At 38.6% G+C, this 72,089-nt stretch overlaps 2 protein-coding genes and 5 long non-coding RNA genes across 10 annotated transcripts; 3 read left to right on the forward strand and 4 right to left on the reverse strand.

The window, feature by feature from the left end:
* Nucleotides 1-13,954: 13,954 nt before the first annotated feature.
* LOC106675668 (uncharacterized) lies at nucleotides 13,955-18,807 on the reverse strand. 2 transcript variants are annotated; one of them, XR_013099484.1, is made up of 8 exons: nucleotides 18,490-18,807; nucleotides 17,974-18,013; nucleotides 17,782-17,828; nucleotides 17,425-17,469; nucleotides 16,548-16,577; nucleotides 14,772-14,840; nucleotides 14,491-14,565; nucleotides 13,955-14,095 (listed from the first exon to the last, which is right to left on the reverse strand). It is a non-coding gene; the product is annotated as an uncharacterized LOC106675668 (long non-coding RNA). The 2 variants fall into 2 exon arrangements; XR_003024422.2 differs by lacking the exon at nucleotides 18,490-18,807 and having other exon boundaries at nucleotides 17,425-18,253.
* A 5,560-nt stretch (nucleotides 18,808-24,367) lies between these two features.
* LOC143419693 (uncharacterized) lies at nucleotides 24,368-25,422 on the forward strand. The gene is made up of 5 exons (XR_013099704.1): nucleotides 24,368-24,444; nucleotides 24,600-24,651; nucleotides 24,751-24,828; nucleotides 25,047-25,210; nucleotides 25,304-25,422. It is a non-coding gene; the product is annotated as an uncharacterized LOC143419693 (long non-coding RNA).
* A 76-nt stretch (nucleotides 25,423-25,498) lies between these two features.
* Nucleotides 25,499-28,010, forward strand: LOC112435115 (uncharacterized). Of its 3 annotated transcripts, XM_076887073.1 has the most exons (9): nucleotides 25,499-25,546; nucleotides 25,629-25,712; nucleotides 25,821-25,886; nucleotides 26,781-26,841; nucleotides 26,939-26,989; nucleotides 27,078-27,122; nucleotides 27,207-27,271; nucleotides 27,348-27,456; nucleotides 27,576-28,010. In XM_076887073.1, the coding sequence occupies exons 5-9, from the start codon at nucleotides 26,981-26,983 to the stop codon at nucleotides 27,831-27,833; spliced, it is 486 nt and encodes a 161-aa protein (XP_076743188.1). In that variant the 5' UTR covers nucleotides 25,499-25,546; nucleotides 25,629-25,712; nucleotides 25,821-25,886; nucleotides 26,781-26,841; nucleotides 26,939-26,980; the 3' UTR covers nucleotides 27,834-28,010. The 3 variants fall into 3 exon arrangements, with proteins under 3 accessions (XP_076743188.1, XP_076743187.1, XP_076743189.1); XM_076887072.1 differs by lacking the exon at nucleotides 25,499-25,546 and having other exon boundaries at nucleotides 25,598-25,712; XM_076887074.1 differs by lacking the exons at nucleotides 25,499-25,546; nucleotides 25,629-25,712; nucleotides 25,821-25,886 and having other exon boundaries at nucleotides 26,649-26,841.
* Nucleotides 28,011-30,690: 2,680 nt separating this feature from the next.
* On the reverse strand, nucleotides 30,691-31,771 carry LOC143419691 (uncharacterized). The gene is made up of 3 exons (XR_013099702.1): nucleotides 31,635-31,771; nucleotides 31,197-31,555; nucleotides 30,691-30,776 (listed from the first exon to the last, which is right to left on the reverse strand). It is a non-coding gene; the product is annotated as an uncharacterized LOC143419691 (long non-coding RNA).
* Nucleotides 31,772-38,174: 6,403 nt separating this feature from the next.
* LOC106675232 (uncharacterized) lies at nucleotides 38,175-39,212 on the reverse strand. Its single transcript, XR_013099485.1, has 4 exons — nucleotides 39,124-39,212; nucleotides 38,612-38,743; nucleotides 38,409-38,525; nucleotides 38,175-38,319 (listed from the first exon to the last, which is right to left on the reverse strand). It is a non-coding gene; the product is annotated as an uncharacterized LOC106675232 (long non-coding RNA).
* LOC106674997 (piggyBac transposable element-derived protein 4) lies at nucleotides 38,863-42,382 on the forward strand. Its single transcript, XM_076886358.1, has 3 exons — nucleotides 38,863-39,914; nucleotides 40,244-41,545; nucleotides 41,669-42,382. The coding sequence occupies exons 1-3, from the start codon at nucleotides 39,745-39,747 to the stop codon at nucleotides 42,099-42,101; spliced, it is 1,905 nt and encodes a 634-aa protein (XP_076742473.1). The 5' UTR covers nucleotides 38,863-39,744; the 3' UTR covers nucleotides 42,102-42,382.
* A 7,773-nt stretch (nucleotides 42,383-50,155) lies between these two features.
* On the reverse strand, nucleotides 50,156-50,825 carry LOC143419692 (uncharacterized). The gene is made up of 3 exons (XR_013099703.1): nucleotides 50,728-50,825; nucleotides 50,444-50,598; nucleotides 50,156-50,240 (listed from the first exon to the last, which is right to left on the reverse strand). It is a non-coding gene; the product is annotated as an uncharacterized LOC143419692 (long non-coding RNA).
* Nucleotides 50,826-72,089: the final 21,264 nt, after the last annotated feature.

The following is a 72,089-nucleotide window of genomic DNA, read 5'->3' on the forward strand; positions in this document are numbered from 1 at the left end:
GCAAAACTGACAAACAGGTGATGCAAAAAGGCACAGAATGAACCCAGACTGGACACTGACTGATTTATCTTGCGACAGAAGCTCAGATCAACAGAGACAAGTTAACTAGATTGTGAACGACCTACAAGTATTAAGGAACAATGGCTTGGGACATGGGATAATTTGTGATTAAATGTACAATCTGTAAAAAGCTTGCTTTGTCTCTCTCTCTCTCTCTCTCACACACACACACACACACACACACACACACACACACACACACACACACACACACACGGACACATCTATTCCAGTATAAATGACAATTGTGGACCAACCGCACTGGCAGAATGCCAAGATAATCAGTGAACACTGAAGAGGCAGCTAATTAATAGTCACTGCAAGCTGATAGTTTGAAAAGATTAGCAGCTTTCTGGAGAGTTGAGAGGACATAGATATGCCTGTCAGGATCAATCCATTTGAGTAATACACACACACACACACACACACACACACACACACACACACACACACACACGTTTGTGTTTGTATGTCGGTATGTAGACATGTTAGGTAGAAGTGCATTGAATGCAGTGAAAAACAGCAAAAACAAGGAAAAAAAAATCCAATCCCAAATTGAAGCTCATTATTTTCATTATTTTCATACATCACATATGAAACAAAACTTTCATCAACAGCAAATATACTTCACATCTAACTGGGCACTGTGCAAGTGGTGGAAATGAGCCATCTTAAAAAAAAATTTCAGGTTTATATGGTGGAATAATCTGTAATAATGCAGCTCTCCTCTGGCTAAACAATGTGTTCCCCCTGTGTTCGTGTCCTGAGGACTGTTGTTTTTGAAAAGAGAAACAAATGGATGAAACCTGCACTTACCATGTTTTTACTCTCTCATCAGGTGTGCTATTGTTTCATCCTTTAATATTTTTGAAAAAAGGAAAAAATTATTTTAGTAAGGTCACATTTCGCACAATCACTTGTCATCCAAGCCTTTTATGGGATATGAAATTAAAAATATGACAAACTAGACCCCCAACTGTTAAACATTCTTGATACAGTAAGTATGGGAAACATTTAGCTCTCTAAAATAAATCAATTGACCTTTTTGGTTATTAATTGCTTAAAAAGCTTTAAACTTCACCTTGTCCAAACTTTTTTGGACACATATTGTTAGCAGCAAATACAGGATTATAATATGTGATTTGCATGAGAACTGAGTGAGAACTGAGAATTATGGCAAAATTTGTAATTTATGGTGAAAAACATAATAGGAGAAAAACACCTTTAGGACCTGCGTCCACATATGTGGACATCACATTTTTGGTTATTTAGACCCAAATACTCAATTTTGCTCTACAAGGGCCTGATATCCACTTAGAAGGACATTATACAGCTACTGTTCTATTGAAATTTTAAACAAATATCCTCATTTGTGGCTCTTATTTTTCTTAGAAACAAAAATCGGGTTAAAAAAAAATCTGGTAATTCTTTGTTTTTACATTCACTGGGCCCCAATATGTCCAAATATCAAAGAAAAATTAAAAATACATGCTGTGGAAGAGTTTGGGTCTTAGGGGGTTAAAACAAAAACATGAGAAATAAACTTATAGGGAAAGACAAAAGTTAAAATAGAAAAAATGAAATAGAAACAGATATTTCCTTGTGCCAAGTAGATAAAGACAGTTTGTTGCCTAAGTCAAAGGACGGACGTCAAATTGATTAAAAAAGAAACTGACATGTCTTCACAAACATCCCAGAGGAGAGACAAGAGTGAGAGAAACAAGCAGAGTGAAAATGACACGACTGAAAGAGAAAGCAGCAACAGAGAACAGTGCCCGTGGTAGAACAGAGCCAAAGACAGACGGACCAATGACACCCTAGGCAATCTTTTTAGCAATTTACTTGACATAGAAAGTGGACTGTGAAACGTCAGCAGACTCCAAAACAGCATTTCATTCATTTTGATACAACCCAATATGATGATTAAAAAAAAAAGAAAGAAGGAAGATATGTATATATATATATATATATATATATATATATATATATATATAACGGGACAACATATAACATTTAACAGGACGATTTCAGCTTTAATGAGATGTACTTTTGTGTTCAAATACAATGAAATTCTAGATAAGTTAACAACAAAAACTAAGTATATTTAGAATGTATGATGTTTATAATTAGTATTTTCTACTTTTTTCAGTTATTTTTATTGAGAGCACTGGGAGAAGCAATGTATGTTGTATGCATATAGAAGAGTCTTCGAAATATAGCACTATCTAAAAAAGAAGAAAAAAAAAACGGTAAATAAGTCATAATTATGGACTTCAGAATGGTTCAATGCAAAACAGCCTCAGATTTGGGGAAAACAAAAACAACAACAACAAAAACAAAACAAAACCCCAGAAAGATCAGGAAATCATTTTGACATATCAGATCAGGTCCACTGACCAAATTTGACTCAAGCTCCATAGAACTACTAACCAGAAAGCGTATGTTAAAGAACAGCATTTGGAGAGTGTTACAGACATTATACAACCAATTTCTGACAAAGACATTATGAGGAGCTAACCCCTTTTATCAAGCCCTAAAAGTACAAGACACTTTGATAAATCATATGCAGTTATATATAAAGTATAGTAAATGGGATAAAACATGCAAAACATAGTAATTTCCTTTTGGAGTCTGGTGCAAAAGTTCAGAAAGCAATACTGTACCAAAACTCTTGTTCTCTATGTCCCAAATCTGATCTCAAGCACTGTGTGGGTGAGTGCACATGCTCATGACTGTTTGTGTGCATGTTCTCAAAAGAGAGACTATGCCTCCCTTTTTTGGATTTTTTATGTCCTGTGCTGGATGCCAGATGCCAACTTCCCGCACACATGCACAGTCTACAGACTGAGCCTGTAAGTGTGTTTATTACCTCCCGTCATTGGACAGTAAAGAACAGGAAATGTTTTTCCTCCTCCTCTCACCTTCACACACTCTCACACACACAAACACACTCTCATTCACACTACCTCTGTCACTCCCTTACTCTTTCTGCTCACACTACCTCTGTCACTCCCTTACTCTTTCTGCTTCCTCCTGTCTCTCTTTACTCCTCTCATGTGGCCTCCCACATCCTCTCTGGGTACCAAAAAAGGCTTAAGGAATTTATAAGAGTTTATTTTATTTTGGTTCTTAATATATTTTCTGGACCACTGAATTATTGCTTTTGTGTAAAAGCGTGGGAGTCAGAGCATGAGAAATAGTAGAAGCCTTTTTAAAGCACGTTTTAGTTTCAGTCTACTTCTTCGCTCAGGATTTCAACAGACCCATGTCTTGTTACAGCCTTGCCACTGACTCCTTCAGTCAATGTTAGTTTGCATTTACATTCAGGGACGCAATTTGATTTCAAATCAAGAAATAACAGAAGTTTGAGTATAAAACCATAGTTTCCCAATAGAATTAATGTTTAATTATTTAGTCCAGGTATGTTTGATTTATTGGTAGTTGAGGGGCTCTCTGGATGCAGATTGATCACATGCAGAAGCTCCTTAAGCTTCAGTGTGTGCTACACAATTGCTGAATAACAGCATAAAGAGTATAGTCACAGGGAAGAAGTCAGTAAAAATAGAACTTACATGCATGTAAGTTCACCATCATGCACCATAGTATAAAATATAAGACTTCTGACTTGTGATGTATTGTCAATATTAACAGGTGAAATCTTGATTAACTGAACTGCAAGAACTCAGTGTACTTAATACTATATTTTAAGCATATCTACCATAAGTCTGTTCTTGCACTTTGTGTGAATCATAAATCTGCCTAGCTTTTAATTATATTTGGAAATATTAAATTAATAATAGTATTCTTAATGTAATTTCAAATATAATAGGTTCAATGACAAATGCAAAGCCTCAAACTTATACTTAGGAGAAATACAATTAGGCCCATATATATTTAGACACAGACACAAGTTTTTTTTTTGTTTTTTTTTCCTTCTTCTTCTTCTTCTTCTGCTGTTTACTGAAACATATTCCAATTATAATTGTATAATGTATATGGACACAATGTATAGGTCCTCAGATGATTGCATTTGGAAGCTTTTACTGTGAACAGACAAAAAGCTGTCAAGCAAGCTCTCCATGCAGGTGAAGCAAGCATCCATAAGCTGTGAACACAGAAAAAATGAATCCAAGAAATTGCTACAATAGTAAGAGTGGCAAAATCTACAGTTTGGTACATCTTGAGAAAAAAAGAAAGCACTGTTTAACTCAGCAACACAAAAGACCTTGAAAGTCTACGGAAGACAACAGTGGTGGATGATTTCAGAATCATTCCCATGGTGAAGAGAAACCCCTTCACAACAGCCAAAGGAGTGAACAACACTCTGCAGGAGGTAGGCATATTGATATGCAAGTCTACCATAAAGAGAAGACTTCATGAAAATTAATAAAGAGGGTTCACTGCAAGGTGTATGCCATTCATAACTCTCAAGAATACAACTTTTCTAAAAAACCAAAAACCAAACCAAGATCAACCTCTACCAGAATGGTTGCAAGAAAAAGAGAAGGCACGTAATAGCTCATAATCCAAAGCTTACCATATCATCAGTCAAACACAGTGGAAGCAGTGTCATGGCTTGGACGTGCATGGCTGCCAGTGGCACTGGGACACTAGTGTTTATTGATAATGTGACACAGGACAGAAGCAGTCGAATGAATTCTGAGGAGTTCAGAGAAATAATGTCTGCTAAAGTCCAGCTAAATGCAGTCAAATTAATTGGGAGGTGTTTCATAATGCAAATGGACAATGACTCAAAGCCATCAAGGAGTTTATTAAAGCAAAGAAGTGGAATATTCTTGAATGGCCAAATCAGTCCCCTGATCTTAATCCAATTGAGCGTGCATTTCACTTGTTGAAGACTAAACTTTAGACAGAAAGCATCTGGTGAAGTGTATGAGTTTAAGACATCAGACTGTCATGAAAGTTGAAAGTCTGCATTTCAACTGCATCTGAATTGTTTCATTTAAAATTCATTGTGGTATTGGAAAAAGGTTGTCTCTGTCCAAATATTTCTGATGTGTAACTCTCTTAACATTCAGGCTTGTGGCAACAGCAACAGCAATAGTAATAGCAAATAGCTAAAATCAACTAAAACAAAATAAAATAACACAAAAATGTGCTTCTAAAAGTCTCTTTAACATATGGCATATGCTCCCAGTTTCTTGTGGCATGATAGCCAAAGGCTGCTTCCAAGGCTTTTGTCCTGTACTTTGTACTTGTCTGTATAAGCAGACTGTTGCTGGAGGACCTGAGAGGCTGAAATAGTCCATACACTCCAAGCAAGTAAGGCATATTAGAGCAAAACCATGGCCTATCTAAAGTGATTTTAAAATTAATATATAGCATAACCTGAGAGAAAATGATTTTGGGGGCTTGAAAACTGGTGTGCATAGTATTGGGATTTATACTTTGGAATTGGTTGTAGTTCATTTGTAACATTTTTGAATAAACAAGACAGAAAAGAATGACCACAGTCAAGACAGCATTAGGCAACGAGGCAATGTGAAGTTGATCAAGATGCACAGATTTTCAAATTGTAACACAAACAATTTAATTCATGACACAGTTCTTCTGTGACCATTACCTACCATCTGTGTGGTAAGCAGGTGGGACACTAGATACCATTTGCAAACAACTATTTCCTTTTCAAGCAACCACACCACAGCCCAGTGCACATACTACTGAGAGCTTAATTAGTTGCATAGTAAATACTTGTTAAATGTATACAAGATTAAAGAAAATGAAAACAATTCATAATAATTCCCAAAGGTAGTTCAGCAAGTACTATAAAACATCATTACTGTCCAGGTTAGATTATCCAATCAAACAGAGATATGCAGGACATAGATTTAAAATTTTGTAATAGTCCAGTGTGCCACATGTTTTTAGACTTTAAATATTTGAATTTAGATTTGATAACTGTTGAGGTCATTTGAGTACTGAAAGCTCATTGTCATGTTTCTTGAAACTGTTTTCAGGCAATTTCAGTTTTGCACCATAATTGTGCTGAAAGCAGCCATTAGAAGATGGGAACACTGTAGTCATAAAGGGATTCACGTGGTCAGCAACAATACTCTAGGTTGCTGCATTTAAATGACAGTTGATATTGTAGCACAAAGTGTATCAATGAAATAGCCCCAACACCATTACACCACCAGCAGACTGAATCGTTGATACACGGAAGGATGGATCAGTGCTTCTATCATGTTTGTTTGTGAAGCTATCATTCATGTCACAGCATAAAGTGAAAGTCACCAAACCAAACAACATTTTTCCAGTCTTTTGCTGTTGGTTTGCTCTTCTGCTGCTGCAGCCCATATGCTTTGAGGTTCAATATGTTGTGCTTCCATAGATGCTCTTCTGCATACAGTCTTGCAACTTTCTGGTTACAGGGAATGGTTGAGTTACTCTCTTCCAACCAAGAAATCTGGCCATTCTCCTCTGACCTCTAGCATCAAAAAGGCACTTTCAACCACAGAACTGCTGCTCACTGGATATTTTCTCTTTTTTGGACCATTGTCTGCAAACACTAGAGGTGACTGTCTGGGAAAATCTGAGGAGTTTCTGAAATACAGGCCCATCTGGGACCACCAACCATGCCACATTCAGTCATTTAAATCACATTTCCTCCCCATTCTGATCCTCTGTTTAGCTGTCAATGGATAATGAACACTTGAACAGGTAAATGTAATAAAGTGACCAATCTATTCACAAAACTGTGTGACATCTGTTTTTTTATTTTAATTTTTAGTATCAATTTTTCAGTCTCAGTAGTGAAGCTTTTTGGTTCTTTTACATCATAAACTGTCAAAAATTCATTGTCAGATTTATGTTGCATAACCATGTTTGATCGCTGCGAGAGAAAAATTAATTAATGAATAAACAAGATATATATCATGCAATGTTCAACAGTCAACTTATTTACTCAGTTGTTGAGCAGCAGAAACTGGAGGAAATTCACTGAATTTCCCCAAGACACTTGGGCTTGCATCAAGGCATTACATTTTACCAATGGCATCTCTAATTACTTTTGCACTCTTCTCCTAAAGTGCTTTTGCCATATCTCATCTCTCATAAACTCCCAGATGCACAATAAAAAAAAAAACTGTCAAAAATAATTCTCCAAAGCAATGTCATGTTGGAAGAGGCATCCCAAGAGAAAGTCTGCCAAACTGACAAATGTTTAGCACACAGTGACAGCAAGAATTGTTATGGGCACACTCTGATGTAGACAATCTCTTACAAACAAACCAGTTCAGTCTTCATTTCCATTAAGTGGCACCAGATCATCAACCTTCTGTCATTTTCTCCTCTCACAGCCCACATGCAGATTTCAGTTTCACCAAGAGCATTCACGTTTCATGATTTTTATAGACAAAATAAATCACCTTCGTTTTAGGTTGTTTCTGTGATTCAGTATATAAACCAAAGTTATCTGATTTTTACGTTCTGGAGGGCGATAAATTCTTTCATGTGGAAAATAATGTAATGTGACAGGCTGAGTTTCTGCATACAGCCAAGTGGCTCCAAACTAGGTTGATAGAAACTCCCTATTTCCTCTCAATGATTTGTTGTTAACTGAACAACGAATAATTATATACTGTGAGAAAGCTACGGCTGTCTAAAATCAAAATTGTGGTTGCCAAACAGACAAATGTTCACATTCTTTTTTTTGACATAGCCAGAGATGTCAGAAGCAGAAGATAACTATGGAGATTTATTAAAGATTTGTAGCAAACCAACTGTGCTCTCATTTGCATCAAGTGGCACAGCGACTAATCTGCCAGCTCATCATCTTGCAGCCAAATTTCAGTTTGTCAGTCATAGAATTTAGCCACAGTAGCAACATTTGTATGATAGTTTAGTAAATGTTTATTAAATAAAAAAAATCCTTTAAATTCAATTCAAAGTAAAATATTTAAAAAAACAACTGCGCAATAGTTTGGTTGCTTCGTAAAAAAAAAAAAAAATACAACCAGAATATAATGATTGGCAAATGTCAAACTCATATTTTATTCACAATGGAACAAAGAAAGCATGTGCACACATCATGCAATTAATTTGCACAAATATCTATAATATGCAGCTCACCCATGGTGGTGACTCTCAAAGCAGAGCCAATGAGAACTGATAAGAGAAATGATAAGAAATCAAATCGATAAATTGTATTGATAATGCAGTCAGAATCACTGAATTCTTTTCATTTCCCATCCCTGCTGATAAAATGAGGATGCATCACTACCTTTGGAGGCAACTAGAAATCTGTAAAGGCACAATCAATGCTGAAAGGCAAACAGGTTGTCAGGGAAGTTCCTGCATATTTCAGCAAAACAAAGCTAAAACTTCATACTGCATCTACTAAAACAGATTAGCTTTAGTTGATAGTGATGTGCAATACCACTGATTTGCTTTCTGATCTGATACCAAGTAAAATTCAGGGTGGTATCAACGATACTGATCCGATACTCTGTACAAAAAATTAATGTTTCATTGTATTTCATAATACAATATATAATTGCATTATGTAATTGTAATAATAATATAGCTTCATAATGATTACAGGACATCAGACTACTTGTTCTTACTGCTTAACGATGCAGAATTATCATATAGAAATAAAAAACCTGAAGTTGTGCGTTATTTGAGCATGTTGCTGCCTGCAGCACTAAAGGACTCTGACAAACATCTGTCTCGCCCTAGCAGCACCTGTCCCTCTCCTCCTCTTCAGTTTGCCTCAACATAAGCTCGTCATATTCTGTGATATGATTTACTCTGAGGTGTTTGACGAGGCTAGTGGTGTTGCCACAACACTGTCTTGCCACATGTATCACAAACCATGTCTTGGCTGTTTGTGAAGGTAAAATACGTCCACACATTACTCCGTTTACGCTCAGCCATTGTTGTGAGTGCGCACGCCAGGGGCTGCGACACATTTATACAGCCGTGTTTCGCATATGACTATGAAAGGCGTAAGAGGAAGTAGTTCCTTCCAATTTAGACAATCCGAATGATGTAGTTTCTTTCCACTGTGTTCCTGTTAATGAAAAACTACAAATTTACCCCAAAGTACTAAAATATCGATATTTTAATATGAGAGTCGATTCTAGAACATAAATTACTGGTATCGGAAGAATTGATATTTCAATATCGATCCGCACATCCCTATCAGTTGAAGACTCAATGTGCTGAATGTCATGTGCAGGCTGTGTGCAGGCAGGAGTGGTGGTATGAAGGACCCAAAGTGCAGACACTCGGAGACAAAAGGTGAACTTAAATACAGCTTTAATGCTGAACTCAAACAAGTTACAAAAGTGCGAATCCAAAATAAACAAACAGACAGACAGACAGACAGACAGACAGACAGACAGACAGACAGACCACACAGCAAGATGAGGGTAGATCGCAACACAGACACAGAGAAACACAGGGCTTAAATACACAGAGGGAGCATCAGGGAATGAGTAACAGGAGGGAAACACAGCTGGGGCAACTCAGGCCTAACGAGACAAAGGAAGCAAAACCAGACACATTAACATGAGACACGGACTTCCAAAGTAAAACAGGAAACATAACACAGAGACACAGACTTGAATGGGGATACAGGAGACAGACAGGGGAGACAGCAACTATGGATCACAGACAGAAAACCACAACACTAAAACTCTACCAAACCCACACCAAAAACCTAAACTAAGAATAAACCTATAACCCATAAGGCAAAGCTAGAATATAATGAAATAAACAAAATCAAAGAACCAAAAACACAAAACACTGGGTCGATGACCCAGGCACCCTAACAGTGAATTGGCCTGCCTTTTGTCCATACTTTTCAATAATTAAAAGCATTTAGTACATTGTCAAATGAAAAACACAATGAAGAAGAGTCAGGACTGTGGAGCAGCTAGAATCCTACATCAGGCCAAAATGGGACAACATTCCTCTCCCAAAGGTTGAACAACAGGTTTCCTCAGTTCCTGCTTATTGATGGACTGTTGTAAAAAGGAAAAACAGTTGTTTAACTGTTTATTCATCATTATACTCACAATTTCTGGTTTAGGTTACAACGACAGCATAGTAACTTAACTGATCTTGACATGAGCCAAAGTGATGAACATCTGTGATTCACCAGTACCATATAATACATAACATATAACATAATGAGTTCCAGGTCAGCAAACATGCTTCTTCTGTTGGAATGGATCATGTGTAAAAGACTGCAAGGCAAAAATTAGCATTTTTGCAGGATGTAAAAATTTATTTTCCTTCTTATTTGTCCCCACCATTTTATGAGAAGCTCATCTGGGGCCAGAGCTAACAATAAGACCATCCAGCAAAAGAACATTCCCTTGGTATGCTTCTACTTTCAAATTATTATTAAAAAACATTTGGCGTTTACTGTCCACAGCCAGAGAAAAATAGAGCAATTCATTTAACTGTCAGTCTGCCTTTATCATTATTATTTGTCTCCTACCATCCCTGGCTCCATTCATCCTTCCCTAAACCCCAACATTCACTACACCCATTCACTCATCCATCAATCAACAGACTTATCAGCCATTACATCTTTTTTTTTAATCACTAGGACTTTTTTTCCTACCAATTCTTCTCAGTCATGTAAGCCCACATTTGCATGTTTGCTCATCCCTTTTTTCATTCCCCAAACCTTGAATCTGTTAAATTTGTCTCCATATTCTCTATCTATTCATCGATTCTTTGTCCGATCTATTCATGTCCTTCTACTCTAAGGACCCTCCAGGCCGTCAGGATCCATTGCTATTTTCAAAAAAGAGAACTGATTTCTTCTTTCCCGCTGCTTTGAGATTGACTGTGCAGTGAGTGAATGCTGCACAATCAAAGTGCATCATCTGGGCCACTTGTTCAGCAATCGAAAAGCTACACTTTCCATCATCAGCCTGATTCATAGGCAGGAAATGTCTTGTGGTTGCTTGCTCAGTGACTGTTTTTTTTTCTTCAAATGTGCATGTAAATGTGCATCTTTGCACATCTGTGTACATAGGAAAGTCTTGTTTTAGTCTCCTTTTACACATACTCTTTCCCTACTGTGACTAGTTATCACACGGCTTCATATGTGTTCACATACACACACTCAGACACAGACAGACACACTTAAAGGATATTACCCACAGGTGCAGAATCCCTTGCAGAGAGAAGCCATCATAAATCAGACATGATTGAGATGTAAAACCGATGTTCTCCTTCTTTTACAACCCCTAGTCATTCCAGCGCAATGTGGCCAAGTTTGTATGTTTTTCTAGGAGACTCGGGAGCTGTTAAAAAAGCCCTATGTGGAAAAAATCAGTAAAACTTTTTTTTTTTTATGTACTCAAAGATTTGCATGATTGTCAGTGTACTATGGAAGTTTTATGTCAGTTAAATGATTCACAGCTCATAAGAGGCATTGTAGCAGTTATTTAATTTTACACAGAAACCTAATGTAAAAATATGCTGGCTGTGAAATCATCATCTTGCAAAAGCTAGTCATGCTGTAGGCTTTTATGTATTATCTCAGGTGTCGAGAATTTAGCTTTTTATATGTTTTTTTTTTTAACTATTTTAATGGAAAATGTAGCTTAATATTAGCAGAATTTCATACTGGTCAAGTCATTCAGTGATCCGGTGTGGCTGGGGGCATTGTGGTCACTTAAACCAGGACAGAAAAGTTTCATCATGGAATGAAACTTGTACTAAGAACATGTTTGTATTGATTTGCTGTTATTCTCCTTTCTATGTTTAGTTATACCTATGAAATGCGAAAAGGGGCATAAATCAAGGTTAAAATCTTAAAGAAATAATGGTTTGTTTCTACTTTAACATGACATTACTGAAGCAAATGAAGTTCCAAAGATATGTCTAACTCATTTTACAATTGCACAAAATCATTTGTGAATTATTTTGCAACAATTATTTTGAAAAACCAAAACCACCAGTATATACTGAAAGATACTGACACTCTCAAATGTACTTATCTGTGAAGAAAGTCAGTATCTCAGAAAAGCAATCTGTGGAAGTAAAACTGTTACTATAGGAAAAATTTAAAAAATAAAAAAAAAAGACAGTGCATAGACTACTGTTCTATCAAATCACATAGTCATTTTACCTTACTTGGATAATTTTACATACCTTCACTTAAAAAGTGTTTATTGGAAATAAAAAAGTAAAGAAAAGTAGAAAGTAGGGCCAGTAAGCATCTTAACAGAACAAAATGGTAGTAAGGATTATTAATGTCTAGTATAGTGTGCCCAGAGGAAGCACAGGTCACTGGGTGTGAGGGGGAGAGGAAAAAAGATGGAAAAGAAGACTAAGAAAGAAGTGAAAGAGTCATAGTTTAGTGTTGTCAAGGGAGAGACAAGTCTTTGTAGGTTTTTCTGTAGGACAGGAAAACTATTAATCTGTCAGGGCAGATGAAGGGTGTGGGGGAGTGCCCGGAAAGATGGAAGGAGCAGAAAGAATGTAGGGACAAAAAGAAAAAGATATGGTCCCCACATAGAGAAGAGAGAAGGTAGGACAAGCTGCTGGATTGCAGGGCTGTGGGGAAGGGAAGGGGGTGGAGGAAAATTGATAAAATAGGTTCAGAGTGGGAATTATAGTAAGGAGAGAGAAAGAGAGGGAGAAATTAGAAAATATGTGTGATGAAGCAAGACCTCACTGACCAGAGTCAGGCTTGAACACCATCAATCTGCCCCAAAACGTCACCCCGAGGAGCAACAGATCACACAGAAGGACAAAAGATAGAGGAAATGGAAACAGATGGAAAGAAGGGGGAGCTGAGATACAAGAGGGATGTAGAGTGCAAAGGAGTGGGTGAAGGTGAGACAACAAGAGGGAAGTTAAGTTTAAAGATTTGTTTTTGTCATCAAGACTTTGCAAACTGATAAATTTGTAGTCACATAAGGTTGACTGAGAGTAGACCAAATAATGTGCCCTCCACACAGATAACAAGAGGAAATGATTACCCATGCACAACAAAATGTGAAAATGTGTAGTGCATGGGGGCAGATATATTAGGAAATTTCTTAGCAGTGCTACTAGAGAAGCCCTCCTATGTTTACACTTTCTTTTGTTGTAAGGCACACTTGTATCAAGATGCAGTGCTTTCCAATGGACAGATAGTGTACAAGATGAACTCAGTGCGAAGAAAAAAACTGTGAAAAGTAGAAGTGGAGTTGTTAAGCACACTAATTAGATTAGAGGATGCATGGATCCTCTGCACAAAATCATCAGCGCTGTCACTTGGTGTTCATTCTCTCTGTGGTCCCATACGGTAAAAAAATATATTTTAAAATACATTTTGAAATACATTTCAAAATATACAAAAAATGGCCAAAAAATATATGTGCTAAAATACATTTTAAAATATATTTATATATTTAAAATGTATTTTAGCACATATATTTTTTGGCCATTTTTTGTATATTTTGAAATGTATTTCAAAATGTATTTTAAAATACATTTTGAAATATGTTTATGTATTTTGAAATGTTTTTTAGCACATATATTTTTTGGCCATTTTTTGTATATTTTGAAATATATTAATAAAATATATTTCAAAATACAATTTAAATTTATTTAAAATCATTCAAAAAAATATAAATTTAACCCTTCATATATTTCTAAGAAAACACATTCACATGTAACATCTGAAAGAAATCTTTATTTGATGTTTAAAACATACATATAGCATATCAATCAAGCAAGGAATATTCATTTTATAAGTTTATTCTCATTACATACTCAAACATTCTAAAAGAAACACACACACATATACATATATGTGTGTGTGTGTGTGTATATATATATATATATATATATATATATATATATATATATATATATATATACACACACACACACATATGTGTGTGTATGTGTATATGTGTGTGTGATTGTATGAACATAAGTCAGCATACTTAAAATGTAATTTCTTTTCCTTTTCCAGCAGTCTCAGTTCCCCCAGCTTTCACGGCAATCCTCAAAGCCCTTCTGGACACGCTGGGAAACCCCTTCCTTACCGCCACTGTAACAAACAAAAGTCACAGTTCTATTACTTTTATCAGAGTTAAAATAAAAATGTGATTTATGTTAGCTGGCTTCATTTAGCAAACAGATATTTCTGTTTATATAGATACAAATATTAATACAGATATATTTTACGCATAATTTTACCTCTTTTTTTTCCTAGATGGGAAGTCTATCCAGTTCACATTACAGTAATGCTAACACCCCTTTTGGTCGTCTCTCCTTACCTTCCAGCATTCATAAATCTGTTGACCTTCTTTGTCTGAGACCAACCACTACAATGCATTATCACCTATTTGTATTGGTAACTTACTTTACAACCTATTTTAATGGTTGCAAAGTAAGTTACTTGTGCTGTATGCAATTTTAGATACACAGAAAGTCTTCACTTACTATATATGGCTGTCATAGTGTCCTTATCAAGGGCAGTTCTTCACTCTGCGCCGATGTCCGTTTTGCTCTGTCCTCCTATAAAAAGCATGAACATTTGAGTGTTTGACTAGTTTTAGATTTCCAAAAATTTGATATTTGTACAACTAAACATTTGAACTACAATATATGCTATTGAGCGATACTTTTATGGGTAATTTTTGGTAAAGAAACTGGTGACAGAGTTGTAGGCTTTTTAAAGTACTATTAGCTAACCATTTGAACTGACTTTCAAAGCTGATTACCTTTTAAATTGCTGTGGATCAAAACCTCCAGTGGGAAGGCGGCCATTAGAAGAACACGCACCATTGAACCTGAAAATAACAAAAACAAACAAAAAACAGAACAATATATAAGAGTCCGGTAGGGTAATAAATCTCTTCTGAAGCAATATAGTTCATTTTGGGTGAAAAACAAAACATTCCTCTAAAATATATATACTGACATCAGCAATCAACATCATGATTGTAATTATTTCCTTTTTAGTACATCTACTGCTGTTTGCATGTGTCAAGCACTACGACTGTATCTATGCATATAAATTCACCATATATATCCAGCAAAAATGTTTTGTTATAGTCAAAAGGAAAACAAACAAAGGCATTCAATCAGAGGTGAGAAATTAATTGGGAATATGAATTATAGGTGAACTATTCTTTACCTACTAGCAATCAAGCTTCTTTAACCAAGAAGCTTGAAATATTTGAATGTAAAATAAAATAAACTAGAAAAATTTGCATTTCCTGCGAAAATGCAGTGTGGATGCTTTAAAGCTGAAGCTGTATGCAAAAACTAGCTGAAAAGTTGCAGAAATTGCAAAAACTTTGCAGAAGCAAAGGAACTTTGCTAAAATGGAATAACTTAGCAGAACTGCAACATCTTAGAGGAAACATAATACTTGGCAGAAATACAATAGCATAGCAGAACTTAGCAGAAATATTGTAACTTACCAGAAACATGATAACTTCTCAAAAATACAAGAATTTAGGAAAAATAGTATAAGATAACAGAAAGAATATATTTAGCCAAAAATACTTAAACATTACGGAAACACTATGATTTAGAAAAATAGTACAACATAGCAGAAATACTGTGATTTACCAGAGACACTGTGATGAACTATGAATATTGTCATTTTAAATTAATACTATGGTTTAGCACAAATATTATCATTTGACAGAAATACTATCATTTGGCAGAAATACTGTGTTTCAGCACAAATACTCTGGTTTAGCACAAAGGAGATTAAGGAGATATGACAATTCGAAAATGCCTCTCATTACAGAAATCAAGCGGTGATTTTGAACAAACTCTCCATTGACTTTCTATGGAGAGTTTTCCGACTTTCTGTTGGTCTGAGGAGATTTGCCAAAATTCTATAAATTCCACAACAATGATAGTGACATTTTCAGAAAGCCAGCAAAAATACCTACGTTTTGATGTATAATTTGTGGAAGTTGAGTGAAATTTGAGCAAGTAGCAAGAAGTTGTTCGGACATGAAGAGAAGACTGCGAAACCTTCAGTGGCAACAATAACAACGCATGTATTTTGTGAGAAATCACAATTTTGCAACTCAAAACTTTAAGAAGCATAAAAGTAAAACGGTAAAAGATTTGAAAAAGCTGATTTATACCTGAATAGCCCAATAATTTGAGAACATTTTAAAGTTTGAATGGTTGTTCTACGTGAAAATATGAGGAAGTAGTTAAGTTTCAAAAACAAGCTAATTTTAGCAGAATTGCAAAGTTTCCCATTCATTTCAAATTAAAGGAAAAAAGCTTAATATTTTAAAAAGTATAATAGTGAAAAATACCAAAAGACATAGCCGTTATTAGCAGAAATAGCAGAATAGTTTAAAATTTGAACGGTGAAAATCGGCTGAAAATTGTGGAAGTAGATCCACGGCGAAAAATGTACGGAAACACCAAGAAGGAACTCAATAGTGTGGATGCTTAAAGCATCCACACAATAAATAAATAATAATAAAAATAACATGATGTAATTAAAATGCACAACTTACATTAAGGAAATCTGCATTTGTATCCACAGGCTAAAAGTAAAACAGTAAATGTGTTAGTGATAGTACAGGTATTTGTAAAAAAAAAAAAAAAAAAAAAAGAGGCAGTAACTGTGACGCTTCTAGTGGGATGCTAAATGCAGAGATTTATATTTACAGTATAATACTGCATGTACGGGTAACTGTGTTGTGAACTGTAACTGAATATTAGAGAATCTCAGAGAAATTAAATGTATTTATTTTTTGAATTTATCAATCATAAAACCGTCTGTTTTGAAGGCCTGTTACGATAGCGACTTTTTGTTGGTCGGTATATTGCCCCATAAACAATTGCGACAAGTTATGTCATTGTCATTTTAAGACCATTTTATGTCTTTGAATGTATAATCATAATATAACACCATAATAATGCAAGATCTACACACTTTCAATTGACAAACCAACATCTAATTCTTAAAGTATTTAGATCATTGAAATTAGGAATCAAAATATTAGATACCTTAAAAACTTGAATAAATAGTAAATTTTCTAACAAATAGAAAACAATGTTATTTAATGTTATTGTTTTGTTATCATTATATTTTATTTTTGTAAATATAATGGCGGATAAATTACATCATCAACAATTATTGAGGTCATGTACATGTATTGTGTGTTAAGTCGATATATCGATTATTGTGATAGGCCTACTGTTTTGGTATCATAACGAGCTTGTCAAACATGCATGACCACTAAACAATGTCTAAGCAGTAGTATTGGTCTGAATGACAACAAACATAACTAGTGTTTTGGAAAATCTGTTAGAAAACAGTTATTTCAATAATTATGATTAGCATGTGACACAGACACCGCATAAAAAACTACAACAACAAATACTTACTTTAGGAGGATGGGGGAGGGCAGCATGAGGTTGAGACTTTGACATCTGTAAAAAACAAATTCATGTATTACAAACAAGTCACTTAAAAATACATTAATGTGGCAGACTGTTCCCTGTTCAGATGCAGTGTATAAGTACAATCAGGGCTGTCACAACAATGGGGTGGGGCCAAGTGGCTGCAACCCTAGGTACAATGTGCAGGTATATATAATTACATATAATATATGTGAATAAAGCAAGAATCTGTTTAGGTTAGTCACTGTGCTGACTGATGCTTGCTAGGTTTATATGATTGCAAACTGCACAAAAACAACAACAGCAACAACATTAATGACAATGACAAACAAAATTACTTACATTTATGTAAATCTCACATTAGGAAGATCTGCATTCGATTTCATGGGCTGAAATAAATAGGCAGAAACATTACTGCTAAAAAAATAAAAAACAAAAACTCTAAAAAGCCTAAAAATGACTTAAAAAGCAAGGAAATGTGGAACATTGTAATTAGCGAACATTAATAAAGCATAACTGTTCTTTGTTTCTAACCTTGGTAAGTACTCTGTAGCCAGAAGGAGAGGTAGGATTTCTGTGAAAGCCAAATTAAATGTGAATAGGCTTTGATAGTTATTGAGAAGGCAGAATAATAAGAAAAGGCAAAAGTACGTCACAATATAATTAATTAAGTTACATATTTTGATTACCAAATTATGGAAGCGTGGAGCTGCCACCCAGGCAAAAGAAAAATAGAGCTGTATCACGTTATGACGTGAAATGTTTATTGTTCTAACATTATGCTTTTCATGTTTGTATAATATAATATCACGTTATTATAATATACATAATTGTCACGTTCGCACAATATTGTATGGACGTGATAATTATTTACATTTTTCGTACAATGTTGTTCAAACATGTTGTTCAAACATGATAGTATATTGTTAGAACGATAAACTTTTCACGTTATAACGTGATATACTTATATTTCTCTTTTGCCTGGGTGGCAGCTCTACGCTTCCGTTCCAAATACACGAGAATAAAGTAATATTATATGGGAAAAGGCACCTGCTAGCTTGATGATGGAGGCTTCTTAGACTGGCCACCCGCCTTGGCTTCTTGTCGCCACTCCACGAAATAAAGGTCCGTTTCCTCCATGCCGGCTAATTATTCATCCTCATTAAAATCTCGTATATGTTCAGTTGGCAGAATTGAGAATTTTACATCTTCCAACCACTTAATTAACGCGAACATAATCGGCTTGTTTCTTCCCGTCTCCTGTATCCGGCCGTTCCTCTCGCTGTCAGATTTCGCGCCTCAGGGACGTCGTTATTTTTCAAAAAAAAAAAAAAGAAAGAAAGAAAGAAACAGTAACAACTACTAAAGAGAGTTTTTGCACGTTCATTGCACATTTGTGGGAATGTTTAAATATTTAATTTTTATTAATTACTTTTCATTAGATCTTTATTTTTTAAACCACCGTGGCAATGCGCATGCGCATACACTCCTGCACGCAAAGGGCTTTGGAGTTGACGTAATGTCGCAATGCATTGTGGGAGCGCAGCACCATCTTGGCAGGTCACGAATCAAAACAAGATTGCTACGAACCATTCTGAAACGTAGCTCAAAAGAAAATGACGGTATAGAGACAGATTCTGTCCAGATGCAAAGAGACGGTACTTGATTGTTGAAATGTGGACCCGTATGAAATATAGCCGTGGAGTAGAAACCCTGAAGACCAAACCGCTATTGACTTAGCATGATCTACTCTCATACCTTGTCTGTGGAGTCAGAGCATACACGGCGCACCAATTTCGCAATTATAAATCTCTGGAGGCGCACATCCAATTCACCAAGGACTGGGTACAAGATTTGGCTATTTTTAAGCCTCCACGTTGTGAGTACGCCGTCATTCAAGCAAAGGTAAGTCAGCTTGAGTACTGCGAGTAAAATGCGTTTGATTCCCCCCAGCATTCAAATTAGTGCTAGCAAAAATTCATTCGTGAGGGGGAAATTACAGTGAGAACATGTAGAGGCTCTGTTAGAGGGATAACATAGTGAGTTCAGTGCATTGATGTGACATTGTCCTGAAGGATTTAGTTATTCTTTATGGTTAAAGAAATTGCCCTAATTAATTCATATTTATTATAAATAATCCTAATTACACATCTTGCTTCCTTGTTTGTGTCCTGTGTCACTAAAAATACATTCTGTTTTAGTTTTATACATTGATTAATGACCTGCAGAATCTGCTTGTCATATTAGGTGTCCATAGTTGTCACTTAAAGTTGAACTTTATGTTTTCTCCCTCTTGAAAGTGATTACATCCTTGCATTACATACTTTAGGTTCATTTTTTGCTGATAGGTTTCTAAAAAGAAACATGCAGATTTAGAATATAACATGCAGCGTTCTATAGATGGATACATAAAAACACTTTATTTGTTACATTTATGATAAATGGATTTGAAAGTAAATAAAACACATTTGTGTCGGACTTGGCTTATTAAAGTTCTTGTCTTTAAATGAACTTTGTCTGTGTGTGTTTTAGGTCCTGCACTCTTAAAGACTGAATTGCAGCATTGCAGCCACAGGTCATTGTGAGCATCACAGGGAAGGTTGAAGCCGCCCACTGCAGCTGTATGGCTAGAGTCGTGGAGACTTGCAGCCATGTCACTGCTCTTCTGTTTAATGTAGAAGCAACAGTGAGGATCTGTGGCACAAGGACTGTTACAGATGAACCTGCATACTGGGTTTTGCTGGGTAATATGACCAAGATACAGCCAGAGGTTGGCCATAAGATAGACTTCTCCTCTTCAGCTGCCCAAAAAAAAGGTTCTTGATCAAAACATAAACAGACCATTCGTTGTGACAGGTAAAAGAAGCCATCCTCAAAAAAGAAAAGTTCCACCTGCTACTGTGGAGGATTTGGATCAACTGATGGGACAATATTTTTCCAAGCATAGTTCTGTTCTGAATAACCCATAATGTTTTAATTTAGGGGGCCATGTAAATACTTTGCATTTACTGAATATGTACTTACTAAATACCACTGTTCAAAAGTTGAATAAAGAAACAAAGAAATGTTTGCCTATTTTTAATTAAAAGCACTTTGTCGAACATCACATCAGTTACAATGTAGAAAAAATGTTATGTATAGTTTACAAATGACAAAATGTTCACATAAAATCATGACAGCATTTGTATAATATCACCCACTACTAGCATTCTGTAATTTACTGTCTCTTTTGAAAACTTATCACTACATAAACAGCACAAGACTTAAAAGTATTTAACAAGAGCATTTTTCCCTGGTTTTACTACCACACTGGGGCACATGTTCACCAAAACGCAGCAAACCTTTGCCATCTTATCCAGGAAGGTCACCTTTTTACCCTCACATGGAAGAAGTAATCTGATTGGCATGGTGGTATGTAGCATGTAGTTTGAAGCAGGGATTTCGTAGTGCCCCATGTGTAGTGTTGGAACCCAGTCAGGATTTGTTTCATTCATTTCATAGGCTGGTTTGTTGCAATAATGCCAAATAATTAGCAACTCTATAAATAGAAGGTAGTTCTGCATGTTTGTTCTAAGTTTGTGCTATTGAAAATAAAATTAACAGGCTATAAATAATAATATGAACTTATTTAGAACTTACCTGAATGAAAATACTGGAGCACACCAACAGATATCTGTGGCTGGTAGAGAACTGAATATCAGCTCGTCTCGCAGCTGCTATCCAGGCTAGACGCCTTCTTTTGGTAACATCCAACACATAAGCTCCCTCATGATGTTTCCAGGTGAGGAAACAATGAAAAGAGAGCCTGTTTTCAAGCTTATTCCTTTGTCGGTAGTGCAATCTAACATTACAACCGACCACACAGCAAGCATTTGTTTGGCCTGCTAATATGGCGCCTTGACCAAAAATCCTGGCTACGCCCCATCCCGTAAGATCACGCTCCAGAGCCCTATTAACGTACGGATCTAGAAAGAAGACGCTGCATTTTTAACTCTGAGGGAGATGGAGAATGAGCCTATTTCCAAAACAGTGGAGTGTGTTCCTTTAAGTACTAAATTGTATATATTGTCAAAAACTAAAGTGTACATAGCAGTTGTTGTATCTTGTTTACTGTATCACTGACAGATAATTTCAAAGTCAATGAACGCTACATTATAGTGAGATATTGTGTAATGTGAAATACTGTAAGCAAATGAATAAACAACCTAATTCGTGATAGACCTTTGACTCTGTTTTGTTTGAATCCAACTGTTTTTTGCAGATGTGCATAAAACATGTTACTTTTAGTATTGTTATCATTATCATCATTATTGCACTAAATATATCTTAAATAAAGGATACTTTGATATACATTCTACTGTAAGGTTGGAAATGTATTTTCTTCACCCTAAAATATGTTTTGAAATGTATTTTGGTTTGAAAGAAATATATTTTCAATTTCAAAAATATATTTTTTTGGAGCATCACAAATACAAAATATATTTACCATATATTTGAAATATATTTTGGCCAGGAAAAATGTATTTTTTTACCGTATGGGATAGAGTATCACTTCCTGTCCCTGTTACAACACAGTGTTTTTGTGTAGCTTATCTGCATAGGAATTTAATTAAAAACTTTTAGATAACTTGTAATTTCACTGGGGGTAATCTTCACATGCTTCATCCGAAGCACAATCTCTGTGTATTCACTCGCTAATTTATAGTCTCAGTACTCACTCACTGGTTTCGCTAGCTTATATTAGCTAGCCGACTCGCTAGCAGCATGACCTCTTTATCTGTCCCTGCTGCACATTTTTTCTCTTTGTGTCAGATTGTCACGGTCTGCAGAGACAGGCCGTGCGGTGGTGTGTGTAATGGACCCAGGTGTGTACACAAGTGAGTAGACGGCAGTGAACTTAACAGAAAGCGAGCCTTTATTATGGCTGGAGACAAGGTGTACAAACAAAGTAGGGATAGCGTGACTAGACTATAGCTAAACTGGGAAAACTAATACTGTGACAAACTAAGAAAACTCAGAGACTAAGATGATCACTGAAAAGACTGACCATGAAAACATGGAGGTGAGAACACAGACGACGCGACACAGACTACATGAAACACAGAGACTAAATACACATGAGGGATGATCAGGGGAAGTGGCCACACATGGGAGCACAGCTGACACACATGAACCTAACGACAGGACAGGAGAGGTGAAACTAAATACACTGACATTGAATACAGACTTTCAAAGTAAAACAGGAAACATGGAGATTAGACATGACATGAACTAAACATAACCATGCAGACATGACTCATGACAGGTAGACGCACGAACCAGGGAGACGGAGTACAGGGGAAGCGACAGCATGAACTTGACAACACAAGACACACAGACATAAACACATGAAGGGCAAGGGAGGCTTAATACAAGGGTGATATAATTACAAATGAGCTGGAATAACTTAATGAACCTAAACAAACAATAACATCAAAATAGACTAAACACAAAGCACTGGGTCGCACGACCCAGGACCATGACACAGATGTTTAGTTACCTCTCAGCCTCCTTTAGCAGTAATGATACTTGTAGTAAATGTAGCCTATTTGCGGCTCTGGAGGCCAGATCACTGAATTGGAGACTCAGCTTTGCACCCTTGAAAAACCGGAGGTCACGTCAACCGGAGGTCACTAAAATCAATATTGAATAGGTGTGTAATAGTGTGTTGCCAAAACAATGTTGGTGTCACGGTTGTTATAGAGTGGACGCAGCCGCCCGTGTTGCAATATAAAGCCCAGGAAAGACACAGTCGGAACATGGAACTCACATTTTTCAGCCTTCACAAACAGGCGATTCTCCAATAGGCGCTGCAGTACGAGCCTCACATGCTCCACATATTCCGCCGGGCTCCGGGAAAACACAAGGATGTCGTCTAGGTAGACAAAGACACAGTGGTTAATGAGATCACCCAGCACATCATTAATCATAGCCTGGAAAACAGCAGGGGCATTGGTGAGCCCAAAAGGCATCACCAGTTATTCGAAATGCCCAAGGTCAGTATTGAACGCTGTCTTCCATACATCCCCTTCACGAATTCGCACCAGGTGGTAAGCATTGCCGAGGTCCAATTTGGAAAAAATTGTGGCGCCCTGGAGGAGCTCAAAGGTGGACGCCAGCAAGGGCAAGGGGTATTTGTTCTTAATCGTGATTTTATTCAAACCCCGGAAATCAATAAACGGCTGGAGCGTCTTGTCTTTCTTTGCCACAAAGAAAAACCCGCGCCCAAAGGTGAAGTGGAGGGTCGAATGATGCTGGCTGGCAAGGAGTCATTAATGTTCCATCGACTCCCGCTCGGGCTTGGAGATGTTATAAAGCCGACTGGTGGGCAAGGGAGCGCTGGGAATCAAATCAAAGCCACAGTCATACGGGCGATGGGTCGGAAGCGAGGAGGCTTTGTCTTTGCTAAAAACCTGGGCCAGGTCATGATACTCAGGCGGAACACCAGACAAATGAGGAGGTGCAACAGGCCTGAGACCGTCGCACCCAGAGTAGCGGAGCGTAAGCACAAAGCGTGACACTGACTGCTCCACCCTGAAATACGGCCCTTGGCCCAGTCGATCTGTGGATTACGTTGTGGCAGCCAGGGATAGCCCAACACAAGGGGAGCATCAGGAGATTTAAAAAGAAATAAACTGAGCTGCTCCGAGTGATTGCCAGAGAGGGTGAGTGTGATGGTTCGAGTGCAGTGAGTGACCGTAATCAGTGGGCTGCCGTCAAGAGCCGAAACCTGGAGAGGTTCGGGGAGAGGAACAACGGGTACGGCTAATTTGAGAAGGGTCTGGCTGCAGCCACTGTGGAGCTCCACAGTAACCGGATACACGTGACCTCCACACTAACCGGAAACACGTGACCTCCACAGTAACCGGAAACACGTGACCTCCACAGTAACCGGAAACACGTGACCTCCACAGTAGCCGTAAACACACATGGATACCGTGGAAGTCTTGCAAGTTGATCGCAAAGGTTGGGACAGAGTCTTTCTTAAATAAATTTGCCGTTAGTGATTTCATAATTCTAGGAATCGTCTAGTTTTCTTACAATGATCATGTTGCCACTTTTTTTGCGTTACAACAACATTCCTTCTTATTTTAATGTTTTTTCATCGTGCTCCATGGCAGAGAAACACACAGATCAATATCTCATTGTCGGCACTGGGTCAAGCTGTCGTAGGTAAGTACATGCATTGTCTCATGACCAGAACGCTACCATTGTTTACATGTTAGATTTGTTCCTATCTGTGTGTGTATATTATTTTCTTTGTGTACCTAGCCCCACAGGTGTGCAATAAACCCAGAGAAATCACAGAAACGGTGTTGAACCCAGCACCTTCAATGTCTGGTGACACTGGTAAAATTTCTTAATTTGAATAGTGATTGTCATATATAGGTGAAATAATAATCTTGCATTCATTATCTTGTTGTAGTTGATGGCTCATAAACGAATTTGTTACATGCTGTTTCAAATGAATTTCCTTCTATAAATAGTGCTTATTTTTCTTGCATTTGTATGCATTTAATATGCATTCTATGTAGTGTTTTGTCTGAAACCTGTTAAAATCCCTATAGAACCTCAGGAAAGAGTTGACAACAAGAAAGCCAATAGAAGGTCAACAGATGCAACTTTTCCTGACCTGTGTGGACCACCGTGCGAAGCTCTGACAAAGCCTGAGAACATTTTGGCCAGCCGTTCATCATGGTGTTTTGTACCGCACCCTGGCCAACAACAGCTTGTATGTTAAAGTTTTCAGATGTCGCAAAGTGCAACTTTTAGTGCTTATCTGATTTTGTCATCCACAGTCTATGACACCATCTGTTTTTTTTAGCTCAACTATGTTCTGGACATCAGCAGACCCAAAGATGAGCTGATTGTTGAAACGTCTTCTGGATGCCTCACACGGGCAGATTTTTGGACACTGGGTTTAAACAAACAAATGGAATTGACTGTAAGTATTTTTTTTCCTATGAATATGAAATAATAAAGTGTACATTCATTTTTTTCATGATTTTTTCTGTTTTAGATTGGAAATGGCTGTTTTGAGCTTATCACCAAAATTGTTCAGTCAAAGGTACTGTATGTTGTATATGATGATTGTCAAGCTTTAATTTAAAGAGTTGTTGTTTTAAATGTTTTTTTTTTTTACATTCTAGGGGATAAGCATTTACATAGAAAATCTGTATGTCACCCGGACTTGGCTTGCACCCTATGGCTGTGATCCATTGCAGTCCTTTCCTGTAAGTGTACCGTCCTTTAAAGAAACAAGCAAGTAATCAAAATGATTTTTTTTATAACTTTGGTGAGAGTTCATATACAGGATACTTAAAAATACAATTCTGTTTCAGACTGATGCTCAGAGGATGCACATCATAGTTCTCCCTCTCTGGACACCTAGTCATTTCCAGTTGTGTGTAAGTCTTGTTTTTTGACACATACAAACTATTAGAATTTTGCTATGTGTCTGAGATGTATTCAAGCTTTTATGACGCAGTTTCAAAAGTCTTTGATTGTGATCGCTTGCAATGACATTGTTTGCAGGTTTGAAGTCATGGCTAACTGTCTTTTAGGTACTGAAGCCACCTAAAAGAGAAATCCTCTTTCTTGACCCATTATACACCAAGGCAGGATTTGGTGGCCAACAATATGTTTCACTTTTGAGGTCACATTTTTATAAGCATTTTTGGTTTGTTCCGGAGTTTTCAGGAACCTGTTCAGTGTTCCAGGTTAAGTGCATCCTAGATCATGTTCTGCTGATCTTGAGTGTTCACACATACAGTACACTCACATGGTTTTTCTATAAACTATATCAGCAAGTTTCTGTGTGGAGTTTGCATGTTCTCCCCGTGTTTGCGTGGGTTCCCTCTGGGTACTCCGGCTTCCTCCCACCGTCCAAAGACATGCAGCTTGTGGGGATAGGTTAATTGGATAATCCAAATTCCTACTAGGTGTAACTGTGTGAATGAATGTGAGTGCGAATGGTTATCTGTCCCGGTGTGTTGGCCCTGCGACAGACTGGCGACCTGTCCAGTCTGTCGCCCTATGACAGCTGGGATAGGCTCATCTTCACATTATGATCATAAAAATTAGTTTATAAAATATGCCAACCTTAACTTAAAGCTGTAAATGCTTTATTTTGACCAACTGTGAGCAAGTGACTGTACTTTTTCATTTTGTTATGCTGTTTTGTTGAGGTCGTGTTCCTAAGGCCTGTAGTTACAGTTGGTGCTATTAGCAATAAACATTTCACACCCATCATGATGACATCTGTTAACTTGTGAATGTAACTGTCTTTAAAAAAAAAAAAGGAATCTTGCAGTGAAGATCATTCCCGGGCAGTGGTCAGAAAAAAAGAGCTTTGACTTGAAGGTATGTGCTAGTTTAAGTGTATGGTGAATAATATGAATTACACTAGTCTTCTTTTAAGGGATTTTATTAACGAGCCTTTATTTTCAATGTAATACAGGGTTTTCCAAGCCAAGACTATGGAGTTGACTGTGGGATCTTCATGCTGATGGTAATTTTTCTCTTCTCTTCTTGAGATTCATACAGAAGCTAATTTAAGCTTCTAAAAAAATGACATTTTTATTTTTTCTTCCAAATAGTCTGCTCTGTACGTGGCACTGGATGCTTCATTTGACTATACTATAGTAAGTATTCTATTTACTTTCACAGCAATGGAGTCTTGAATCTTTTGAAAGTTGTTAAATATGTTTCATATTAATATTTTACAGTCAGACATGCCCTACTTGCGTAAATGGTGGTGCTTGCTGTTGATGGAGAACTTTGATCTCAGGAGGTATTTATATTTTGACTTCTGTTCTATGTTGTGTCAAAGTTTACACACCTTAACAATATCAACATTTTCTGTTAAGCTCTGGCAAGCTATTTGCACACTGGAGAGAGGAAGCCAAAGCTGTGCTTGAAGGACAACACGTGCCCATTTTCAGACTGAAAAAGCGCAAGTTCCAGGAAGTCAGTCAGGTCAGTATTCACTTTAAACAGTAGTGTAATTACATGTTTAGTGACATTTGAATAACTGTTAAAAAACTGTTCTGCAACAGAGAAATAACTATGTTTATATCCCCATTTGCCTGACACAGGAGCCAGCAGTTGTTGAAGATCTGCGTCCTGCTGTGCAGTGGGTTGTCCAAAATAAGGCACACGTAACAATGCCAAAATATCTGTCCTTAAATCAAGGGGACCAGCAGAGGGTCTTAAGAGACATGTCAGAGGAAGAAGACACTGGAGCAAGGGACTTGTTCCTCTTTGTTTTTCAGTTTGCAGAGGACATGGAGCTCTTTTTGAAAGCATGTGCTGATGAGCAGGGACTAAGGGTCAGTGCTATGTTTGACATGTAATGGACAAATGAAGGCACTGGCTGTTTGTTTGTTTGTTTGATATGTCGTTGTTGTTGTTTTTTGTTTTGTTTTTTGCATAGTACAAAATTCCAATTAAACTTATTTCAAAATGTTGTTCACTTGATTCTATGTCCATACTTATAATAAAGGATTACAGTGTAACAGCATTAAATGTAAATGTAACAGCATTTTTTTTTTACTTGTAATTTCAAAATAAAAAGCTTATTGTTGATATTAACAGTAAAGAATTGTAATCAATAATATTTTTATACATTTTAAACATTAACACTCTGGGCTCTATCCTGGCCATCTGTGGACACTTCACTTATTCTTTTTTTTGACTACTGCACTGCAGTGGACCAAAAGAATGACACGGGTTTGATCTTAAGGATCTAATAGTTGTGTGTGTTGTGCATGACATTGCCACACAAATATGTATTTGCAAGATAGAGTAGAATAAATTATGACGCATGAAATATTACATAGGCTGCAGTGAATTTCTGTTGATACAGACTATTGAGCTTTGAGTTTCCCAGTCAAACTTAGCTTTGAAGCACATGCTAAAAACACTTTTACTCTTGTACATTTCATAACAAGACATCATAGCCAAAATATTAACAAAATATATATTATTAAAAAATTCAAAGCTGCAGCACATACAGCAACAAACACCGTTAGTAAATGTGTCCTGGTGTTTAGTGCTGCTGCTGTAAGTAAGCCTAACAGCTTCCAGATCACTTATTTTTCTGGAAAGATGGTAGGAAGGGCATCACTGCTCATTTCTACAGTCTCCCAGATCTTGAAATACAATCGCTTTGTACCATGAAACCACTTCGCAGTACTAGGAGTCCACTAAAACATATAAAGAGAGTGATCCTGGAAGAAATGAGGCACACACTAGTGACCTCAACAATTGCAAGACACCCTTTTCCCCGATGCTCAGATGGGGAAAAAAAAGGAAGTTTCATGAAAACATTAGAATCAGAATCAGAAATCATTCTGATTCTGATTCTAAGAAATATACATTTTATAGCATTTTGTGAACATACACAAAAAGTGGCCATTTTTGGCAACAAACAAGCTGAGAGAGAGTTTTATATTTTTTGCTCTCCTTGAACAAAAATAATAGTGCATAATAATCAATGTTGATGTTAATCAATTAGATGTCCCACTACTATTAATAATACAGCAGTCGCTCGTTTATCGCTGGTGTTACGTTCTAAAAATAACCCGCGGTAGGTGAAATCCATGAAGTAGCCAACTTAATTTTTTTTACAATTATTATAGATGCTAAGACTGTAAAACCCCTCACTACATGCTTTATACACTTTTCTCAGACAGGCATGAACATTTTCACACTTTTCTCTTTTGTTTAAACACTCGAGTTCAAACCTTCGTAGAAAACGTAAGTCCAGTATTATGGAATGAAACGAAAAGGTGCATTTGAGGGTGCAAAACGTTTCGTCGGCATTGTTGTGTTTGTTTGGGAGAAAACTTACAAACATACAGTACAGCACTTCAGAATTACACTGCTAGCGATCGAAGATTTATGTAAATTCGACAAGCTAAACGCATTCTGTACTGTACAGCAGGAGTCCCCAACCTTTTTTGCACCACAGACCACTTTAATGTCAGACAATATTTTCAGGGAATGACCTTTAAGGTGTCGCGGATAAATACAACAAAAGAATAAAAAAAAGAAACTGTGGTATTTTGTAAATATAATAATAAACGTGACTTGAGCTGTGCGCCAACAACAATGACAGCGACATCCTCCTCTCTGCTTCTTAATGCTCTCTGGTCGCTATGGTAACGCGTAAATAGTTCTTTCAAAATAAGACACACAACTACAACCATACATTTCACACCGGAGGATCAACTGTCGCGGAACGGTACCAAAGGACTCACGGACCGGTACCGGTCCGTGGGCCTATTAGGGACCACTCCTGTACAGGAGACACTGGACTAGATTGATTGACAATGGTCTACAGCAATCAGAACGCACAACACAATGTACTGTAAAAAAAAAAAAAAAATCAGCGAAACAGCAAGTGTCGCGGAAGGTGCGCCGCGCCGCGAGGGACCACTGTACACTTTTGGCCACGAACAATTTAGGGGATGGTGAATTTTTTTGAACAAACCCAGAGTGTTAAAAACCCCCACTTAAAACCATTTTTATTTCTCAGCAGCATCAATAGTAACAAAAAAACAATTTAGTTTTCGATTTAACTGAAGTTACGTGTTTCCGGTTACTGTGGAGGTCACGTGTTTCCGGTTAGTGTGGAGGTCACGTGTATCCGGTTAGTGTGGAGCTCCACAGTGGCTGCAGCCAGGTGCTCTTGGCTAATTTATGAGCTAGCGATTCATCCAACAAACTCTGCTCAGCTCCAGAGTCAATTAGCGCGCTACACGGGTGAGTTAGGGAATGAAAAATCAGCTTGGCCGGACAACTGAGATGGGGAACAGAGTTAGCTGTAGTACCCGCCAGTATTCCCACAGCTACTGGCGGGCGGATTCTTTTACTCGCTTCGCTATCGGCCCAGTGTCCCCTTCTTCCACACACGAAGCACTCTGTCTTCTCCTCCGATGGGAAGCACCGAACCGAGCCCGGCCCAGCTGCATCGGCTGTTCCTCATCCTCCGCTGGGTCTTCTTCTTCCTCTCTCCATTGAGAAGGAAGCAATCTGGTAGGCATATTGGCACCACCTGCCGGTCGTCGTCCTTCTCCTGCCTGTCTCCCAAACTCTTTCATATGATTATCTAGTTGAATGCACATATTAATTAAAGCGCTAAGAGACTTAGGTAGCTCTTTTGTAGCTAACTTACGCTTGATTTCTTCGTTTAGGCAGTTCAGGAAGGCTCCCCGGAGTGCGTTTTCTACCCAGCCCGTCTCCTCAGCCAGGATCCAAAAGTCAATGAAGAAATCCGCGACACTCTTACATCCCTGCTTCAGGGTAAACAAACGATTAGCTGCGCCATTAGCTGCGCCATCTGCATCTGTTCCTTTATCAAACACATCGGAACTTGGTCAGAAAATCTTGGTAGGAGATATTCGGTTGAACATTTAAAACGGCTTGTGCCCATTGCAGCACTCGGCCAGTCATTAATTCCACCATAAGCGTTATCTTCGCGCAATCTGAGCCGTAAGCCTGTGTCTGTTGTCTGAAAATTAATGAACACTGCATCAGAAAGCCTCGACTCTTTGTTATATCTCCATCAAACATCTCCGGAACCGGTAATGTATGTTCTCGCCTAGGTGGAGGTGGTGGAGGTGAAGGAGGTAGTGGGCAAGCTGCAGCCACACTTACTGACGGAGTGGGTTGTGGATTCTTAGCTGAGGTGCCAGGAGCAGTGAGTAACATACCTTGAATGTTTGCAAGCACCTGTCGCATCGCCGTTTGTTCCGTCATAATGTGTTTCATCATGCTCTCATGGTGGTCCAAAACTTTGCCCTGAACAGAGAGCTCTCGCTGAACTGGGTTTGAGTCCGCTGAGTCCATGGCTGGCTGGAGTATTCTGTCATGGTTGTTAAAGAGTGGACTCAGCCGCGGAGCTCAGAAATGAAGACAGTGCGTTTATTTACAGTGCAGCAAGGTGACAACAGTTCAAATGTGCAACAATGGTGATAGTGCGTCCTTCCTTCTGTGTAAGCCCGTGCGTGGTAGTGAATGCCCGTCTCTCCTCCAAGTGCTTCCTTTGTGTCTGTGAATCCTCCGTCAATCCCTGGGTGAACACACACACAACAAGATGAGTACGTAGATCAGACAATACTTCAATAACGCTAGCGGTTCGAAAACACTACCAGGCTTAGTGCAATACTCCAGCGCTGTCTGTCGCTCAGCCACACCATTAAGTAGCCCTGCCGAAGATGGTAGTTGATTGGCAGCAGCTGGTGGATTGATTGCAGGTGCGGTAGCTCCGGGTGACAGCACTTCCGGGTCGGAGATAGCCTGTTGCTAAGTTACCTCCTAACACATGACAGCGGAGCCGGAAGGGAAGACAGGGCGATAGGAGAGACACACATACACACGCACACAAATATACACACTGGCAGGTCGACCGGTCAGGGCGCCTTCAAATCCTGACAGTTGGACTCTGTCGTTTTCTCTGGTCTCCTTCCCAATTGGACCATTAGTGACATTTTGAACCGCATGTTCTCTTTAAATTACTGGCTGTCCGAGTCGTGTCCAAAAAAACAATGTGGGCTTTATAGATAATTGGGAAAGTTTCTGGAGGAAACTTGGTCTTGTTAGGAGAGATGGCATCCATCCCACTTTGGATGGAGCAGCTCTCATTTCTAGAAATCTGTCCAAATTCATCAAATCCCCCAAAATGTGACTATCCAGAGTCTGGGTTGGGAGGGTTTGTGGCTCGGTTCTGTGTGTTTAGTGGACTTTTGCGCAAATACGTAACTGCTCTTATAATCGTTGCTTGTTTTTGCTGTGTTCTAAACTTTGGCCAAAGAGAGTATACTTTCACTGATAACTGTTGCTTTCACACTATATTAAAATAAAAAATAAACTAGAGAATGGGATTCAGCAGTGTGTGCACTCTCCTTGACCTTGAGCACTACTGGTAACAAGTTAGGTAAAATTTACCAGAGACTGAGTATTTATGTATATGATCCTTCTAACTGGATTGCTTGGAATGTCTAAATACAATGAGTGTTGTCAGTCATGTAAGTCACATGGACTGGAAAAAATGGATTGCACTGATTACTACATTAAAATGTTATCGGAGCAAGGACTGGCTAAAGAAGGTAGCCATCCATATCTCCTGTGCTTTGGTGCTACAATGATTAATGGCCAGATAAACACACCTGCAGATAAGGAAACACATGCTTGTCACACGCACACAGACATTTTAGAATGCAACCATGTTGTCTCCACTGACTCTCAGCACACAGACTCACCCATCCAAATCATTGCATTCAGGTGTTCCAGTCATTTTCATGGTCACATAAAATCAAAACCTAGGCATGCAGACTGATTCTACAAACATTTGTGAAATAATTGATTGCCCTCAGAAGTTCATTGAATTCCAACGTGATAGTATACCACCTGTCAACAAGTCCAGTCATGAAATATAAACATTCTCTAAATATTGTACCTGTTAGTGATCGTATAACAAAGAGGAAGTGATTAGGGACAACAGCAACTCACCCACAAAGTGGTAAGCCACGTAAAATCACTGAGTGAAGAATAGTAGATAGGAGTCACCAACTTTCTGCAGAGTCAATCTCTACATACCTCAAACATGCCCACATACTTCATGTGACCTTCAAATTATCTCAAGAACAGTACATAGAGAGCTTCATGGAATGGGTTTCCATGACTGAACACCTGTATTCAACCTTACAAGTGCAAGGCAAAGCAGTGGTGTTAAGCACACCACCACTGGACTCTAGACCAGTTCAGACATGCTCTCTGCAGTGACAAGTCATGCTTCTCTATCTGGCAATCAGATAGATGAGTCTGTGTTTGGTGGTTGCCAGTAGAACGGTACTTGTCTGATTGCAATGTTCAAAGTGTAAAGTTTGTTTGAAAGGGAATTATGGTATTGCCTGATCTTGAGGAGCTGGACTAAGCCCTTAGTTTCAGTGAAAGGAACTCTTAATGCTTCACCATACCAAGATATTATGTACAATTTCATGCTCCCAAATTTGTGGGAACAGTTTGGCTCACCAGTGCAGAAAGTCCATAACAAAATGGATTGGTGAGTTTGGTGTGAAAGAACTTGACTGGCCTACATAGAGTCCTGACCTCAACCTAAAAGTACATTATTGGGGTCAGTTAGAGTGGAGACTGTGAGCCAGGCCTTTTCATCTAACAATGTCTGACCTCACAAATGCATTTCTGGAAGAATGGCCAATACGTTATAGTATCATATTAAACCCTGTGTAACAAAAGCTCAACACTGCGCCCAGCACCCTGGAGCACTTCTGTTGTGTTTTGTATGTGTTTTGAGTTTTTATGTGCTTCTGAGTTTTTACGTGTTTTGAAGTTTGTACGTGCTTTGTCTCTAGGGGCCACCGTAAATATACTTTTATTTATTCACTCCACATAAAATGTAATAAATAAATCATATAATACAAAAACCAACTATTCACATTTCAACTTTTAACTATTTAAATTTTCAGCTTTTCCCTTTTACAAATATAAAGTGAAACAACACAAAACACTGCAAACCACAACACAATTAAATATAAATTAAAATATGAAAAAAAAGATGCATATTCTCTGTCCTATGGGCCTGCATGAATAAACTTTCTGAATCCTTTATCATCTGCAACTGAATATAGTTGTGAATGATTACTATACCTTTCCTGATGTCCCTAATGTAACTACCGCCCCTCCCCCCTCATCCCAGCGTGAAGCACAAGGCTCGCATGTATGGAATCAGAATTTATTTTGTATGGATCTGTTTGAGGAAAGAGGGTTGTGGCAGTAGAATCTTCCTTACCTCGATGTCTTATAGTGACGTGTCGGTCGCAAACGAAATGGCTCTTAGGGCCGGATCTTTGACGTGAACGACGCGAGCCAGCTCCTTATTGCGAGCCGTGGTTTTTTTTTTGTCTTTTTTTTTTTAAACCTTTCTCTTGCACTTTTTTCCGCTTCACTCCGCATGCTATGGAATCAGCCACCTTGAAACGAAACCAAAAAAAATATTGAAACCGAAAAAAATACGACAGTGAAAAACAATTAATTGAAACTGTAATTATTTTGTTTTCGCTTACTTTTTTTTTTTTTTTTTCAGTTTCAATCCATGTTTCGGTTTCAATCCAGTTTTCGGTTTCAGTCCATTTTACGGTTTCAATCCAGTTTTCGGTTTCAATCCATTTTACGGTTTCAAACCATTTTTCAGTTTCAATCTGCTGGCACTGTTTTGGCGTCCGGAGGCGCGCTTGAGGGGGCGGGGATTCCGACCCGCATGAATTTGCATACATTATAGAGTCCTTGCTCGTGCTGACCAAGCTGCCATTTTTCTCTTTTTGCCTCTTTCAATAATGGCTGCATCAAGTTCAAGTGGACCCTTTAAACTGCAGGTAAGTAATCATTTTCCATCGTCTTTCTTTGCTATTTCACTCGACTGGACATAGGTGTAGTTTTTATTAGCTAAATCTGGTGAAGTTGTGGTAAAATGCCAACATTAGCCTATTCGTTGTAGCAAGCTAGCTGGCAGCTAAAATTTGCTAAATTCAGTGATGCCCCTGTCTCTTTTGTGAATAAACAAACACTTTAACTTTGAAATGGAGGTTTTTGAGGTTCAAACTGCAAAAGTATCTACAAGGATGCCAGAGCCTTACTCCTGATGGCCAGTGGTGATGATAACATATTAAGCAATGGCAGATTCCAGGCACATAACAGTGAGACAAGTGTAGGGTTGGAAGTAATGTCTTGCAGGTCACCTGTTTTTTTTTATACATCTTTGTATGCCGTACTCTTTAACCCTTTAAGACCTACCATAGAACCAAGTCCGCCAGAGCTTATATTACATTTTTACATGTTGTAGTGCCATTTTTGGGAGCATTTCAAGTTGCTATACATCAATATAACCATTACAGCCTAAATTGTAATAATATGTATGCATGAAGTGCATAGTACTTACATAAATTGCAAAAAAGTGCAATAAACTACAAAAAAATTGAAAATTGTTTTTGTTTTTTTAACATATATTTCTAGTTAGAGAAATTTAACCCTTTAAGACCTACCATAGAACCAAGTCCACCAGAGCTTATATTATATTTTTACCTGCTGTGGAGCCATTTTTGGGAGCATTTCAAGTTGCTATACATCAATACAACCATTATAGCCCAGATTTTAATAATATGTATTCATTAAGTGCATAGTAATTACATAAATTGCAAAAAAGTGCAATAAACTACAAAAAAATTGAAAATCGTTTTTGCTTTTTTAACATATACTTGTAGTTAGAGAAATTTAAGAGGCTTATCCCTCAAAATTGTAAATACAAAAAAGTTGCACAAAATAGTTTCCCACCACAGGGAATTTATTTTGAGTGCCTTCATAGTTTTATTTTTGAAATGCACCAATTTTTATACACTGCAGGAAAAACGAAAATAAGTATTATAATGCAAATTTGCAAAAAAGCAGCATATGCATCAAAATGAACTATTTCCAGCAGTGCAATATGAGTCCTAAGCATCCCAGAAATGACACAGAAAGTCATAAAGTCAAACTTAACTTTTAAAAACACCAGTATAGGCTCATGAGGCCCGGATGGTAAAAAACTACATTTCCGCGAAAATGACATCACTTCCGGTTTCGGGCAGGTCAAGGCGGACATGCAATAGTTCGTGCTGACGTCTAATCCAACGTAGGAAGTGTTACGAACAGCTGATCGGATCGGCAAAGCGTGTTTCTGGGATATTATGTTTTTGTTGCTGCAAGTGCTTTTTATGCAGTTTTTGCAAAGCTATATGTGGAAGGAAACTGTGACCTAGGACAAGCTGATGGCATAAGATGTAAGTACAACTCCTCAGGTTTCATATGCAAAAAAAATTATTGCGCTAGCTCACCTGGTTGCAGTGCTACCGGGATTTAAAAGTGTTTGCGCAAAACGGAGCGTGCCCGCTCTGTCCGGTTTTAAAGGGTTAAAACAAAATAGTTGCCTGTCTGTCTGTGGAAAAAGGGTGCTTTGCCAAGCCATTTGTAACTAAATTAATTTTAAATATGAATATTCTGCTCCAATCTGGACAAAAAGTTTTCACATATTTTGCATTTTTAAGTATTTTTAAATCATAAATGTATTTCAAACTAAAATTCATTAAAAGTCTTATGAAATGGACGTACTTGTTTATGTAAATGATTTAATTTGTTTATCTTCCTGTTGTGTTCATGTACATATGCATAGATTAATATGTCATTAGTGCACATTTAGCAAATGTATCAATTTCTGTTCCAGGTACATTAATAAGGAAGCAGTTCTATGAAAGATTGCTAACAAAGCTTCATGGAGCTCTACAACGCAGACCTGTAGATATGGACTATTTGCATTATGTCATCAGTCATGAATTGAGACTTATACGGTCATTTGGTAAATTTAGCAGTACCACAAGATATTCTTAATGCCTTATCCAATCTTTTGAGACTGATAAATTTTCAAGACAGAGAGAGACACCCACATTCTTCTCTTGTTGATGTTGTATACACAGCGAGAGGACAATGTAAACTTAGCATATCAGAAGAATGTTTGCAAAGCCTCATCAAAATGAAAATTTCCATTCCCAGTATAGATCGGCTTCTGGGTGTCACAGATGATGAGCTGGACAGCCTTGTTAGATCAGTTAAAATGAGACTGCCACACATCGGCTATCGAATGATGATGGGGGAACTGCAGGCCATGGGATACCGTGTCAAATGGGAGCAAGTGTCTGTATCGATGCATAGGGTAGATGCTGCAGGAATCCTAGAAAGGATGGCATCTGTCGGCTGTGTTGCAAGAAGAGTGTACTCTGTAAAAGGTCCCCTCTCATTGGCCCATGTAGATACAAACCACAAACTCATCAGGTTTGTATACAGTACGTGTTTGTATGTTCAGTACTCTGGATACACTGTAACTATTTTCATTTCTGATTTGAGCATAAGGCATTTTACGTTAACAGTTAGAGGATCCAGGTAAATTTCTATTTCTACAAAGTAAAAAAAAAATCCTGTTTAGTAAGCAAAGAAACAAACAAGTTGATAAATTATGATTTGTGGACAAATGTTATACTTGGACGTGTGTTTCATATTTTGCTTTTGTTTTTGTTTTTTTGGCATAGTTATATTTGCTGGGATTGATCGCTATTCGCGAAAGGTAAACAATATTCCATTGCAATCACAATTTTTTTTCTCAAAATTAATTAACTACCCCATAGAGAGAAAGTGGCGTATTCTTCTTCCACTCCTTTGACAAGAAATTTACGTTCATTAGTGTTGAGTTGTCTTTATTTTACTTTAACAAAGTATATAACTGTCAGGTGTTCTTAGTTTGTTAGATATTGTGTTTGTTTCTTCAAAACAAAATCATTTATTCATAAATTATTTTCCAGATAATTTACCTTGGTGCTGGAAATAATAACAAGGCATCAACTGCATTAGGCTTCTTTGTGAGCTCTGTTGAACAGTTTGGCTTTCCTTTAAGGTAATGTACAACCTTGATACATGCTATATTATTAGTCAACCTTCTGAAAACTCGTTTGTATTCTATTTCGTCATGCAGAGTTAGAGGAGACCAGGGTGTCGAAAATGTTTGCATTGCTCATTGCATGTTTATGTTAGGTAAACTGACACGGATGGATTATGTGGCAGAAACACACACGGACACCAAATAGTTTGTGATGCAAGTTTATATACACAAGTAGGGAATATTTACAAGGGAAGGGGCTATATACAGTGATAGATAAAAATGTGCCAGGAGATTAACACCGAGGAGATGAGACGGAGCCGAGGTATGCAGGTAGGCAGGTGACGCACCGGAGCTACCTGACAACAAGGAACAAAACAGAGTTTACGGCGTACCGTTGATAGCCGAGCGTTAAACACAAGTGGACGGAGAGAGTTGGAGAGCTTACTTGACACACAAACCACAGCTGCTGCAGTGACCGCAGCCTGATGGAACGTAGCACTCCGTCACGGATCCACAATAGCCAACACAAAATCCTAGGTAGGCAGGCAGGCAATGGAACAGGCTAAGACAAAAGAGAAGCAGTCAAAACGTGGATCCCTAAAACATACAGCTCCACAGCGTAGAATCAACAGATTCAGCCTGTGCTACCTCGTTACCACTTGTGACAGCGAAAATACTCCGACACCAGACGTCCGTGACTCTGCTCCCTAAAAGCGCTCACTGATGACGTCCGATGCGTCGCAGGTGTGTCGGAATGCCATCAAGCCCCGCCTCGCCTACCTATAACGAAAAGGAAAACAAAACCCAAACAACAACAATACACCTACCCACCACCTCCTAACAGTTTACTGTTCGTGGTTGTGGCAGAGCAAGCTACATTTCAGGAAAAAGTGTTCACAATCAAAGGTAAGTTATATATCCTGTTAGCAGTCGGACGTACCGCCCACGGTACATTGGATGGTTTAGGGGACTAATTGGTTACGTACAAAAACTTATCAAAAAAGAAGCTAAACATGTTATATATATTTGGAAAGCTGAGATTCTCGTGATTCGAACGATGTAAAGCATTTCAAGATAGAATCAACATAGCAGGTACAATTAGTGTTTATGTCAGGCTGCCAACATCGAAAAAAAACAATAACAGTAAGGTCTGTACTCACTTATAAAGCACCTGTTAGTCCACTGGTTCATAATATTCCAACAAAAACGGTGTAGTTAGACTGCCAAGAGTCCAGGCAATCCAAATCAGTCCAATATTTAGTCTCTGAGACATTTATATGTTGATAAACATCCACTGAATGTAATAGTATTGTTTCAAAGTAGCCGGCGAATAATCCTATTTTCGGTGCTTCCTGAAGCATTAGCAGCTCTTGACATGTAAATATTCCGGGTATTTTGATCTCAAAATGGCCGCTGACCTCTGCACTTTCGATTGACACCTCATTTGAACCAATGGGTGCTTCACACAGGTGTGAACAAGCAGCGATAGCCAAACACAGCTGGTGGTCAGCGGTCTGGCCAGCCCCCCTTTGATGGGCAGTAACTTCTTCCAATTGTGGCAGAGTGTCAAAATGATTGGCGTATCAGATAGCCAATGATCTTTAAAGAAGATTGATATGCAGCTTAAGGGGGAGGACACTTGTTTTCACTCTTTTATTCGCATGCGCAAAAGGTTTTTGTCACTCGTGCGCTTTTGCGTAAACTTTCATAGCGACGACAGCGTCTGTGTTCATACAGCATTTTGAGAGAACTTGCGACCAAAGGAGCTTTGTAAGTACAAAATGGCAAAGAGGAAAACTTACTTCTCACTGGAAGAAGTCCTCGAACAATGCACTCGGCGTGACAGTGATCAGTCGGAGGAAGATATTTCCGAAGAAGACAGTGATGTTTCCTTTGTTGACTCGGTAGCAGAGGATATTTTTTTGGATGGAGGAGACGCTACTCTCGACATGTAAGTGTTTATTATATCATACAATGATATTACTGTTTGTATGTGTGCCTTTGTGTGTGTGTGCGCGCGCCTGCTCCTCTGTGTGTTTGATGCGTTTTTACTAACTCCTGCTGTGTTTATATTGTTTGTTTGTGTGTGTGCATCTTTGTGTTTTGATTGTGTTCTTACTAACTCACGTCGTGTGTCTTTATATAATGTGTGTATATATATATATATATATATATATATATATATATATATATATATATATATATATATATATATATATTGTGTGTGTTTTGAGGTGTTCCTGCTAACTTATATCGTTGTTGTTTTTTTGTATATCACAGACAATCATCAGAATCAGATGAACTATGGGAGCCAGCCAGTAAAAAGACAAGTACAGAGGAACACGATGACAGCATTTCGTCAGAAGAGGAGCCACATCCTTCCACTTTCCAAAGAGTTTCTGGAAGCAGAAGGCCAAGAGGTAGGGGGAGAGGAAGAGGAAGAGGGAGAACTGGCAGCAGTCAAGCTGAGATGCCAGCCAGTACATCTGAAGAGGGATGGAATGATACAGATGCTCCAGACATAATACCACCACAGCCCACCTTCAGGCCCATCAAATCACCAGGACCTCAGATCATACCTACAGCTTCATACACACTTTTACAGCTTTTTCAACTTTATTTCACAAACTCCATGTTGCTGACAATAATTAAAAACACAAATGACTTTGGATCAACATGCCACAAGCCCTCTAACCCATGGATTGACTTGACTTTACAGGACATGTATGCTTTTATGGCCATGGTGATTTATATGGGTCTGGTCAAACTCCCTGCAATCACTGATTACTGGCGAGGTAGTAAACTGTACAGCCTTCCATTCCCTAAAAAAATAATGTCTGGTAAGAAGTTTCAAAGGATCTGCCGCTCCCTTCACCTAAGCAGTTTGGAGGACAATGCTGCTAATGAGCAGAGAAGAGGTACGGCAGATTTTGACCGTCTCTGCAAAATAAAACCATTATACACGGAGATGAGGGAGGTCTGTAAAAAAAACTATAACCCTGGCCAAGAAATTTCCATTGACGAGCGAATGGTTGCCTCCAAAGCACGTATTGGAATAAAGCAATACATGAAAAATAAGCCTGTTCGCTGGGGATACAAACTTTTTGTTTTGGCAGATTCGAGCAACGGATATACATGGGACTTTTTCGTGTATGAAGGGAAGCTGCAGGGAAACAGTGGCAAGGGACTAAGTTATGAATCCGTGATGGAGCTTATCGATACACGGTTGCTTGGCACAGGATACAAACTTTTTGTAGATAATTTTTATAGTAGTCCCTCCCTTTTCTGTGACCTCCTTCAGAAGAGGATCTGGGCATGTGGAACAATACGAACAAATAGAATTGGATTTCCAAAAACCAAAAAAAATTGCCTGGACTCTAAATCTCCCCGTGGCAGCATAAGATGGATCCGAAAGGACTCCCTTCTCTTCGTTCAGTGGCGAGACACAAGGGATGTGTTCCTGTGCTCAACCCTCCACACAGCCCATGCTGGGGACACTGTTCAAAGGAGAGTTAGAGATGCAGATGGACACTGGGTGCTGAAAGACATCTCTGTTCCACCAGCAGTGAAGGAGTATAATCGGTATGTATTTTATATTCAACAATCTATATAACTATTATGTTATTTATTTTGTTTTTTGGAAATCCAATTTTGTTTGTTCTTGTTATTCAATTCTGTTTGTTCTTGTTTTTTCTGTCAATGCAGGTGCATGGGTGGGGTGGACCACTCCGATGCCTTGATAAACTACTATAAAGTCATCCACAAGACTCAGAGGTGGTATAAGACATTTTTTTATCATTTTCTGGACATTGCTGTTGTGAATGCCTTCCTGCTTCACAAGAGCATCACAAAGGGTAAAGGAGAGGTACCCATGCACCAAAAGGCTTTTCGGGAGACACTTATTGAGGAGCTGGCAGCGGCAGCTGGCAGCCTTGCTCCATCGCCCGCACCATCACCCTCTCCAAACAGAGCACATCACAAGCCTGTGCATATCAGTGGACACAGCACCACAGGTCGTCTGAGGTGCAGACACTGCCAGACAAAGACACCAGTAAAGTGCTCCTCCTGTGATGTGCCTTTGTGCTTTTTGCCAAGTCGAGATTGTTATAAAGACTGGCATGATGCCAATGATCTCTAAAAAATATAATTGTAAAAATACATTTGTGTGAAAAACTATATATATATTTATACACCCACAGATGCATATACATAATGTGTATATATAGTGAGTTTTAATGCCATAATACTTTTTTTTCCCTTTACATTTGTTTCGAAATTGAAAAAAAAACACTGTATAATGTTTATGCTCCTGTAATTTTGTAAAGTATTGACAATAAATCTGGATGTAAGAATAGCTCTGAGTGTAACCTTTAATTAGAGACCAAAATTAGGACTGTACATAAAAGCATTCAAGAATTACAGCCTTTTATGTGTTGATTGTTACAAAGGGCCATTTGGAGTCTCCAAGTGGCCTTTTTTGGGTAGCGCCTATACATAGACCTAAATAAACTTGCATAGAACACTCATTTTCTAAGATATTGTTATCAAATTTGAATTGTGGCTTGGTAAGGCTTCATGCTTTGATCCTGTTGTGTTTTCCAGCTAATACCTCACAAGGTAGGCATCTGCATGCATTCCTTACAAAAAAAAACTTGGGCGGATTTTTTTTTCTCTCTTTTTTAGTGTGTTCAAAGTTCTATTACTCAATAGCAGTATGACATAAAGTGATTCTGAGACCTCAGGAACAAACTACAGATTGTCTCCTTTCAAAAGAGACCAAAACCATGCATATACTCCAAATGGTTCAAGAGCAGCATGCAATTTATTTTGGATATGCCTTTTTCACAAATTTTAGGCAAAATTTGTTTAAAGGACTTATATATATATATGCTATATATATATATATATATATATTAGGGGTGCAACGATATTCGTATCGATATTGAACCGTTCGATACACTGCTTTCGGTTCGGTACGCATATGTATCGAACAATACAACATTTGTAATTTATTTTATCAACTTTCCTTCTGACGATGCTGTCTGTGTTGAGCGCTCAGTGAATCTGCGTTCGACTACTCCGCCTAGGCTGCACTGTCGAGCGCAGATCCACTGAGCGCTCAACACAGACAGCATCGTCAGAAGGAAGAGCGCAGGGCAAGCTAGCAAGACAGAAGTTAAGCTCTCCTTGCAACATGGACCTCCCCCACCCTCATTCAGATCTGGCGTTTGGAATTATTTTGGTTTTCATGTGACGTATGACCCTGAAGGTAAGTGAGTCATGGACTAAAGTAAAACAGTATGTTGGATGTGCCATGCAATGCTCAATTACATGGGTGGGAGCTAGTGTGTTAGCGCAGTTAGCTCGTTAACGTGTTGGCCGTCTAGCCCCATGCACGGGGCGATCGGCGGTAGCTCGTTAACGGAGATTTGCCGTGTTGTGGCGTTAAGGTCATTTCAACGAGATTAACCTGAAAGCACTAGTGGGAACACAACGAATATGACTGAACATTTACGCCGACATCATCCTAGTGCAAAGACAAAAACAACAAGCATGCTACTAACTTTAGCCGAGTCATTTAGACAGCTGTTAGCACATGATTCTCCTTATGCTGCTGAGAATATAGCCCAGAAGAAGCGGATAGTATAGCTTTTATTTTGGAAAGAGACATTTCTCTGTAATAAACTCTCTTTTCCAAAGATGAGTGATTCCTCAATCAGATACAGGGCTCGCAATATCGCTAGCCCGACGTCCCGGGGCTAGCGATTTTTTTCAGTCGGGCTACCAAAATCAATCTCTTCCCTGCCCGTCGGGCTATTGTAGGAAGGAAAAATATATGTCAATGCTTTTGCATTCTTTCAGAAATGTAGCTGGGTAATTATGTCATTGGCATCGGTGAGCCACTGTCAATATGTGACATATTGAAATCGCGTTTGAATTTGCGCTTGTTTTTTTGCTTTCACTTTGCAATCACGTGAACTGTGTATAGAGAGCGACAGTACTGATTGGTGAGTGATGATAATTTGTGCACCAATTCCTCTGACATCGTCTTATTAATCGTTAGCTTACTATGCAAACATGACAAGTGAAATCTCCTGCAGGAAGCTTAAACATGTGAGAGGTTGATCGCGCAGAGAATCGCTGAGCTTATGTGAGTGCGTGTGTAAAAGCAGCACGATATATATTTTAGTTCTGCTGAGCCAAATAAGACAGGTCAGGGTGAAGAAGTGACAGCCAAAGAAAAGCTTACCACAAAACGGAGAAGTTATGACAAATCAGACTATAAGGCAAAAAGAAAGTGCAGCTTTATGGTTTCAAGGACAAAAGAATTTCTGTGGCTGCAATATGACGAGCTAAATAACCAGGGCTGCACATAAGTGGTCCGCAGGTGCGCATTCGCTGTCAAAATAAAAAACACGCACAAGGGTTAGGGTTAAATTTAAAAACTGTACTTTTGAGTTAAAATATATATTTATAATTTTAATAAATGACAAATTAAAAAGGCATGAACATTTTTTTTGTATCGAAAAAATATCGAACCGTGACACCAAAGTATCGAACCGAACCGAACCGTGAATTTTGTGTATCGTTGCACCCCTAATATATATATATATCTTGTAAACCCAAATCAATCATCACAAATTCAATATGTATTTATTTTTAAATACATGGGTCAAAATCCTGTGGCTGCACCAGAAAACACTGAGGTACGACTATAAAATGTGCTATTACAGATGTTTTATAACGCTTATGTTTTTGTACCTTGAAATTCATGACATGCATATATTTAACATGTGCACCTGTCTTTGTTTTTAAAGACTTTAACATAACTTTGTAATTGCTGCAAACTATAGTTATACTGTTCATAACAAAAGCAAGTGAATTTTCAGGACATTCAAGAACATTTCTCTTTGGACCTTGACTATTCGAGACCAGAGAGTGGTGGTGTAGTTCTTCCACCAATACAGTGTCCTTTGGGGCCTGAGGAGATGGCAGGACTGAGGGCAGCCATTCATCCTCTTAGTCCCTCCTTTGACAACGGAAGAGACCTTTATGAGAGAGTGCTGAACTACATCATAGTTCATTCAGTAACACAACAGAACCCACTCAGTTAGCCTTTCTCATAGGATTTGACCACATTATTTGTATTGTAATGATAGAATAGCAAATCAATCAATCTTAGGATGTATTTTCAGATTATTTGATGAATGTATCTTTTTTAATTGCATCAAATACTGTTTTTACCTTTTATAACTTAATGTTTAAAGTACCGTATTTTCACAACCATAAGGCGCACTTAAAAGTCTTAGATTTTCTTCAAAAAGTGCGGCGCGCCCTATAGCGCAGTGCGCCCTGTGTGTTGTAAGGAGGACGTAGTAGAGAACACCATGAGAACGCTAAAGGGTGAAGTGTGTGCGTTGACTTTATTGCACATACCTGTATAAAAGAACAGGTATGTGCATTATGCAGGACATCGTTGTTTTAACAACCCTGAAAATGGCAAAGAGACACGCTTACGAAGCACAGTTTAAACTGAAGGCCATCAGCTACGCGGAGGAACATGGAAATCGAGCAGCGGCGAGAGAATTTAAGATTAATGAATCGATGGTTCGCAAGTGGAGGAAGCTGGAAAACAAGCTCCGGCAGGTCAAGAAGACGCAGCTGAGTTTCCGCGGACATAAGGCGATCATCGAGCAAAGAACGAGCGGGAGAAGCGTTTCGACGGTCACCATTCGGCTAAAAGCAGTTTCACTTTCACTTTTTATGAAACGGTGCCATTTTTCCATCCGGACCAGGACTACGGTAGCGCAGCAACTTCCAGCGGATTATAAGGAAAAGCTGGCCATCTTCCGCTCCTACTGCAGCAAACACATCGGCGACAAACACATCCAGCGATGGATGACCGATGGAGACCACAGTTTAACCAAGAGTGGAAACCAGCGCCGGGCGAGTTACGCCACAATTTGCCAATGGATTGTAGATGCTTGGGCTAACATGTCTGCTGGCACTGTTGTTCGAGCTTTTGCAAAAGCCGGCATCATTTCCGAGGAGCCGCACGGCACGGAAAGTGACTCTGACAGTGAAGAAAGTGAACCTGGCATGTTTGATGAAGATTTAGCGCAGCTGTTCAATTCAGACACAGAGGATGAGGACTTCGATGGGTTTGATTGATGATAAAAATGTGAGTACCAAACTTTGTTTTGCTCCTGCTTTATTTTTAAATACGCACACTTGTATGCTTGTGTGTTGTTGATGATGACGATTACTGGTAATAAAAATGTGAGTAAGGTACCGAACTCAGGTTTGCTCCCGCTTTATTTTTAAATACGCATACGGTACTTGTATGCGCCCTATGGTCCAGTGCGCCTTATGTGTGTGTTAAATACAGTAATGGCACACATAACTGAGACTGCGCCTTTTAGCACAGTGCGTCTTATGGTCGTGAAAATACGGTAGCCACATTCAGTTAAGCATCTCATGTCTGATGATTTTGTGTCATCAACAATTTTTATTTATTTCATTTTAAACTTCAATAACAGAACTTAAGAATAACTACATAAATAAATAGTTTAAGAAACAAACAAACAAAAACAAACAACAACAAAACACAACAGAAACAAAAAAACAAAAACAAAGGAAAGTTATCCTATTCTTTCTTCGCACACCAATCCCCATACCACCACTCTATCATTACTCTTCTGTTCTTCAAGTTACAGAAAGCCAGCTTGTAAAGGGGGACCAAATACAATCATATTGATGCAATTTATCTAATAAACCATAAGTCACTTTTTCATAAGACGCCAACTTAGCCATTGTCTTTAGCCACTCTTCATGGGGGGGGGGGGTCTTTTTCCGCCAATGTCTTAGTAGGACCCGTTTGGCCGTAGTAAGAGCCAGAATAATCCATCTTTTTGTATAACTAGAAAAATCTCCATCAGAAAGTTCTGTGGTTATACCAAGTATGGACAGTTTTGGTGAGATACCAAATCTCCTTTTTAAAACACTGAAAATTACCTCCATTATATTTTCCCACCAATCTCGAAGTGCCGAACAGCTCCATAAGATATGTAAAATCGAGGCATTTTGACCATCACATCTCCAACATTCATCCGTAGAGGCCAGGTTCCATTTATACAATTGTTGCGGTGTTCGATGCCACCTATGGATTATCTTAAGTTGAATAAATCTACTGCCTGTTTCTTTATACATAGTATTAACACTTTGAAAACATGAATCCCATTCAACTGAAGATATGTCCAATGCCATGTCCTGGGCCCAGTAGCCCTTAACTTTAAGGAGAGGGTCAGCTGACCGTTCTTGCAATAAGTGATAAATCTTAGAGGTAATGCCTTTACCCAAGGGTGATCTTGAGAGCAGGACTTCCACAGGGCTGCCCACAGGACAACTCAAGGGGGTTCCCAGCCACTTCGATAATGAACTATGTATTTGGACATATCTCCAGAATTGATTACGCTTCAACTTATATAACTCCACAATTTTATCAAAGCTTAAAAAACATTTAGTCCCACAGTCAAATAAATCTGATACATTAAGGATGCCTGCTTTACGCCACTGTAGCCAGTCAACCGATGTCCCTCCAATTAAAATTCTTTTATTCCCCCATAAGGTTGCCGAAGGGGATTTAATAAAGTCCCAGCGACCTGCCCTATGTAATTTACACCACAATGTCTTCGCGTTTGCAATTATAGGATGGGTAGTTTTATGACTGGTATCAAACAGCTCCCTCCAAGGAGAAATACCGCCATTAACTTCCGTCTCTATATGGGACCAGATGTGTTTAACTGGTGCAGTAGGTAACCAAGCTCTAAGTTGTTTCACGTTCATCACCCAATAATACCATTGGAAATTAGGCAATGAAAAACCTCCTTGTTTTGCACTCGCTTGAAGTTTCCTAATACTTAAAGGATGTGGTGAACTACCCCAAAGAAACTGCCGGATCAAAAAGTCTAGATCGTTGAAATACTTATCTGGAATGTGTAATGGAATATTAGATAAAATATAAAAGATCATGGGTGCAGTCATCATCTTAATACAACTAATTTTACCCCATATTGTGGGACGCACTCTGGACCATCTACCAAATTCCATTTTTATTCTTTCAATCATTGGCTCCATATTTGCTTGAACCATCTTAGTGTAATCCGAGGTAATTTGTATCCTCAAATACCTCAAACCATTCACGGACCACCGAAACTCCCACTGTTTAAATAAAATATGGGGGCAGTGTCCTGACATAGGCATTGCCTCTGATTTATCCCAGTTGACACGATACCCTGAAAGCAGCGTAAAGCTTTCTATACATTCTAATAGGGCTGGAATTGACTTCCCAGGCTGGGTCATAAGTAACAACATATCATCTGCATATAATAGAAGCTTATGTTGACTATTACCCATCGAAATTCCAAATATATTTACATTATTTCTCAGTTTTTGTGCCAGAGGCTCTATAGCAATTACAAAGAGACCTAAGGGGACAACCCTGTCTTGTGGATCTCTGTAAAAGGAATAGGTCTGATATGAGCCCATTCGTCAATACTCGCGCTGAAGGCGAATCATATAATATCTTTATCCACCTAATAAAATTATCACCAAAACCGAACTTTTCTAATGTCTTAAACAGATAATCCCACTCAACACAATCAAAAGCTTTTGCAGCATCCAGCGATAGGGCCACTGTTGGATATACTGAATCATATACATAATTTTGCAAATTAACCAACCGCCTAATATTATCTGAACCATAGCGGTTTGGAACAAAACCAGATTGGTCTGCATGAATTATTTTCGCCTTTACTGCTTTTAATCGGCCCGCTAAGACCTTTGCCAAGATTTTTTGGTCAGAATTCAGCAAAGATATAGGGCGGTAACCACTTGGGTCTAAAGGGTCTTTCCCAGTTTTAAGAATAAATGTTATGAGTCCAGAGTGCATTGACTGAGGTAATGAGCCTACTGTCTGATGATTTTGTATCTGGGTTGATTAAATTTGTTTAACATGTCATGTCAATAAATACTCTAAACAATTAAATGATATCATTTTAATGACTGAAAAAAACAATTCATCAAGTGTAAGAATATTTATTTTCAGCAAAACAGTTGGGATATCACTAAATTTACAATTCACAGTGGAAAACATTTCAATAACAAAATAGTACTACATGCTTTATATGCAGAAAATATATTTAAACAAAATTCAGTTAAACTTCTTCAGACTTACAGAATTTAATTTGCGAACAAGTTGAATCTTAGACTTTTTCGAAGTTTTCATGAATGCAGTCTTCTGAGTTCCTCTGTTTTGTCAACATAGTTTTTAACATTATAAGAACAAAAAGTAAGTGAAACAACGTGGAAAAATAATCTAACTGTAAATATTTTTTCCTTTTTTACTCTGTGTTCCAAGAACTGAAATAGGTTTAAAGGGTTAGACAAATAGTAGAAATACAGTGCAATACTGCATAACTTGTGATGGCATGCTATGAGTGTCAACTACACACGGCTGAAATCTCTCCCCATTGTGACAGCTGTTGTCATAACGTCTGTGAACTCGGTGTATGAGTTCATGTGTGCCACAGGAAAGATGATTGTGTTTGTGCAGGCACTTACAAGTGGGTAACATATGTAGTGTTCAGGCATTGTATCTTTGTATTGATGCTCAAATCTTGCATGTATTTTAAAATTTGCCCTTTCTGAAGGAAGGCATGGCTTGTGTCTTTGTCCAGTTAACCACTGCATAATCGCTGGGACAGACATTCTCGGTGGTTGGTGTTTGGAAATCCAGTATTCTTCCTAGTCCTGTAGGACTTGGATCCCATACTCACAGCTCTTTTTGTCTTTATCCTGATCTAAAGAAGCAGATTCGACTTACTTTAAATCTTTAACTGTCATACCACAAAATTTATTAATATGCAAAACCAATTTTGTCATTTAGACATGTGGTAGATTGTATAAAACATCAAAACATATAAACAAATCTTTACAGAGATTTCAGTTCCTCTAGACTGTTATCGTTTGTGATGACAATTTTGCAGAGTATAGTACATTTGAAAGAAATGTTACAACACTGTATTTGTAACAGCTGTTGTGTTAATGTTGTTTTGATGATAATACCAGTAACTGGCTGACGGCACAAACCTGAGCTTTCAAGGTTCTCCAGGAAGTCTTGGAAGAAGTTGATGATGGCATTTTCTTTGGCATGCCTTGGACTTCCCCTCTCACTCAGCTCAGGCTCAAGGATGCTCATTATGTAATCAGCATCCGGCTAAAGAGATTTGGGGGGGAGGGGGGGTGTCACGTGTTGTGATTTCAAATAAACAATAACAAAGATATTCTTCAATACTCATTAATCTGAGCAACCTAAATAAAGGCTGAAACAAAAAAGTCCTCACAGGGCTATTACTACATCACATGTATTTTTAGAATCTGTTGTAAAAACTAAACTGAAATAAATGAAGACATATTTACCGCTGTATCATCATTCTCATCTATGGGAACAAACAGGTTTGAACAGAGACTTTCGTGCCTTCCAATCACCTCCAGAAGGTTGTAGATCTTCATGCCATTTCTGATTTGCTGTAGCATTGGAAGTCAGACGCACCGTAGCATGCACAACAATTGATCTATTTAGAAAAGCAAACACAGTCATTAGTGAAACTGATGGGGTATGGTGGTCTAAACCAGGGTTTTAACTTACAAAATATTACTTTCAAATGTTTCTGGTTGGTATATTGTCTATTAAAATATACTACCTTATTATACTGTCCCGTTTGTCCAACTTCACAAGTCCTGTGTAACCACGGCTCACAATGTCTTCAGTGAGGTCTGTCAGGTTGTCTGCCACTTCCACCTGAAAACATACAAAAACAAAACAATAAATAATTTCAAGTTTTTGAAATTATGTAACTATACACACAGTATTGGGAAGGTTACTTTTAAAATGTATTCCACTACAGAATACATGCCCCAAACTATATTTTTTAACGTATTCCGTTACGTTACTGAATGAGAGTAACGTATTCTGAATACTTTGGATTACCGTATTTTCACGACCATAAGGCGCACTGTGCTAAAAGGCGCAGTCTCAGTTATGTGTGCCATTACTGTATTTAACACACACGTAAGGCGCACTGGATCATAGGGCGCATACAAGTACCGTATGCGTATTTAAAAATAAAGCGGGAGCAAACCTGAATTCGGTACCTTACTCACATTTCTATTGCCGGTAATCGTCATCATCAACAACACACAAGCATACAAGTGTGCATATTTAAAAATAAAGCAGGAGCAAAACTGAGTTTGGTACTCACATTTTTATCATCAATCAAACCCATGGAAGTCCTCATCCTCTGTGTCTGAATTGAACAGCTGCGCTAAATCTCCATCAAACATGCCAGGTTCACTGTCTTCACCGTCAGAGTCACTTTCCGTGCCGTGCGGCTCCTCGGAAACGATGCCGGCTTTTGCGAAAGCTCGAACAACAGTGCCAGCAGACATGTTAGCCCAAGCATCTACAATCCATTGGCAAATTGTGGCGTAACTCGCCCGGCGCTGCCTTCCACTCTTAGTGAAACTGTGGTCTCCACCGGTCATCCATCGCTCCCAGGCCGCTCGCAGCCTTACTTTGAACGGGCGGTTCACACCGATGTCCAGCGGTTGGAGTTCCTTTGTCAGGCCTCCCGGAATGACAGCGAGCTCACAGTGCATTTGTTGCACTAGTTTTTTCACATCGGCTGTGAGATGCATAGAGTCACAGATCAACAGCGATGGTGATGCGTGGAAAAAACCACCTGGTCTCCTTACATACACCTCCCTCAGCCACTCTTTCATCATTTCCTCATCCATCCAGCCCTTTTCATTTGCCTTAATGATGATTCCTGCTGGAAACTTCTCTTTAGGCAAAGTCTTTCGCTTAAAAATCACCATAGGCGGCAGTTTCTGTCCATTAGCATGGCAGCCAAGCACAACAGTAAAAGAAGACTTTTCATACCCCGTTGTGCGTATCGCTACCGTGCTGGTCCCCTTCTTCTCCACAGTGTGACTCACCGGGATGTCAAAAGTGAGCGGGACCTCGTCCATGTTAGTGATGTAGCTGGGCTGGATGTTTTTGTCGCCGATGTGTTTGCTGCAGTAGGAGCGGAAGATGGCCAGCTTTTCCTTATAATCCGCTGGAAGTTGCTGCGCTACCGTAGTCCTGGTCCGGATGGAAAAATGGCACTGTGTCATAAAAAGTGAAAGTGAAACTGCTTTTAGCCGAATGGTGACCGTCGAAACGCTTCTCCCGCTCGCTCTTTGCTCGATGATCCACCGCTCGAGTCTTTCCTCCAACTCGAGCCACCTCGCCTTATGTCCGCGGAAACTCAGCTGCGTTTTCTTGACCTGCCGGAGCTTGTTTTCTAGCTTCCTCCATTTGCGAACCATCGATTCGTTAATCTTAAATTCTCTCGCCGCTGCTCGATTTCCATGTTCCTCCGCGTAGCTGATGGCCTTCAGTTTAAACTGTGCTTCGTAAGCGTGTCTCTTTGCCATTTTCAGAGTTGTTAAAACAACGATGTCTTGCATAATGCACATACCTGTTCTTTTATACAGGTATGTGCGATTGTCCCGGTATATACGATCAACGCCCACACTTCACCCTTTAACGTTCTCATGGTGTTCTCTACTACGTTCTCCTTACAACACATAGGGCGCACCGCGCTATAGGGCGCGCCGCACTTTTTGAAGAAAATCTAAGGCTTTTAAGTGCGCCTTATGGTCGTGAAAATACGGTACTTAATATATTATCATGCTTTTTACAACTACACGAATGTACTATTACTATTACTGAAGGTCTGCGGCTCCGAACCATAGTAAAGGGACCTCTGGCTAGTATGTCGGGTTCGTGTCGGGCTCGTAGCCAAAAACTAGCTTTACTTTGTTGTCTGGGTCAAATTTGCTAGTGAGAGACAGAGAGAGGCGTTGAAAGGCTGCTGCAAAGGAACTTATTGTTTCGGAGGAAAACACGAACACAGTGTACAGTCGTGTCTTAATGGCTTACTTACAACTGGGCTTGTTAGGCACTCTTTTTGGCTGCAGTGGTTATTATTATATTTACATGCTTCCAGCTCCCATTTCTGCTTGATGATAACTCGTACTTTTCCACTCAACAATAGGCTAATTTTACCACAACTTCACCAGATTTAGCTAATAAAAACTACACATATGTCCAGTTGAGTGAAATAGCAAAGAAAGACGAAGGAAAATGATTACTTACCTGCGGTTTAGAGGGTCCACTTGAACTTGATGCAGCCATTATTGAAATCTTGCTACAGTTATTGTCTGCACAGTTGCTACTCTGGGTTTCTGTGTTTATTAAACACGAGCTGTACAAACAGCCCAGTGGTAAAACTTTCACAAGCTGTTGCCAGTCTTTGAAAAATTCAGAGTGCCTACACAGAGGAACTTGTAGTGAAGATCTATAGTGAGTAGCAAAGTCTGAAATATCTCAAGAGATCTGACCTCAGATCATGTTTTGATGCACATACTGCTGCACATAGTATCGCAAGATATGTGAGTGAAAATTCCTTTTTATTTGTGTTTGTATCGCTTGTGTTCAAATCAATCCATTTTCCTTGACTTTGCAGCAAAATGCCCGTTAAGTCTAAGGCTGCATTTACACTGCAGGTCTTAATGCTCAATTCTGATTTTTTGATCAAATCAGATTTTTTTTGTCTCCTTGTTCCCACTACAAATAAAATGTGACAGCAAACGCTTTAGTGCGAACCCTCAAAGCAGCCCGCATGCGCAAAAGAAGACGTCACAAACAACGCGCTCTGTTTAGACCCAGAGCAAACAGTATTGTTTGACTGATGGCCCTTAATATAAAGACTTGTTTTGGACTTTACGTTTCCAAATTTTGCTTTAAGTTATAAAGTTATTTTGTTATTTACATATGGCCTAATAATTATCCTTATTGCTGTTTTAGAGAGAAGCGGTGCTTCAAAGGATAGTTGCAGATTTCTGTCAGAATCTGCAGATTATACAGTACAAATAAAACGTTCACGTTTCTCCAACGCTGTCTTCCCAACAGTTTCACTAACATCTACATGGGATGGCCAGGAAGCGTTCGCGATGTCTTATTGGGCGCTTCTCCAGCTCTGATAATTGGCGTCTGTCTTGTGTCAGTGACGTAAAAGACGGATTTAATGCGACATAACCATTCAAACAGCAGTTGCTTTTTAAAACATCAGGTACGTATCGGATTCAGTACCACATACAAAAGTGACCCAGATCGGATTTGAAAATATATGCGATATGGGTTGCATAGGGTCAAAAAAGTCTGATTTGATGCGTTTTCGCCTGCAAGTGTCTGCAAGTGTGAGTGTGCACACTTGGCTTGTATGTCCCTCCCCAACCTTTCTCTATTTGAATACTCATCTCCTCATAAACTCTTTTAAAACACATTTTAAAATGATTTCGTCCCTATACATAACTTTTTAATGCCCAACAACCTAAGCATTTATAGGGCTAGAGGGCAAGGCAAATAACAGTCTGAGAAAAGTGGAAAGGGTGGTGTGGCTAAATTTTATATTTAAAAAAAGAGACAAAAACAACAATGGGTAAAGTCAAAATACAAGGAGCTAGTGGAATAATTGGTCTACTATTTAGCTTTAGTTAACAATTACATCACCCTACTATAGTCACTGTCCTTTCTCCAACTGTCTCCAAACTCTGGTACAAGATAAAGTACTACTCCTATGAAGAACAGAGAGGACATAACCATAGACCACACAAATGATGGAGGGAAGAGGACATTGAGACTAATACCACATGTTGACAAGATAAAGAAAAATAGGGAGGGACTGATGGAGGAAGTAAGAGAGGCAGGGTGAGGAAGCTTGTGACTGGGTCAAGTCTGTCCCCACAGGCTTATGTGACTTACCAGCAGTGCAAGTTCAGCACAGTTCAAGGTTGGACTGACTTTTATTTGAGGAAGAAAAGTGAAACTTTGCTTATTCAGAGACATGGTGCTCTTAGAAAATGCATTTAATTTTACTTTTACATTTTATGTCTATATTATAAAGATATAATCTCCTAAATACCAAAGTTAGACTTCTTTATACCACTGATCCCTAATGCAAAAAAGAGAGTATTTTATTTTTAAATATTTACGTATCTCTTTTGTGTTAATGGTTATAAATGTTCTGTAAATGTAATCAATGAACTGGAAATCATTTAGGGCAAACATGTAAAAGGACAGCATTCATACTGTCTGCCCTCTGCACGGAGAATGTGAAATTAGCGCATTATTTACTTTGATGCTTAAGGGGTAAACTACTACATTATTTATTCAGATGCACTGAGAGAGTTTCACTCACAGCAAATATTTGTATATGTAACTGTGTGTGTGTGTATGTAATAGCTTATATTCACCTGTGGAAATGAATGGAGACATTTAATATTAATAAATGCCGTAGGCTATTGCTGTTCCTTGTTCTTTTGTGTGCTTATATTCTGTACCCTGTGTGTGGATACATGGGTGTGCAAAGTAATGAATAATAAAGTAGATGTTTGTAATCATTACTAAAAGAAATGGCTTAATGCATATCAACAATTTTGTGAATGTGGCTGCTAAAATATGATAAAACTGGGACTTTGTGCCTCAGAATAAAAACAGACTAATTACATAGAAATCATGTCACCCGTAAAATCAGTGTGGATTGTGTTTGTGTGAACAGCTGTGAACTGGTCATCACAGTGACAGAAGATTCCAGAATCCAAAACAAGAGAAAATTATTTTGGCATAAATTTGTAATCAGATTAACATTTTAATAATTATCAGGCCGCCTGTGACAACAAAGATAAACAATAGATGTTAATATATTTGGCAGGCAGATGAATAGGAGTAGCCTGATTGCATTCAAGCCAGTGGTCACTGTGAAAGTAAGACAACGGTTTGTTTCAGCCCAAGATGAAGACTGCTGCTCAAGGCTCCGCGAGATACATTTCCCGCTTCGACAAAAACAGAATGAAAGTCTGAAATTGGTGTTTCTCTCTTTTTGTCATTCCATCCTCCTCAGTGTTGGGAAGGTTACTTTTAAAATGTATTCCATTACAGAATACAGAATACATGCCCCAAAATGTATTCTGTAACGTATTCCGTTACGTTACTCAATGACAGTATTCTGAATACTTTGGATTACTTAATATATTATCATGCTTTTTACAACAACGTGAATGTACTATTGCTGTGTGATTTATTACTATTACTGAAGGTCCGCGACTCCGAACTGTAGTAAAGGGACCTCTGACTAATACGGCGGGGTCCCTGTCGGCTCGTAGCCGAAAAATAGCTTTACCTTGTTGTGTGGGTCAACTTTTCTTGACAGAGAGATGCGTTGAAAGGCTGCTCCAACGGAACTTATTGTTTTCGGAGGAAAACACGAACACGGTGTACAGTCGAGTCTTAATAGCTTACTTACAACTGGGCTCGTCAGGCACTCTTCTTGGCTGCAGTGGTTATTATTATATTTACATGCTTCCAGCTCCCGTTTTTGCTCGATGACAACTCGTACCTTTCCACTCCCTTTTTTCTCCCTCCTCGCGCTCACAGACCCATAACGTGTAAGGCAGTCCATTCTCCCTGCAGCACGGACTACACTGCCCATGATGCTACACTCTTTAGAGCTATGCTTGTAGCATTCAGCCTGTTAGCTTAGCACAACAACAACAACAACAACGAAAAGGCGCTCTCTCACCCAGGAAACACACAGTCGCAGAGAGAGAGCGTCGCCCTGTAACCATGGCAACCGTAACGCTGCCGCCTGGAACAACAGAACGTAGCTGTCAAACAAAACCCAAACAGTCCTGACCCGCCGCAATATCAAACAGGAAAGTACCGCAGTGTAATCCATTTATTTCAACAAAGTAACTGTATTCTGAATACCACCTTTTTAAACGGTAACTGTAACGGAATACAGTTGCTCATATTTTGTATTTTAAATACGTAACGGCGGTACATGTATTCCGTTACTCCCCAACACTGATCCTCCTCCTTAATTCTAATTTATCACCAAGGATTACATGTAAATGCACAGGCAGCAGATCGTCGTGGAAATTAAACAACTGCTCTGTGTAACTCTCCACAAGCAACTTACGGAATTTCCACAGCTTCTACGACAGGATTAACAGAGGAAAAAAAAAAAAAGGATTAACAGAGGAAATTATAGCCAGTAAATTACTATTAAAAAAAGTTTCAAAAGCATGCTAAATATCTCAGACGCTGTATAGAAACCTCTTAGGATAAAAGACAGGCTTATGGCGGTAACAATCAAGCATTTTTAATAACTGAGATATTTTGGATGTTGGCTTTGAGTAAGAAATTTAATGGCACTATGGCGGTTGATAACAGCATCACCATACTACCACACCATACACCATATTAGACTGTTTACAATGATTTATACATATTAGATAGTATACAAAATTAGAAAGAAAAACTAAAAATGTTAGCTTTTATCACCAGAGTTTATAACTTTTAAATTATTTGACAAGGTTATTGTACTATGGTCAACTAATGTACCTAAAGAAAATAGTTTTACACCACAAAGCCCGATGGTTGTAAACTTATGTAGATAGGGCAAGTTGGATATATGTTTCAGACTGTAGTTTATCAGTGAAACAAATTTTATGGAGTCCTGAATCTTCCATATTTATCAACTGTTGCATTAAGAGTACCAAGAAATATGAGCTCTATGTCAAAAATGTTTTCATCTGTGTTTTATAAGTTTTCCTCCCAGGCTTCAGTCAATATAACCTTAGTGGCAAATTAAGGCGGATTGTAGCTTGAAAGCCAGGCTGCACCCAAGAGTCAGCAAAACACGTTGCTGTGCAACCTTCTACTGACTATTTTCTCTGAGCACACTGTAATAACTTAAAGCAACTCTAATAGGTGTGTACACATGTTGAGCAGCTCCTCTCATCTCTCATCCAGATATTGGCAGCTTGACAGGGAAAGGAGACCATTTGGTGGGAGGAAAAAGTCAAACTGAATAACCTGGAATGAATGAAGAAAAAAAGGAAAAGGAAAGCATGCTCTTATAATTTCTGGTCTTCAAACTAGCCAATTGATAATCAAAAGTTCATTGTTTTATAGGAAGTCCTCTTCATCTCTTAGATGAATAAATTCAGAATATGAACACTTTGCTGGCTGGAGGTAAATTCTATCCTAAATAATAACTACTTTGTTTACCTGTGTAAAGTAATGGCAGGAAGTGTGTCAGAGACCCTGTGGAACACTGTGAAGGTGCTCATTTTTACATTTAGTGGAGATTTATTGTTGGGTATCGAGTCATGAAACAACCTTAGCAACACAGCTGCTGTACCCATCTGCTTCACTTGCTCAACACACACACAAACACACACACACACACACACACACACACACACACACACACACACACACACAGAAATCCAATAAATGTACAGTACATGAATCCATGTTGTTGCTCTAAATGTCATAGACACTTAGAACATTTACTCAGAGCAAATTAGTCTTAGATATTAGGTATCGTCCAGGTTTTTTCCCGCAAACACATAGAAAAGAAAAAGTGTGACATGGAAATGGAACAGTCTGTATATGTGACAGTTCCAAGGATATAATAAAATGTCCATTTTTATGTAAAGACTTCAGCTTGTGCATTTGAGAACGTAAGGAGTGCAAAGAATTGGCAAACCACATTAAAGATTGATAACGCAAAATGATCCACAAGAATATTCATGCATCTAAATTTTTGTCACACATAAAAACTCAAATGTCTAAACTTTCACACTCATAATTAAGCAAAACTAAATGTCAGCCTCAAGGCAACAACAGGGCCACAAGGCACACACGTGAACGTGCAATGTAGAACATCTGCAAGGATGCATATTTTACACCTTGAATAAAACAAAAACATAGTGAGTTTATACTAACTAACCTTCTTCTTGCTTCTGTCTTAATACTCTTTTACACTCGTTCTCTCTCCTTCTGTCTGGACTTTACCTTATGTTTCTCTCACCAGACATATTGATCCAACATTCAGCCCCTTTCCTTTAACTCTGCCTTTCCCTTGATGTAATCTCAGTACTGCCAGCATGATGATAGCCTTGGTTGGAGGGCAGTGAGGAGGGGGTTGTATTTCACTGGTATTTTTTGTGTTGTTTTGTTTTGCTTTATTCATTCATTCTATTCTATCTTCCTTTGTCCTCTCTTTTGTTTCTTGCTTCTCTATTTGTGTATGTATGTCTTTATTTCTCCATTGAGAGACTCACTCCAGAGAGTGCTTTGTCTTCCCCCTTAGCCTTTATTTCATTGCACTGTATTTGGCACAAGTAACAATACTTCATTGCCAAGGAATAATAGTGAATGCCTCTTGCTATTGCTCTCTGTATCTCGCTCTCTCTGAACAACTCAATTTCAAATTTAATTTTCAGTTGTGCTTTAAATGGACTGCTAGTAGCACTGCCAAAGCAATTAGATGATAATAACAAAAATAAAAACATTATTTTTTTAACCTTTAAAAAAGGGCAGTCTTATTGCATCATTAGTCTGACCAGGAAAAGCAGATGGCGAGAACAGAAGATAAAAATGGAGATGGGAGTTACACTGCAATTTTGAGGTTAATTTAAAACTTTCCACTTATTTTTTTAAGTAATGAATTTATTTTTTATTCACTCACTTATTTATTTTTTGTTCATTTGGCACTAACCAGAAATTTTAACTGTGACTTAAAGCAAATTGGAATGTAGTTAAGTGAACAAAGACAGTTTTAAAAAAAACTATTATGAAGTAAGCCAGCACATACCAATGCTACACTCGCTACACATAGATACAGCAAAAGTATCTAGTGTTGAGTATATTTAATATTTGCTAAATTAGACGATGCTGTGATATGAAATGAAATGAGATGATGAAATGGTTTTATAAGGTGTTATAGGTGTTATAAGGCACCTAAATGCTAAAAAAAAAAAAAGTTTTTAGCAAAATTTAAAAAAAAACTTAATTTTAGGTAGTGGTTGCTAGGCAGTTTTGTTCATTGTTTTAAATCTATCATTTAACTGTCGTTAAATGAAAATGATACAATGGATTTCTGTCTTTATTTTTTTAACTTTCTTTTGAAACTAGTTATATAAAATGTTAGTTTCTCCTTGAAAAGCATTTTAAATGTCAGGCAAAGTATAGAAAAAAAAAACCCAAAATCTATAGATATAAGTGCCATCTTATACCTTATAGCCAGTGTTGGGAAGGTTACTTTTAAAATGTATTCCACTACAGATTACAGAATACAAGTCTCAAAATGTATTTTGTAGCATGTTACGTTACTCAATGAGAGTAACGTATTCTGAATACTTTGGATTACTTAATATATTATCATGCTTTTATACAACTACATGAATGTATTATTGCTGTGTGAATTATTACTATTACTGAAGGTTACTCGCCATACCAATAGCAACTAGATGTTTAAATCTTAATATAAAATGAGTAACAGTAGGATGGACATTAGGCAAGGCTGCACTTTTTGCAGTCATCTCGTATAGAAGACTATTCCGCGCCTATATAAAACAGGTCCGCGGCTCCGACCCGTAGTAAAGGGACCTCTGGATAATACGGGTTCGTAGCCGATTGTCTGGGTCAAGTTTGCTTGCGAGAGACAGAGAGAGGCGTTGAAAGGCTGCTTCAGCAGAACTTATTGTTTCGGAGGAAAACACGAAAACAGTGTACAGTCAAGTCTTAATAGCTTACTTACAACTGGGCTCGTCAGGCACTCTTTTTGTCTGCAGTGGTTATTATTATATTTACATGCTTCCAGCTCCCGTTTCATGTCGGTGACATCTCGTACTTTTCCACTCCCCTTTTCTCCCTCCTCGCGCTCACAGACACATAACGGGTATAGCAGTCCATTCTCCCTGCAGCACGGACTACACTGCTGCAGGGAGTGTAGTCCAACACTGCTTATAGCCATCTCCGTAGGGTTTTGGCATTCTTAGTAATTAGTGAAATTTGAAGAATTGCAATTAAAATTGTACATAAAACTGAAAGTAAATTTTTTTTAAAAAGTCCTTTAAAACAGCTTGTTTGAAATGGGTGTGAATCATAATGGTTGGATCGATGGTTCTACCACTACTTCTGCCCCCTGCTGCCATTTTAACCTGAAAACTCTGAATACCCTTACTTCACTTCAGCAGGGTGGAATATCCAGCCATTTTTTTTTTTTAAATTTTCCAATTCAGGGTCACAGGAGCACTTGAGCCAATCCCACTGGGAGAGGTGTGCGGTACACCCTGGACATGTTGCCAGTTTATCACAGGCCTAACTAAGACAGACAACCAATTATTCCTCACCTATTGGACTGTTGTAGGAAGAAAGAATGGATACCCAGAATGCAGGACTATACGAACTTCTTCATTAAGTCCCTACTAGTAGGGCCGTTAAACTGTAGCATTTAAAATGGAGTTGATAAAATAATAAATGTCACAGTGAAATATGACAGCCTACTATAGTAAGTCATATGAGATGTGATGGAATATGGTAAATAAGTTCAGAATTTACTTGTTTTTCTCTAACACTTAAAACACCCCCTCCCTCAGACATACAAGTCCATACTGAAGCATAAATTGATCATACTCCTTGATATACTGTATGCGCACAGAATAAAATGTAATGATCATGTCTGTGTAGGTTCTCAGTCATTAAGGTCAGGGTAGTCTTGAGTATTTGAAAAGATAGCAACTCGAATTCTTTAGTTTTATGAAGATGTTACACCTTTCTTCTAACATGCTTCTTCAGTTCGAAAAACAACTGATAAAGATTTCTGATATTTAACCATTCAAGGTGTGAAATATAGATGTGGGTCATTACCAGGACAGAGCGTGAAACTTCTCTAATGCATATTTTATGATACAGTAATTGTGTCTGTTTGTGCATATATTTCCCCATGGACAGCATATGGAGAGGGGTTTTTAGCTACAGGTTGATTTTTACAACAAACCTGCCACATAAAGGACAACAATGTTGCTCTGTCCATCTGTTTTTTTCCATGGTTGGTGTCTGAGGTTCTTGTGCATCTTTGGCAATTTTCTGACAGTCCAGTTAGAATGACCACTCTTTAAGTGCTTTAAATGTCTCTGTATTCCTTATCTAAAGTATGTATGGTGTCTGGGACTATTCAATCCAGGTCTCCCACATATTTTAAAACTGTTCACACTTTAGTTGCAAACCAAAGTCAGTTAGTTGCACATTAGCAGTGATGATACTTGCAACTTAACCTGGATATTGAGTCAGACTGTTCTACTGTGCAATTCGCTGCCTCAGGTTGTCTTTCTCATGTGTCATACTCAGTGACAGTGGCTGCCTTAGCCTTCTGAAGCTTTTGGACCCTTATCAGACAGGCCTGCCAGTGGGTGTTATAATCAACAGTTGTGTCTTCAGATGTAATTTTGCATTTTCTATCCTTCAGCTAAACTTTGAAATGTTTTTTTCTGCACTTAAGCTGACCGCTGACATTATTTTAATACAGAGACAGGATCCATAAAGACAGCCAATCCTGAGGCATGCTGATAGCAGGCCCAAGTCAGCTGCTACGTGACTGTCCCTTAAAGTATACTGCAGTATAAACTATACTGCAATCACTTTGTGCAAATATGGACCTCTGCTTTTAGAATGTTTTATTTGTTTTTATCATGAAAAAATATTCGCAAAGATTACTCTTAGAACAAAATGCAGGGAATCATAGAATTCTTCTGGATAGAGTTATGAAAATGAATAGTAAGAGTCCTAGTTTCCCTAGTAAACCTTATTTATATTACAGCGTGTTTGCAGATACTTTACATTTCTTTTTCCCTGCAATGAATTACAATTATAGAAAAAGTAATAAGGAGAATGTGTCATGGTCCTCAGTCTTTTGTGTTTCTTTATGCTTTTTGTTTATTCTGAGTATGTATTCTATATGTATGATTTGCCATTTGTTAGGTTTCTGTTCTGTGCCTGCCCTGGTCCCACTTCTGTGTTCTGTCTGTCTATGGTGTCACACTGTCTGTTTGTGAACCTGTCTGCTTAGTTCAGTGCCTTGTCTGGTGCTCTGTGTCTGAGTTTCCTGTTTTATTCTGAAGGTCCCCATCTCATGTGAGTGTGTTCAGTTTACGTTTCCCCTGTCCCGTCGGCTCTGACTTCTCCCAGGTGTGTTGCCCGCCTGTCTCTCATCCCCTGATTACTGCTGTGTGTATTTAAGCCCTGTGTGTTCTCCTGCCTGTTGCTGGTTTGTCATCTGCATTGTTCACCCTGTTTGGTATCTCAGGTTTGTTATTTAGTTTTCCCAGTTTAGGTTGCTTTAGTTTTGCCACTACACCACTTTATAAACAAACATCACTAGCATTATCATCTACTGCCTGCATTTTGTGTCCTTTCTCCCTCCACCACCACACGCTCGTCTCGGCAGCCGTGACAGAATGAGCCTTTCTAATTAGAGCCTCTGTCAATTATAGATATGCACAAGCCTGTATGTTTATGATAAAATGATATTTGAGGAAAAATTATAAAAATCTTAGTTTTTCTTAAGTCAGAGAAGGGAAATAAAAGGCATAGCAATAAACAAATTAAGAGCTGATTGAAGTCTTCTCTTAAACAGGCCAATTATCAAGCATCTGACAAAGATTTTACATCACCTGATGATAAAGATGGGAAAGGTCATCTATCACATTCACGATCCACCCTGTTTATGTGTTCTTGAACAAAACATCACTTCTTTATGACTACTATAGGTGCTTTTCCTATCACTGCTATAAACTCCAAATTCTACCTGAAGTTCTCTGCAGTGTTGCTGCCATTCTCAGTGTCCTTGGTAAGTGCTTTGATTCAGTCCATTGTAAAACATACACAACAGGACATATGTCTCCTGCTCCTGTTTTTGTGACCCAACGTATCTGTCTGCCCTTCACTTCTGCATTTCATCTCCTGATCAGCTCTTGTGACCTGCTGCCTGCCTCTGCAGCTGGATCCTATAACCTAATTAGTTTCTGTGGACACTGCTTTTTCTAAACTGATACTGTGTATATGTGGCTCCCATTGCCAGTTTAGCTTCATATGCCTTTGTCATTGTCTGCATAATATCTCTTTGGCTTTGATTAACTGGCAGTGTGCCTGTGCACTGCAAGCATATTCATGTTCAACCTTAGGGTCTGCATTTGCATCAGACACAGCTTGTATTACTTTTAGGTCATTGTTCATTTGCTCTTGAAAGTGAACTGGAAACACTTGTCTTGTTGGGCTTTCTTCTTTCCTTTTCACATGTGGTGGCCCAACAAGCATCAGGTTGATGTCCAAAACCAACAGTCTAACCCTATATGTGTTTAGTACTACAATTCGTAAGATGGCCAGGCCACAGAGGCTCTTGTTTGGCAGTATTTATTTTTAAAAATCAGTTTGAACATGTTTGTGGTTTGCATGAAGTGCATGCTGTAAAACAAAATCACTTCCACATACAAAATGCAGTACAACATTTGTGTCGTGATACTATGAACAATAGGCATGGGAATATTAAACAATGACACACTGTACTTGTTCTCAAAAGAAGAAAGGTTCATTTTTTTACATTGCATTTTGTACAAGTAATGTCCCTTTTGGCTTGAATATAGCATATCATCTTCTAATAGTTTTCCAACACTTGTCCACCCAAAACCATAATGGATGATATTTATAATCCTGAGAAACCAGACAAATTTTCTTTACAGAAACTGCACCCTTACTACTTGCTTCCTCTTAATTTGTAGCTCCTCTGGAACTGTGTCCTTTCTATTCCTCCCCATTTCTCACCCTCTCACTTTACCCCAAGTGTTTCATTCTTTCCACCCTGCTGTTTTTGTTTGTTGTTCATATTTCCGCCAGTTTCAGCCTGACACCTCAAGGCTCTCTTGCTGTTATATCTTGTAAGTGTTTAAACAAAGAATGATAAAACAATGAGCATGCTTTCTCTTTTTTTCTTTTGAAATAAGTCCCACAGATGGCTTACAGGCTTTCTTCAAAGCAAGAGAATTTATTATTGTGAAAGCCTTATGTGGCACTTAAAATGATGAAGAGATGAATTGAGAACTTGGGACTTTTATTGTGTAAAAATGTATTTGTATAAAACTACATAAGCCCTTTCATTTAGATGTATCACCTTTTTAATCATCCACCCCACCACTGTTCTATCTTTCTTCCATCAAAATCCCTTTGAAGCTCTTTCATTTATCTACTCACCTTTTCAGTCATCTATTCCCATTTTTCCTAATGATCACTGGCCACATCTGTCTTTAATGTGATCCATCCTTGAGTTTATAAGAGTAAAATATGGACTGAATTAGCAAAACACAACTGGTTTTCAGCTGTTAGCATTTTTTTTAATGCATGTATGCTTTTCTCTCTGTTTGTTTATACGCTTGTTAGTGTAGTGTGTTGTCTGTTGCTGCTGATTTCATCTGCTTATGTTTTATTGCAGCATACAGAGTACAAAATGTTCATGTTGCTGCTTCTGCATCCCAATGTGCACATGTTTTGGCCTGTCTGTGCTTCCAACCATGTTTTTGAAATGACTTTTAAAAAGTGGGTGTAGTAAAAATTCTGAGCTTGATGATGGGAATTCTGGGTTTGTCATCAAAGAAACTCCATGTCAGTTAATATATGATAACTGACTGTGTGAACCTAACCTCCTCCTTGTCACTTGTATATTACATAAACATACTTTACTAATTATGCAGGTACTGTGCTAGTTAGTCTGATTCATCTTTGGTTAATTCCGTAAACCACAAGCAGTGTTGGGGAGTAACGGAATACATGTATCGCCATTACGTATTTAAAATACAAAATATGAGTAACTGTATTCCGTTACAGTTACCGTTTAAAAAGGTGGTATTTAGAATACAGTTACTTTGCTGAAATAAAGGGATTACACGGCGGTGTTTTCCTGTTTCATATGTTCGGCTATGCCCTCTCTATTTTTCGTTTCCACGCCCCAAACAAAACACGCATTAAGAAGCTCTAATGCCTGTGTCTCAATCTCGTGGCCCATGTCACCTCTACTTGTGGCCCGCATAATGACGTGAAGAAATATTTTTAAAAATTATTCACAAAAATTATTTAATATGAAGGCAATAGGCAGAGTGTTACAGTCATAGCCCTAAAGAATGTAGCCTCATGGGCAGTGTAGTCCGTGCTGCAGGGAGAATGGACTGCCATACCTGTTATGTGTTTGTGAGCGAGGGAGGGAGGGAGAAAAAAGAGAGTGGAAAAGTGCAAGTTGTCACCGACCAGAAGCGAGAGATGGAAGCATGTAAATATAATAATAATTATATAATAATTTATATACGCATGAAACAGTTTTCTGTACCTAATGTCCACCCAACTGTTACTCATTTTATATTAAGATTTAAACATCTAGTTGCTATTGGTATGGTGGGTATCCTTCAGTAAAAGTAATAATTCACACAGCAATAGGACATTCATGTAGTTGTAAAAAGCATGATAATATAATAGGTAATCCAATGTATTCAGAATACGTTACTCTCATTGAGTAGCATAACAGAATACATTACAAAATACATTTTGGGGCATGTATTCTGTAATCTGTAGTGGAATACATTTTAAAAGTAACCTTCCCAACACTGACCACAAACCAAATTCAATATAGGTGAATTCAGTTATTCTGATAACTTTGGTAGGGAAGCTAGCATGGCCCTAAAATGATAATTATTGTTGTTATCCGTGAATTTTACAAAGAAAAAGGAGGAAAACATAGTAAAGCACATTACTATTTTTTTGGTTAAGATGGAAGGGATGGAAGTCCCACAGGATCTTAGCTCGGTCATTCTTGACAACCCTAGGGGGCATATCCCATTTCCAGGCCATACCCGGCACAGATGTTCCTATATGTTGTCATCTTGCACCCTTATTATTATTATTATTATTATTATTAGTGGTAGTAGTAGTAGTAATATTAGTTCTAGTAGTATCATAACTGCTGTAACAAAAGAATTTCCAAAATATATAACAAAGAAAGTATTTTAAATCTTGTAAAGTATCTGTCCAGTCCACTGCACTGTGACAATATGGAGATCCTACTGAGCTATTGGTATGTATCTGTTTGTTGCACTACTGAACTGTTGCTAATATTCAGCTATGACTTTTTAAGTTAAGGGTGCACTCAGTCCACCAAAATGTGTATCTTGTCCTTAAAATATCAGGATTTTCATTGGACGTGACCAGGAGAGACAGCATCATAATGAGCATATTAGAAAAACAGGTCAGGCTGAGTGGTTTGTAGACAAGAGTGGTAAGGCTGAGATGTTTTGGTTGGGTAATGGATATACTGGAAAAAGCTAACAAGCAGGAAGAAAAGGGAAAGACCACAGAGAATGTTCATGGATGTAATGAAAGAGGACATACAGAAGGTTGGTGTGACAGAAGAGGATGCAAAGAGGAAAGAATGAGATGGAGACAGGTGGTTGTGGTGACCCATAACGAGAACAGCTGAATGAATAAGGAGAAGATCTGAGTACTGTACTGTACTGCATTGTATAATTCTATGTTCTAACAGGATTTTATGATAAAACCTTGTCATATTTTGAAATACATTACACATTATTGAGTGAGATTTAGTTTTTATTCTTTCAGCTACCAAAACCTAACCCCACTAATTGCATGTCTTTAGACTGCAGGAAGTTTGAGTACCCAGAAGGAACCCACACAGAACATGCACACTCCACAGAGGGAGGCCCCAGCCAAATGGTAGAATTAAACTCAGGACCTATTTGCTGTGAGGCAATGGTGCTAACCACCACACCACCATTCTGACCCAACAATGTTTCATACATTTTCTAAAAGTTTCTAAATCCCCAAAATTATTACAAGACATTCCAGTCAATGCAACACACATTAACTTGAGCAACTTCTGTGGGATTGTTTGAGCAGTGTTTAGCCCTAAACATGGAAAACAGACAAGAATAAGATGTGTCGCAATTATCAGTTGCATATTACTTGATTCTCCCATTTTTCCTTCCATCACTTGTCACTCATTTATTCTTGTTTGTTTTTTCCTTCACTGAACTCCATTCTTAACTAATGGTCTGTTACTTTCGTCACTCTTGTCTCCTCGGTCCAACTCCCCATTTATTCTTTCCAAACTCTTCTTATCGCTGATGTTTTTAAATGTTTTTTTTTACATCTCTCTTTTACCCTCTGCTAATTTTGTATCAATGTTATATTAACTTCCACACATTCTCATTTTTCTCTGCTCTTGTGTACTTCCTCATTTTCTCATCTCATCATTATTTCTCACTTGTTATCCTTCAGTCCCTCTGGCCTTCTTCCTCACCCCTGAATTGTCACCATTTCCTTCTCTGCCGCTTCCATGAGTTGCATTACTTTTATTCCCTACTTTTCCTCTCCATACCTGTCACTGATACTGTATCCTTGTCTGCCACTTTGATGCATTTTACCTTCTTGGCATGCAGCTCTTTCCCTAATTCCTTCTTCTTCTGTCGTTTCCGCAGGGCAGGGAAATCAATCTTGTCACAACCACCAACAGGACACTGTCGTCCAATTTATTTCTTTTATAAATGTATATGCTTGAATTTCTGTTTGATTTATTTAAGAATTTGCACTATTTTCTTTCAGAGTTTCATGCAGTTCGCAAAATTTTAAGACTTATGACTTCTGATTATGTAATTGACAAGTTCTTAGATGCTGAGATTTTCCACTCAATTCAGAATCTATATAGTGTAGACACAATGTGAATTTCCCTATTTAGCCATACTGGTTCCTAGCTTAATATTTTAGTTAGGGATGCAGAGTAATGTGCTTGACTTTTACCACTTGTTTTGTCAATCAAGATTGTGATTCTGTGTATGAAATAAAGTTCATTACTAAATTATAACCACATTTCACTGAAGACTCTTTGCTGGACACCTGGATGTGTTCTCCTCAAAGATCCTGTACAACATTATTACTGCTGATGCCATTACGTCAGCTAATTGCTAGCCTACAGTGATAGTTCCATTAAATAAAACAATATTATGGCAGCAAAAAATAAATGAAAGATTAGGATGGATTAGAGTAATTCAGTACAATTTACAGAATATTGTTACAAAGCACATTTTCAAACAAAAGGCTACCTCTTTCACATGAAATAGTGTGGTATTAAAAAAGTAAAAGGCAATAAATTTTAACGCATGAGGGGGAGGGTTTAAGTGAAAATTACTACACAAAATGTGGGCAGAAAATGAGAGTGATCTGGTTGAAAGGAGAAAGTGAAAAAGATATAAAGATAAATGGTTATAAAAGAGGTGAGAAAGTCACAAAAGAGATGAACTCATGCATATATAGACAAGTGGAGATTTTATTCGCCTCCAGTTTATTACTGCCTGCATTCTCCTTAACATAAATCAGGTTGGTTTATATTGCCAACAATGCACTTACTGCTTTTTTCATAAACAATGCTTTTATGGCTTCTCACCAGATCGGCTTACTTAGCTGGAGAACCTGACTGAGTGAGATCCATACTTGTAATGTTCAGCAAGGGATCAGTTTCAACAAGAGTAGAATATTGAGATTATAGAAGAATGGAGGTGGAAGAGAGGGATGAAGAAACAAGACCAGGAAGGAGCAAGAGGCAAAATATCTGAAATTCATCATCTTAAAAATAAACAGATTCAGTAAAGGACTAGATGTTACAATCCCGGACAATGCATTGCTTTTAATGGAGAAAATCTTGAGGGATGGCTGTTATGAGGAAAGCAGCCCATAAACTTTACCAGCAGCACACATCATTGTGTGCCTCAACTTTCGTTCTTTTACCCAAGCTAACCTGCCATTTTCCCTGGTTAGGTTTAGGGATTAGAGATCCAATCTAAATTGTTAAAATTTGGGACACATTGTCAGTAGTGGACCTTGGATTCATCGGGTGTTTCAGCCATTATCACTAGACACCCTCATCCAAGGAGGCCCTGCCAGGCTTGATCAGGCCACGGAGTGTGTCAGTGGTTTATGTTAAAATAGTTTTTCTCTTCTTCTTTCTCTTGTTTAATTTTCTACAGTTCTATCTATTCACTGCAACTGAGAAATACTTACCTCTTTAGCATTTATGGAGCCTCATTTCTTCAAAGGGACAGAAAAGGTGACAGAGAGGAGTAAGACAAGTAAGATAAGATAGGAGAGAGCAGAGAGGAGAGCCAGAAGGGGGGCGCCCGATCTGGCTTCCCACACCTCCCTGCCGGATCGGGCTGTACGCTCTACCTCCCCACTGCCTCCCAGGAAAGGGAAGAAGAGCACAGGGGAGAAGAGCGGAACATTTTTCATTACTCTTTTTAGTTTTACTACCATGAGGTTAACTGCACAGTCTCAGGAGGCCCTGAGACTTCTAATGTTAAGTTTTACCCTTTCGACGCCCCCTGTTGAGGCAGGCCCACCACGAGTCGATCAATCCTTGGCATGTGTATCATGGTTAGCTGACTGCCTTAGCTGTCCAAGTTATGCCAGCCCTTTTTAGCCATAGCCAGTGACTGCTCCTCTCAGCAGTGTTTGCTAATTCTCTTATAGTCTCTAAACAGTTTTGCTGTTGTACTGGCAACAAAGCCCCTACACCCCACTTCCACCGGGCGCACCTTGATCTTCCAGCCTCTGTCCTCTGCCTCAGCTGCATACCGCAGCTTCTTACCCTCAAATGCCTCCTCAATTGCTTCCTCCCATGGTACTGTCAGCTCAATGACATACGCAAGTTTTTGGGAGTTAGACCGAAGGACAAGGTCTGGTCGCAGAGTAGTTGTTACGATCTCTGTGGGAAAAATTAGCCTCTGATCCAAGTCAGCTTGCGTTTGCAATCCCTGGCAACCTTCAGCATGTTCAAGTCCGGAGTTGAGGGTCTCGTCCTCGGCTTGTCTCCCTTCCCGGACAAATGCTGATGAAAACTGACGGTCCTCTTGCTTTGTGAAGGGTTGAGCGTTGATGGATTTCCTTTTGCGCTCAACTTACTCAGCCAGACACCTGAGGACCTGGTTGTGTCTCCATGTGTATCTACCCTGAGTAAGGCTAGTCCTACAACCAACCAAGATATGCTTGAGTGTGGCTGGGACTTTACACAAGGGGAGGCTGGGTCCTTTCCAAACCACATCTGCAGATTTATTGGGGAAGGCAGCACATCGTATGTCGCTCAGATGATGAAATTCCCCAGATTTCACTCCATGAGAGTTTCCTCTTTTCAACACTCTCCCAATTCATCCAGCGACCCTGCTTGGCCAGCGCTACGGCTCTAGCATGTCTGGCTGTGTCCTCCTGTTGTCGCACCTCCTCCACTACCATTTTTCGACATTCGGTTACTGAGGCCTGTTGCCACCAAGGTGTTACTGCCCCAAGACCAAGTCCTCCTCTGCCCTCTTGGATGTGACCCACCACATCACGATGTCAAAGAGCAGATTTGGCCTATAGCACAGATGTGGCCGGGGTCCACTTCCTCCCCGTCGCTAGGGTGGGAGCTGTGGGAGTCTGTGAGTGACATCTCAAGCCTCACTTTTGCACATTTAAACTCCTCTACCAGGCTAGGGATAGGCAATGCCAGTATCCTGTCGCTATAGAGTGCAATGTTGCTGAGGCATTTGAAGTCCGAGCCACTCCTTAACGTAGGAGCGATTGGCATGATTGAGTGAGACCTCGTACATTGTCAACGGCCACAGTAGTCTGGGTAATAACCCAAACTGGAAGCATCAGAGCTTCAGTTTCCCTGGGAGTGGCAGCCTCGCTTCTGTCAGTCTGCCCCAGGGCAGCTGTGGCTACAACTGTATTTTGCCTTCACCAGTGTGTGAATGTGAGAGTGACTGAATAGTGGTATTGTAAAGCGCTTTGAGGGGTCCCGAAAAGTGCTATATAAATGCAATCCATTATTATTATTATTATTATTATTATTAAGATCAACCTCAAAAATAGCTGTGTCCAAATTTTCAGTTGCAAAACTGACATTACACCTCTTTAATGAAACCAGTAGCTTTATGTCAAAAAGGGTCCTGATTCACAGACAATGCTGAACTAACTGCACCACCAGGAACACTTACTGATAGTTTAAGAAAATACCAA

Source organism: Maylandia zebra, linkage group LG7 (genome assembly GCF_041146795.1).
Source record: "Maylandia zebra isolate NMK-2024a linkage group LG7, Mzebra_GT3a, whole genome shotgun sequence".
NCBI lineage: Eukaryota > Metazoa > Chordata > Actinopteri > Cichliformes > Cichlidae > Maylandia > Maylandia zebra.

Bases quoted from the DNA above. Each gene is read 5' to 3' on its own strand.
- LOC112435115 (XM_076887073.1), top strand. The intron at 27,272-27,347 runs GTATTTATATTT...TTTTCTGTTAAG, and splicing joins GAGAACTTTGATCTCAGGAG to CTCTGGCAAGCTATTTGCAC. The intron at 27,457-27,575 runs GTCAGTATTCAC...TGCCTGACACAG, and splicing joins AGTTCCAGGAAGTCAGTCAG to GAGCCAGCAGTTGTTGAAGA.
- LOC106674997 (XM_076886358.1), top strand. From the start codon at position 39,745: ATGGCAAAGAGGAAAACTTACTTCTCACTGGAAGAAGTCCTCGAACAA. The intron at 39,915-40,243 runs GTAAGTGTTTAT...TGTATATCACAG, and splicing joins GGAGACGCTACTCTCGACAT to ACAATCATCAGAATCAGATG. The intron at 41,546-41,668 runs GTATGTATTTTA...CTGTCAATGCAG, and splicing joins GCAGTGAAGGAGTATAATCG to GTGCATGGGTGGGGTGGACC.